Here is a 72,089-nt window from a genome sequence, read left to right as displayed (position 1 = left end):
TGGTGCTTGGCTTGTAGCTTATAGTCAGTTTATCAGAACTGCTTTTTGTGGTTGAAAACAGTGAAGTCTTGCCATGAAGACAATGTGGACACTTGTTAAACCACAACAACTAGCTAGCTTTAAAAAAAAGAGGCTAAAAAGCTTTTACTGAGTTTGGTCATGATGTTCTGTTTGAAGCACTAAGAGACTGAACGTTAGTGGTTGCATTAAAAAATATAGTATTAGATGAAAAAAGTGAAGTATGCAATGTATCCCACCACATGGATAAATGTTTGTAACATGCATTTTTGGTCATATTATCAGCCATATTGAACACCATCTTAACCAGCATGTTTGTTCTTACTGTCGATGCTATCTGCGGTCCCTGGAGAGCTGTCTGTGGCAGGTTGACATTGTTTTGCTATTCTACATCCACTCCTCGGCCTGTTTGACATATTTTGTTCCTTTGTCACCTCTGCAACAACATACTTTTTTATAGTTTTGCCTCCAGCAGCATGACGTACACAAGTACTTGACAGCACAAGTGCAGTGGCTCAATTATGGGAATAACACGCTGGGGAGTTTTCCTTTTTTCCTCCTTTTCTTTTTTCCCCCTCCTCACTCAAACTGGAGTGGAACCAGCAGATTTTGACGGATTAGCCTCATTATACTCTTCATATTGACTTCTATTAAAAAACCCCTGACAGACGCTCACATTATGATCTATGATGAAGACATCTTTAGGAACATAGTCACATCTTTCTGTGAGACATCCGTCTGATGGCGATATTTTTAACCTAGAACAACAAGTCCTGTGATTGTTACCCCTCTACTTAGCACTACAGAATATTTAGCCAGCTTTACTACCGCTATTCTAAGATCTGTTTACCTGTATCAGGATTTAGAAAAAGACTGCATAGCCCTCATTGCACATTGGGCACGGCACATATACACAGTCACAAAGCACACAGACATAAACACTCCGAAGCAGGGTGGGAAAAGGTGCATTAATCAAATGTGTTCTTGCAGACAGAGGATAAATTGCCAAAAGATGTGAGACAAAACTGAACTTTTGTAATGAAAGCCTGCCCAGCCATTTATGTTTGAGTTGAACCCTCATCATTTTGAACAAAGGTGAGGAAAATTGACCATTCTCCTGTATTTATGGGGCATCCATCATTCAGAAATTAGATAACCTTTTACTTCCTGCATTTCTATTGCTCGAGTGTGTCAAGTGCTGTGGCCAGAGTCATAGTTTTTATCAGAAGTGTTTCTGCCTAACTGGAAACACTGGAAATCTAATTCAGCATAAGCTTCTAATCTTCTAAATTTCATTGTATGGAAGAAACAATAAGTGGGGAAAGGGATTTTAACTAAAAAATAAAGTACCTCGCCTTAGTCTGATAAGTGAGCTCATCCCTAATCCTAATTGTGTCAAAGGCAGGATTTACCACTTCATTTTCTAAACAAGCACCGGGGCGTTGCACCATAGTGTGGTTTGCAATCAATCTCGTAAATATCGCAAGTGTTGGTTAATTTTGCAGTGTGCACAAAAGCATGGGGGCATGCACCTTTTCTACAGGAAATAATTGGCTGTAGCTCTCTGTAAATACATGGTTTAAATCATAACCCCGCTTATCAGCAGCTCGCCAGTTGTGGGCTGTGTGAGAGGGAGGGGGACTCCTCTTCCACGTGCAGAATTCTAAAATCTTGTTTTAAACCAAATCAGTTCAAAGGATAAATCCTGCCAATATTAAGCCCATTTTCCAGCATGTACTTTTCTCGGTCTAACACTTCTAAAAGTCTGAAAATATTACTTGCATTTCAAATGGACATGCTGCTCCCAATGACATCAAAAGCACATCTCCCAGGTGACAAACAAAGTGCAATAATCCCTGGTGGAGATATTTTCATCCATTGTTTCTATTTTATAATCCTGTATGGCCGACCAAGCAAAGGCATTTTGTCTTAAGACCTCTAATTGTTCCTCAAACCATGTTTAAACTGTAGGACTTGGAACCAAGAGCAGATTTTAAAAACTAGAGAATGATATTTAGTCTACAGCTGACTGCATCTGCTTTGTAAGTTTTTTTTTTCCCAAAACAGATGACAGAAAAAACCTGTCAGTCAATAATGAGTACACTGAGATAAGGATGAAAACTGGTAATTCCATATATTCCTATAAGTTTATGTGTTAACTTATCGTCTTCATGCAGTCACAGCACATGAAGTCTTCTTGATGCCACCACAGCTTTAAGCCTGTTTGGATTTAAATACAGTCAGCCATCCTGAATGCTAGAAAAAGCACATTTGAAAATGAAGCATACAACAATATCATGGACAATTCAAGATTTTCTTGAATATAAATCACAAACCCACTTGCATTTAATATCTTCCAGTGACTGGGCTCTCGTTGCAGTTGGAGATAAAACTGAGGTTCAGCGTTCACTCTTGATTTTGGAAACCATAGTTGAGAAAACTGCTTGACCAGAGGGTCCATTCAGTGGCCGCTTTCGTGCTCTTCATCACCAGATGGAGTTTGGCCAGTTATCATGCAGCTGTCCGTGTTCAGATTTCCATTGTTTTCTCTGAACGCTCGAAGCATTTCTCTTCCACGTTGGCTTGAAAACTGAGGTGGTTGTACCACTTTTTTTATTATTATTAGAACATTATGTGGCATCAAATAAACACGATTTTTAATTTTGTATTTTACATAATGCTTCTTCTGGGATTTTAAACGGTTTGAATTCATGTACATATAATTTAATCACAGCGTGATTGTGTTACTCTTACAAGAAATTCAACATGTTGATTATAGGAGAGGTTCAGGACCCTTCTCTCTTGAATTGTTTTAAAAGATGCAAACAATGTTTACTCCAAAATAAAAGCACGTCATACATATGGTGTGGATAGTAACGTGGATACTTTTTGCAGCGCAGGAAAGTGAATGGACATCCGTGAAATCCCGTGCGTCTCCTGCGGGACCTGTGGGTGCGCACTGAGGCTGCACACTGCAAAAAATGCTCACCCCGCAAGCCATTTAGTCAAGTAGCCTTTTGAGTGTGAAAGCCTTCTCTTTGTCTTGCAGAGGTGCGGACATCCTTCACTGAGGTGAGATAATGAGACTTGTTTCCTGTGCAAAGCAGGGTTTTTTTTTATGTTTTCATTTGTCGATATATTATTTCCTCTGAGGTGAGCGATCTGTTCCATCAGACCTTGTTGCAGTGTTAGTGAATTTGCAGACATTTCTTAAAAGAATCGAAATTTCCCTGCAAACAAGAAACAAGTGAAATGATCTCCCCGCATTGTGGAGTGGGGGGATCAGCTGCTTTAAAGGAAAAATAAATAAATCGACATCGAGACTCAACAGCTTTCCAAGACGGGCATATTTTTTGCAGTGCGGCTAATGCTGGAGTCATTCTCCGTCTCTCATACAACAGCAGCCAAGGACACGAGAGCATCAGCAGAGAGAGGGGGAGCAGCAGAGAGAAAGGTGCCTCCTCTCGCCATTGCGATAACTGTCTCGCTGTTGCCTCGATGTTGCTGTGAATGCTGCTCTAACAGGAGGCGACGGGAGCGGAGGAGAAGCGGGGGATTTAACTTCACACACGGACAAACCTATGCGTGGATTTCGGCTCTTTTTCCCTTCGCCAATGCAAAAGGAAATATGCAGCGAAGCTTCACCATCCTCTACACCAGTTTACTGGGGATGTGCTTGGGTTCAAGCTCAAGTTTTCCAAGTAACATCAATATAGGTGAGAATGGCGCACACGCGTCAGACCTTTTGTCTCAGCGTTAAAACCTCTATTTCAACTTTGCCTCATGTCTCCTCTCTGTGTGCGCCCCCCTCCCCATTTGTCCAATGTGTCCAACATTAACTCCCGATTCTCTGCCGCTCAACAGGAGGATTGTTCCCAACCGAATCGCACGAATATGAGGTTTTTCGTTTCGCCCTCTCTCACCACCAGGACATCCCCAAACTGGTGCCGCAGGTGGATATGGTCAAGATGGGGAATAGCTTCTCCATGACATATGCCTGTAAGTATTATCTCACTGGAAGCAGATCACATTTGCCGTCTTCAGTTGGCTCAGGCGGTTCTTCCATCCCCTCAGTCTGTTTATGGACTTCGTAAAGAGCGAAGAACTCCACGGCTGTGAGACCTGCGCAGGCTGTAATCGCGTAAACTGTAGGCCTGCTGCAAAGACTCGCCTGTTCGCTTATCTTAACTGTTGCGTGGGACCGCGAAAGACTTCTTTTCTCTGCCTTCCACGGCGTGATTGCAGCGTGATTTCTGCGCTCCGGGGAAGCCACGGGGATTTCAAACGAACCTCTCCGCCATAGTAGAGATCCTACGTATAACATACACTTTACATATCATCGGTTTCACAGCTGTATGCGGTTTAAAACGGCTCCCACTCTGCTCTGTGCGTCTTTCCTTGGCTACGCGAGGAAACACGACTGTAAATGCATTTGTAATTAGCCACGGATCACAATCCGATTATCTCTTCCTGGCAGAACACACAATATTAAACCCCCCCTCTCTAAAACCTTCACAATGACATGCGCACGCGCGCGCACGGACAATACATATTTCAACTTTCAGGACTTTAGATCACCTTCCTGATCTTTCTGATCTGATCTTTATTAATGTAAAGATGAATGTCAAACAGGCAAAGCTGATAGGGTCTTTAATTCATTTGTGTGAGGAATAATTGGGGCATTGTCGCTCAAAATAATGGCCATGTTGGCAGTGGGATGTTATGGTCAACAAGGAAGTTTAAAAATCATTATTCTGAGTCCTTGGTCAGAGCAGTGGGGACACCATTCTTCTGCGGGTGATAATGTGTGACATTGTGCCAGCCAAACAATTACTCCATGTCTGGGCTGTACAAAAGAAATGCCAGTATAATTTGTTTCTTCTTTGTTAGCCCTGCACTTATCCCTCCTTTGTATTCCTGCTACATTTTGTCACCCTTGAGACTTTTCCGATGCGTTTTTCTCATTACACCCTCGACTCCTCTGTACATGCCCGTGGCTCGCTCACATTCACTGTCGAGAAGTCGCACACTTCCAGGTGATGCCCTTTGACGACTATGCCTTCCCGTCTCTCTGCCGGGTGTGTGTCATCGCCTCATTGACAGACATTTGATTACTTCTTTCAGACGCTGAATGTTGCATTTCCAGTTTGAAACCTGTCTGGAATTTAAAAAAACTGGTCTTTATTCCATTTCCACTGGCTTGGAAGCAGTCACAGATATCAAGTCAGATATCAAGGAGAAAAATAAAATGATACAGTTTTATAAATACACTAGAATACAAGCATAATGGCATTCTGACTCAGATCATAGGGACTGACTCTTTGGAACCTTTAAATGTTCTTGTTCGTTATGCTGAATAGCCACAGACGTCAGGGATGAGGCATTAAATTGTTCTCTGCGGTATTTATTCATTATTGTCAACACACTCCACTTGCCCACTTGTTGATTTGTGTATAGTTAGATACAATGGAATAGGCGGACAAAGCTATAGACCGAGCATAATCAGCCTACATTAAATAAATCTTATTAAAAAGCAAATCTCCATTAGCTACATGATGGTTAGATAAACCTCATCAGTGGCAAATTATTTGACTTTAGATTTTCACTTTTAAAAAGTATGACAGCTTCTATCATGTTACACACACAGTCATGCAGCACTCATACATATACTATAGCCCTGCACGATGGCTGCATAATGTATAATGTGCTTGCCACCCCTTCGGGATCTTGCAGTAGCATCAAGGAGTTCACACCATGTTTGGTGATGTAGTGGAGCTTGGAACCTGCAAAGTGACACTACAGAAGGTAGGTTGCTTGAGTTCCTCTTCAACAGCAGCAGGGAAGGATATAGGCATTGCTGGCCACTTGGCCCATGTGACCATCGACTTGGAATTGACCATGAAAAGCCTCTTGTTGCGAGTGCTCCCAACCATGGTGGTGTTCTATCTGTCCAAGTGTCACCAGTCCTCATGATTCATCAGCTTCTGGATTTTGACCACGTGGGTGCCAACAAACACCTGATAGTAGCACGATTCTGACAGAAGCCGAGTTAAGACGGTGGTGGAGTCAATACACAGCTTAACCTGGCGGATGGGAAGACTGAGCCCTGACTTCAGTACCTGAACTAATTGGGCACCAGCTAAAATGGCACACGGTTCTAGTCTTGGAATTGACTGCTGCTCTTTTGGTGCAACCTTGTTTGCTGCCACCTCAGTCGCTCCATCAGGGCTTTCTGCATTGGGGTGAGCGACTGATGGGTTGCTAAAGACATGAGCTCTCTCTCTTGTTCTCTGATGTGTACATGTTTGGCCTCACTCTCACGCTGTCTTCCTGTACCACAGGTGGTGGATCGAGATCCTACCTTGAGTGGTTAAGTGGACAATATACCTTAAGGTGTCATTGTCAATTGGCTTGCTAAAGTCTTGTATATATCTACAAGAGCCTGATCATCATGCAGAGTATACTCTGCATACGGATGTACGGTGTCATCAGTGGGGTAGTGCTTGTAACCAGTCCGTTGGACATATCCACTCTGAACCAAAACTGTTGCGACAGTTGTCCACATAAAAGGACTGAAGAAACACTGCAAGCAGGGAAGGGCCTGGAGTGGGTTCTGGTTAGAGGATGGTGTTCAGGTTCCTTTCCTGGTGCTTGAATTAGCAGTTGAAAACTTCTTGTTATTGTGTTGTACCACACAGTGCGGTATGTACCAGGCTTCCATGGACTGATCCGCCTCTCAAGCTGCAACTTAACTATGTAACCAGGGTCGTACAGCTTCTGAATCGCTGCCATGTATGGCTTAGCTTAGATTTGATTTATCTTGTCGGTATTGTTCCTGGTAAGGGAACAATACCGCTTACTCGCAGCGGTGCGGTGTAACAGGATACTCAATCAACGTCCACGCTGAAGTCTTACTCTCGAAGATGCTGACACCCTTATTGTCCTGTCTGGACCTTGTGACAACTTTGGTGGTGCGATAGGCAAGTACATCAAGCTGCCAAAGCTTCTTGACATGCGAATACAGTTCAGTTGAGGGAGGGTGAAAAGAGGTGAAATAACATTTCTGAACATTGGGACTTATTTTCACACCCAGGGCAGGCACTGCGGGTGTGATAAGGTGAGGAAAATCTGAGCCACCCACCAGAACAGGTTATTGGTGTTTGTACGAAGAGGACAGCAGCGACAAGCTGTGTGTGCTTTTCGAGACCCAGGGTTCTAGCAGTGAATCTTCGCAATCTTGTAATCGTGGTAATGACGCGCCTTTCACCATGATTGCAGATCGGTCAGCTTCCCCTTCCCCTTCATCATAGGAGCATGCTTTGGGACTGAAAACTCGGGTTAGTTTTAACTCTGCTTTGACGATTTTGAAACCCTCCGCTGCTCATCAGCCTTGCTTGCCATGAGTTGCTCTATCTTTTGTTCCATTTCTCTGACTGCTGCAATAACTGAAGGCAACTGCTCTTTTGTACAGCACAGTCTAAAAATCTCTCTCCTTATCTCATTTTTGCTCCTTTACAAGTCATCTCTGTTGCTGTCAAGTGTCAAATGGCTTGACGATGACGATTCTCACAGCGTAGAGTCATTTTCTCATTGAACTTGCTCAGTGGAAATTCACTGATCCACCACTGTCCAGCATGGAGGGCTTGAATGCTGGCTGATGGGTGCATTTAAAACTCAGTGGTCCTCATCATCTGATTCAGTAGCTTTATGATGGGGAGTGCATGATCTGGTGGATGACAAACATCTTCATTGTCCCTCACTAAGGTCTTAGTTTTGTATGTTACCGGGTCTGTGCATAATAGGCTCCCCTTCATCTTGATTATGCTAATTACTATAAAACATCTTCACTGTGGCTTTACCCAATACTCAGCTCGAACAACCAGTTGAAATAAAGTATTATGGACTAACTGTGTAAACTTCATATTTTGTGGTTGAGTATCTTGAATAGACACAGATGTCTATTCAGGGATGGGGCATTAAATTGTTTTCTAGGATATTTATTGAATACTGTTACCACACCAGGTCAACACACACTTGTTAGTTAGTGTCTGGTTCTATATAAAAGAACAGATAAGGAAAGCTGTGTATCAAGTATATACAGCCTACAGTAAATAGACAAATGTTAAGCAATTCTCCATATCTACTACAGAGATTTAATGTAATGTGGTTGTTGCAGTTCTTATGAGATTCAGTTACAAGCTTAGAATTGGATTTGAAATAAAGCGTTATGTGCAACCGCACTCATGCAGATTTATAGACATTCAGTGCTGCCGAATGTTGAACACTATCACTAAAAGGAAATTTACTCTAGTATAGCACAGATATCCTAGCACTTTCCTATTATTTGGTATAATTCTCCTACTTGTCCATAAAAACACTGGCTTTATCCTGACAAGAGTTGTGTTTATAGTGTGTAGAATTTTACAGAGATGTCTTTCAGAATATAATAAGATCTGCGGAAAACGTGGAAACCTGGACAGTCACCAGGCGACACAATAACCATCCCCCCGTCCCCCAGCCGTTTAGGCCAGGGAGCCAGGCAGAGCTGTGTAATGAAATGTAAACACACCCAAGATGCCCTCATTAATGAGATGGTCCTGTGCTCAGAAGGGAATGTGATGTGAATATGAGGGTCAGGCTGCTGCTGACAATTTCTCGAGTTGTGGCTAGTGGATCAAACATGGTGCATAGGATGTATAGCAGATGAGGTGGACTTGGCTTGGGGGAGGGTTCACTAATAATAGTGTAGAGAGAGCAGCATATGGCTAACATGCCATTAGGAAAAAAAATAGATGAAAGTGTGAAAGCAGATATTTTGCAAAAGAAATACTTTACTACTGCTAATAGCCAAGACCTTAAAAAATCTTGGTTTAAAGATAGTCAGCAAGCTGCTTGAAACTAACTAGACCCAGTCATTGTCAGCACTACAGGATATCCACGTATTTTCCCTCCATCCAGTCTCCCCTCTCAGTGTTCTGCAGTTTGCCATCAATATGACATCTTTTCTTCATTGTGTCATGCATATCACTGCAGTTCATAGGTATGATGGTGGGCTGTGGTACAAGCATGTCAGAAAGATTCACAGCAGAGGGAGACGGCATAAATGAAAATGACACCTCTTCCTGCTGTGTGTCACTCGTTCTAAAAGAGTATTTCGATGTGGAGGCTATAGAGACATGTTTGTAAGGAGAAAGAAGGGCTCCAGGGCCTGTTTATAATGAGTCAGATGAGAAAAGCAGCCTATTCCTGGGTTTCAATTTAATATGCCTATGTGGAGGAGTCTGCGTGTGTTTGTGCATGCATCTGGGTGCGCATTCTGGCATCTCTGTAGGATGTCTTGAGTGAGTGACAGTTCACCTCTGTAAGTGTGTGCGAGTGTGGGAACGTGCCCGGGGCTCTTGGGGACTAAAAGTGTGAAAAGCAGTGGGTGAATGGACCCTTGTGCATGGGGATGAATGGAGCTCCGGATGAGGTTGATACTCATCAGCTGGCTCTTATGACTGGCGACTTCCTCCACAAGCAAGCCCACTTACCCCCCCACACACATATACACACGCTCACACGCACTCACTGGCACCTGCCTAAAGAGCAGGAGAAAAGGCGTGGGAGGTCGGGCAGTTGGGTGGACTGGGGCAAAGTTGAAAGAGAAAACGCAAAGAGGAGGGAGAAGAAAAAAAACTAATAGAAACATTGAATGTTGATGGCGAAGTGATTGCCTCCTGGGGAATCATCAGGGTGGTAATAACAATGGCAACACTGTGGGCATAATGTAAGACAATGGAGCTAATTTGCATCTCTGTCTTCTTTCTTACTTTCACATACACAAACCAAGTCATAAAGCAATACACCTGTATTCTTGGCACTTTTTATTATGGATCATGGCTCTTTTTCCATATGTGCCTTTGTTTTCACATTTTCAGTGAAAGCACTTGCTTGACTGACTCATTTTACATGTTTCCAGTGGTTAAAAATAACCGCCAGGGATGCTGTATGTACATGGAGAATATTAGTCACAGTTCCCCTCAGTTAGATATCACATTACCATAATCTGCTATTGACTTGGTTTATAATAAGGACGTCACTGAATCGCTAGCTTCATGTCAAATCCCCTGCAGGCTCACGCCTATATTATCTACTTTTCTCTTTGATATCCTACATGTGTGCGGTGAGATTTAGGCTAAGCTTTGGCTATTTTTGGTGAAAAATCTGTCTTGAGGATATTGCACCTAGCGACAAAATATAACATTTCCAGACTAGAATCTTGAATTAGATGTAGATGTGGGTTTTTGCGAGTCACTAACTTGCATTTGATTTTGTGTCCAGTTCGGCCATCCTGATAATAAGCCTTTCATTATGACTAATTAGTGTTCATGGAAAAGACAATTTGGGTTGTCACTGCAATATAGGCAGCAGTATTTCCCTGGGTCTCTGAAGGTCAGTTAAAGAGGACTAGAAGAGGATCTATGAGGCAGCCATGATCAATGAACTGAGTACAGAGGCATGCCCAGCGGATCAATACGGCACAGATGAGAGGGGGAGGGTTGCTTCCCTCTGTGCAGACCTAGAGGATAGATATGAATTACCGTTGGGTGATGGGATATATGTAGGTCTATGTCACAGTGAGACCGTACAGGTAGAGGTCAAGTACAGAGGTGGATGAAAGTCTGTGGTAAATCAAAGTCCTGCAGTGGTGGAAGTAAGCAGTAATATCAGTGATGCCAGTGTCATGCACTGTCGATAATAAGAATAACATTATAGTTAGAACTATATTTTTATGGTGTTGGATGTATTTATTAAGTTGTCGATAAAAGTGGATGGTGTGCGGCTTTCAGTTTTATTTCCAGAGGACAAATTGGCCAACCCAAAGAAACAGGACGTGATGTCACAGATGTGATGTTGATACTCAGGTAATAGTGAGAAGAAACGATGCAGCAGTTTTTAGTCTGAGAGTGTAATGTTATATACAACTATGGACATTAGGACATCAGGACATTAAGCTTTCTTCCTGTTGGACTTCATTTTAGCAATGTAGCGGTGCCCTAGATCTCAGCGAATGGTTCAGTTAGTTGAGAATGATGTTATCGTTACCAAAATGGCAGCCAAAACCATAAAAATAAGCACCCCACCCCCCGAAAAAAAAAACAGTTGTCGCCACCTTATGCTTACTCATGTGCTACGTTTACCTGCCTTGAGTTTTCCGCATCAGAGTAGTTTCTTGCTCTGACTGCTAAACAGAAAAGTGTGCAGGCATGTGAGACTTCTGTGGTCACACACTTGCACACACACAATAGCTAACAAGAAGCAGAGCTTGAGCAGATGCATTTAATGTATTATTCAATGCAACACATCCAAAGCTATCACTCCATGGAGTTATAAGCATAAATATGTAATAATAACCCAGTATTAAAAAAAAGTCTGTTCATCTGACTCTGTTAAGAACTGTAATGCTTAAAAATACTCAGCTCTCTATACGGGAAGCTAAAAAAGAAATCTGTCTCCCAGAAACCTTTATTTCTGTATTTCTTATATAGACCCCTTTTACAGCATCATTCTGTACATCCCAATTGAGACTGGGTACAGTATGTGTTCAGAAGAGGGTGGGGGTGGATGTAAAGCTACAATTCCAGACCCGTTGGCTGGTGTCAGTGAGACTCTGGGGTTTTGTATTTCATTGTGTAGCTACTGTGTCAGTCATTGAGCTACAGCTGTGGTGACTGACTTCCACAGTGCATGCATGTTCAGAGGGATTACCGAGTGTTCAGTGTGTCATTGAAGAAGGCGGACGAAAAGCAGATCACCGCTCCCTCCTGACTCTTTGGGACATGACAGTTATTTGTTGAGGAGAAAACTAAGAGAATGGGGAGAAAAAAACAAGAAAAGAAACTGACGTTTGTTCTCTTGGGCTATAGTCTGGCAGGTGCTGGTTTGATGAATGAGAAGGCTTGGATTTTTTTTTTTTTTTGCTCCAGAGCGCCAGGGATAGAGAATGGCCCATAGCAATCAATGTAGATCAGCCAAAACTGCTCCCCAAGCAGCAGAGTGATAGAGTGTGGAGCAGAAGGGGGGTAGATATTGTTTCTGTGTGTTGTGTGTTGCCTTTGTTGCTTTCCAAAAAAAAAAAAAAAAAAACAGAAAGAGGGCATGTGCATGGGGCAGGGGTGAAGGAAGAGACAAATGGTTGGGAATGAGAAAATAAGCAACCTGTCATTTAATCCCATCACTTTTTGACCATTTTCTGAGAACCGCTTGCCACATAAAAGTAACCCCAATGGCCATCCAGTGCCTTGAGGTTTGAGAATCCTGTTGTGTTGGAGAAACCAGTCTTTGTCACACATACGCTTCTCATCCACCACATAAACACACACACACACACGTTACCAATGGCAGTGTCCACTCTGTTTCTATTTGTTCTCCTCATTGTCTTTCTAAGCCTGCTCCGAATCCTTCTCTGCATTCATGCAAGCTCACCAAGTATTTAAAACAAATCTGTCGTCTCTGGAGGTAATGGCAGCTGGGACGTGGAGGTCTGAGCCGAGACGTGTGGGGCTGGCAATTAGAAAACAATGTGTTAGGGGATGAGGACCAGGATTTGTGCTGCGGGCTGGAGGGACGAGCGCCGGATGACGGCAGCTGTCATATGGTTGTGCAGCAAAGACAGAAGCTCAGTCCCTCTTTTGTCATGCAGCACATCTCAGGAGCTTCTGTGTACTTTAATGAGGAACAAAGCCTACGAGCATATTAAACAGTGTGACATAGTGTAACTGCTCTTACAGTGACAGCACAAGACTGCTGTTGTCATCTGCGCTTGCAGTGCTAAATAACTGCCTTGCCGTGACACCAGACCTGCAACAGTTGCTGAAAGTTGGAGAAAAAACACAAATAGATTAGTAATTATGGGTGGACAATAAGCAAACATATTTCAATTTCGGCGCTATATACATTTGACTACCACCAGAGATGATGTCATGCAGTTTATCCCATGCTTTTCAATATGTCTGTGGGTATATTAGACTTTTCTGGCTGATGTTACACATCCGTGAGCAGGACTGCTGCAAGACTGGTTTTATAGTGTAAAACTGGCTGTTTCCCCACCCCGCAAAGCTTTTTGTTCTTGCATTGGACATATTCAGATTTATCACCTGGAATTCTAATTTTTGAAACAAAGGATCCTTGACTTGAGATGAATGTGTGAAAAAGCTGCCTTCTCGGTTCTATCTGGTGAGCCTGATTTGATGTTGCTGACTGAAATGAGTCACAAGCAAATTTTGTTGTGGCCATCCAACTTGCTAATTACTGATAGTCCAATGAGAGTTGATTTAAAAAGTTACCGCCTGAGGTGTGTTAAGAGGAGAACTCTGTGAGTTTTTAAGTTTCTAACATAGCCAGTGACATGCTTCTTGGCTACATTATGTTAGTAGATAGTAAGCCAGTTATCCATGCATGCTAGAGCACGTTTGCACTTTACGTTATAGCAAACAAACATGCTGTTTAATTCATTTCATACACTTTGTGCTTTTGGTTTAGGAAAAGCTAAAATAAGAGAATACCCTGGCAGGGCTGCCATGTCTACTTACATTTTCCAAGCTATGACTGGACATTTGCTGTTTAGAGGAAGAGGTTTAGCAAAATGTCACTTTTTACTTCAGTGTGAACCTTTGTAAAATATTTAATTCACTGTATTAACAAAAATCTTCTTTTCTGTCATTGTTATTGTATGCATATTGTATAAACAGTTACGTGACACTTCACAATATCACAACATAAAAATCAGATTTCATTGGGATCCTGTGTAAAACAGAAATGAAACAATGCTATAATTTGTTGATCCTTTTTGACATATATGATAACAGTACGAAGAAAATATCTTTAATATTTGACCTCATCAGCTTCATTGATTTTTGTAATTATTTGCTTATTCTCAATTTTATGCAGCAAAACATTCAAACAAGTCTGGACAGGAGCAACAAAGCAATATTCAAGCACAAAACAACACCAACACAAAATGTGTTGCTTTTATTTGAAGATGTCACCTTGGAGGATCAGTCTAACAGTATTATATTGGATAGATTTTTGGATTGACTGATGAATCACACAGATAATCAACAGACTATCGGCAGTAACTGTAATCATTACTTGCACCTCTAGTTAGTCGTCGTCAGAAAATGAAGATTCTGCTCAGGTCTATAATGAACGCTTCCTTTCATTTCCCAGTGGCTCGGCTGGAATTTGTCAAAGACAATTGTTAATGTATACAACAGTTCCTAATGAATTAGCATGCAGGTTGTGTGCTGGCCTCTTCTCGCTACACATATTCACCTCCACCACTTCTTCTGGAAGAGAAACGAAAGTGTGTGAGCAGGACCGTCCCTCTACACCTGTCGACACTGATACGCAGATGGGGAGATAATTGCGAAGGGATGATTGTTAAGGAGATAATTGGAGTTTCCATACCCCCTGACAGGAGCTGGTCTGGGCTGGGTTTCTGATCCGCTGCCCAGGTAAGCATTTATTCAGCAGGCGGCAGGGCTCTGCAGCAAACCAGATTGGAAATGTGGCGAGAAACAGCGAGGAGGAGAGACAATGGCCTAGCGTGAAAGGGTTAGAGGGTGAGGCACAGGAAGGGAGAGATATGCTCGGAGCTGAGGGGAGTGCTCTCACACCCTCGATTACCCATTTAATGAGGCGATGCAGTGCCATTGTTTTATTACTTTGAGAAAATAGGAGAAATCTAGATTTCACCGTGTGCTCCCTGTGTTTCCCACTGCTAGGCTGGCATCTGTTCTCTTTGTTCGCAGCAGTCTCCCTATCATCTCCTCTCACAGACGCTAATGCTTCTGTTTCTTCTCTCTAGCAACCAGCTTTGCCTTCTGTCCGTCCTCACCTACATTTTCAAGGCACGCTTGCTTTTTGGCTCATCCTTATTAACCTTCCATTACCCCTGTTTCAACTAATGTAATCTCTCAAGAGTATCCAACGCCTCCCGACATTAATCTAAGATCTTTTTGGCTGGTCAGCTGGTCTGATCATTGCTGTCCCTGGTGGTGGAAACTCAAGAGAACAGTATCTCCCTGTCTATTCTTTTCTTTCTACCTTCAGTACCTCAACTTTCACATCAACTCCTCGTCTTTCTTTCCCCCCCGTTCTCTATTATTGTCTGTCTTTTTTGCCACACACACCAGTAACAGCAGTGACACAAACACAATTTTATTGCTCTTGCACAGGTAGTAAATCTCCCTGAAGCTTGAGAAGCTAAAGCTGTTTATGCCGGGGAAAAGCGAGCACACCTCTCTGGAGTGCAACACTCCATGGGGCGCATGGGTACTCTGGAGAGGTAGAAAGGCAGTGAGGCAAAGCCAGCCTCCACCTAAAAACCTCTAAAACCTGTTTTGCGTTTCTTGACTCAGTATTACACGATAAACTTGGATGAAATTATCTCTTGCTGTACTTTGATGCAGTATCACTGAATGAACAATCTCCTCCAGGATAGATTTCAAGTCGTTTGCAGGAGATCCCAGAGAAGACTCTTCTCACAGTAAAACCCTCCTACTCAGTCATGTCTGCAGACATTCATGCAGATCCACGTTGGTGCTGCGTTTCAGTCCCCTGGGTCCCTGTCCTGTGAATGGTAGGGGATTGATTGTGCTGTGTGAGTCATGCTGTGTTGGAGGGCTCACGGAGTAGGCCACCCCCACCCATCACCTGAGGGGTTCTTCACAAGCACAAGAGACGCTGTCTTGTCAAAACCAGCAACACATTTTTTTTAATTGAGATTGGGTGTTGAGGGGGCTGCTGGGGGCGTGTCCACCATTAGCAGGTTCTGAATGCATGTATGTGTGTCCGTGCTTGAATCGGATATGGACTTCTTTTGCTCTGCCTCTCATTAACATAGCTGATTAGCTCTCCGGAAGATGGATGGGACCAGAGGGACCACAACATGCTCTCTGTTTTTATTACACACATCATCTGACAGTTATTAGCCATGGGTGGCTGAGTGGAGGATGATTGTGTGCGTCTTCCAGTGTCTGGTGTCACATGTGTTTATCTCCCCTCAAAGGGCTCTGTGGTTGATTGAGTGACCCTTCACCCTTGTGGAGGTGGGGTATATTACTGCCTGATGTGACAGCAACCTTCCTGCACTTGTCATTCCTCTTATCTTTCAAAAGGATACCTTAAAAATCCATATGGAAAAGCTACTATAGGATAGCTAAGTAAAGAAACTGTATGCCAGCCAAAATTTAAACCTGTTTTCATACCTGCTCTAGTCTTTTCATATATATAAATATATATAATTATTTTGAAGGAACATTTTCTGCCTTTATTAGAAAGCTGACAGTAGAGAGATGACAGGAAATGAGAGTAGAGAGAAAGAGAGATGGGGAAAGACATACCTACGGAAAAAAGATTTCTTTTGGGTTTCACAGTAAAGAATACACACAGAACTGTGTATAATTGATCAGAGGGTAAGATGAGTCCCTTAATCAGATGTCCTATTTTGTGGAGTCACCCAACATGTCAGTCCTCAGTAGTTGGGCTCTATTAAAAAAAAGGACCTTTATGGATGGCTGAACAAGAACCCTCCAATCAGTACACTCCCTGCAGCTGAACCCAGCTTCCTGCCCATGTGAAATTCCCTCTGTACTGCTGACCTTAATGTTGCACAAGATAATGGCATGCAAGTCCCAGGGGAGGAAAATAGTAGGAACCCTGTGTTCCTTCTGTGTGTGTGTTTGTGGAGACATTTAATGTATATCACATATCAGAGTTTGCGGTTTGCACGCCGTCATGTCGAGTCCAGACTACATGTCTGAGCCAAGATGCTCAAAACACCGTCCTTATATTGATTCTTGGAAACCTGGTTATGGTGTGGCTTCCCCAAAAATACATTTGAAAAATTGTTTTGTGACTGCACCCGGTACAATTCAATTCATCTGTATTGATTTTTTTTTTTTTTTTTTTGACATATCAAGCAATGCAGAGCTATTGAAAAAAGAATCACACACACCTGCTGAAGAAGCTGCTCTGTACCACAGGCCTGTACACGGGTTAGTGAGCAGCTCCAGTGGAGCAGCTGAGAGGCAGGTACCATGCACAAGGGCACCTTGACTGGTGCAGTTGGCCAGTATATCTAGCACAAATTGACCCGTATTTACATATTGGCCGGTCAAATGATTTTGATATCAGGATATTCTTCACTGAGCACTAGTAAAAAAAAACAGACTTTGTTTTATGGATTATGTTCTTTTCAATTCAAAACTAGTATCAAATAAGGGCCAGACTGAAAACTAAGCTTTTAAAATCCATCGTTATTTCAGCTGTAAGGCTGTTAAGTTATTCTTTACAGCTTCATTATTAATGCATTTATCAAACCAAACTCAGACTTTAATTTTAAGAGTGAAGCAGTGATGTTCCATTAGCACTGTGTGATTTTGTGCTGGGCTTCAAACATTCATTGGCAGTATGAAGGATGCAGCATTGCCTACCAACCCCTAGCCTTCCCATCATCCACAGCTTCAGATGCAGGAACAACTGTCAAAAACACGCCCTCTTTGTGCAGCCGGCACAGACATGTCTGTCATTTGATATTTGGCTCATGCTAAGCAGAGGAACAGCTGCAAGGCACAGGAAACAGAGAACAGGGAAGACAGTAGCTGCATGAGTTGTTTCTGACAGCTCCTCCTGTTGTGCGAGTATCAGTCCCTTTAGGATTTGAGTTTTCCACTCCTTTCCTGTGGCCCAAAACTCTGGCCACACCAAATGCAAATCAACTTGTTCATTCATCGTAAAAGTTTCAAAAGGGTGCGAATGTAAAGTCAAGAGACAGCTCCAGTGAGTTTTCCTGCATCATCTGCATGCATACACTGAAGAATTGTGTTGACTTTTGGAAATGATTATGGTTTGTTTTGAGTGTAAATAAAAATGCTGTGCAGCGGAAATGCGTTGCAAATCGTCCATTATTTCAGAAATTGTCTAAGGATTTTGCAGAGCCAAGTCAGTTTTGCAAATTTGCTAATTCCTTGAGGGGAAATCTAATTATGACAAAATGTCCAAACACTCACAATTCCCACTTCGTCTTCCAAAAGTCCTTTCGCAGCTCTGAGCTACTGTAATCCCTGCCAGAGAAACAGACCGTTGCCCGGGCAACCTCAGTCCTGCCACCATGGCAGCTGTAACTGTGGCGAGGAGACACAGAGTGCCAGGGTGGACAGGTGTTGCTGGGGTCTTCAAGATCACTTTAGGTCTCTCAACCCTGCCTCAAATGTCGTTACACATGTGGAGCAGCGCTAACAAGCCGCTCACACACACAAACACACTCAGCGTGCTGCTCCTCTATACTGCTATCCGAACGAGACCTGAGACCGCTGAGTCGCACTAATGTTCTGTGTCATGCTCATGTCGAATTAGACGAGCACATGGTTCTCTTTGCCAGCTCGGAGCAGGAGGTCCGTGCCACATGGCTGCATTTGTCAGACAGACATACTGTAGGTATGAGAAATGACTCATATTCGGTGAAACATGGTAACCTGCTGCAGGGCAGAGTAATGGGACACTGCACAAAAAGTCAAACAAGCTCTCATTACCTTTTATCCAGGCAGAACAGGGAGGCCACCGCTGAAATTGTTCCTAGAAAATTGTAACGGGAAATATAATGTGTGCTAAAGGAAAGCAATAGCTGAGAGAGTGTCGATTTAATAGCAAGAGCGTGTGCAGACCATGAAGGAAAGATAGTTCTGTTACTGAGTCAGTGTGGCGAGGCTCAAAATGTCTATTTCAGGGCTTGCTTTAAGTAGGGTGAGTCACCAGGCTTTTGGAGCACTAGAGGCTGCATATGTGTGTGTGCATTCATGTGTGTGCACATGTATTTTTATGTGATACCGCTGAATTTGTCTCTCTCCCTTCCTCACTCTCCCTCTATCTTCGTCACACACGCAAACACACACACACACACGTGCCCGGCCGGAGGGTGCAGGTCTGTGACAGGTTAGGCATTTTGGGTGCGGGCCATCCTCCCTCTGTCTTTCCCTCAGCTCCTAGCAGCGAGTTGGCCCTCGCGCGGGGACAGGCAGCGACTTCAATCTGTTTGGTAAATACTGAGATAAGTAAGGCCCACCCATCGCCACGGCAGAAAATAGCCCAGGCCAGACCCGCGAGTGCAAAGATAGCACGCTATGCTGAAAGCACGGAGAGAATACACCTTCCAAAGAGAAGGCCGTGGACGTAAATGAGCTATTTTAAGATATTAGAGGGTGTGAAGGGAGTCAATGTGATGGACAGACAATGGAAGAATGGGGAGACAGAGGGAGAAAAGCAAATGAGAAATGGAAAACGCCTCCTGCTGCCAGTAAAATGTCAATGGAACCCCGGGGATGCATTGATTAACCTCTTTACTCCTAATCTGCCTTTACCTCCTCCTCAAACACAAACTGCTTGTACACAGATGGACAAACTGACCTGCTTTACATAAACCTGCCATTAGAGCTTTTTTCAACTGAAAATTCAAAAGCACCGTGTGATGACTCAGTTTTTAACTGAAAGGGTTAACAAACTGTGATTAATGACAGATATCTCTCTTTCTCACTCTTTTCACATGTCTTACATCAGAGATAGCTTCTTCTTATACATTTGGGTGTTAAGATGTGATAGACGACAACAAAAACGAAAGCATAATGAAAACTTTAACACTATCTATGTAGCTCAATTTATCTCATTTTAATTCAATATGGGGCTACAACTAATGACTTTTTCCATTATCAATTCATCTGATGATTATTTTTCAGACTCATTGAGCAGTTGTTTGCTCTATAAAGCATCAAAAATAGTCAAGTAGAACATCATAATTTCCCAGAAGGGGTTGTCTTCTTATAGTTTAATATAGATACATAGCTATATATTCAATTTAACATAATGCAAGGTAGGTAAAGACAGCAAATCTTTACACTAGAACTGATCGATTATTTGACTTTTCATTTTAGCTTTAATTCAATACATCTTTGTCTCTCCTACATGAGTAAATCTATAGCATGCACTTTAAAGTAGATCATTACAATCCTATATAGAATGTAGAAAAAAATGTGAAGTGTATTGGTTTTTGCGGGTATTGTATGAAGCTTGCATTTTCCAGTCCTTAAAATTCAACAGCTGTTACATTGCATTTTATTGTTTCTTGTACAAAAACGTCTGTGTGTACTACAACATCATGTGCCAACTTGTGAAGAGGTTGTATTGCACAATAACGACGCAGGACTTTACTTTCAGTTGTGCAGGAGTTTTCCTCAGTTGAACAGAAATATTCAATAACCCTCTAATTAGTCCAGAGACTAACTTTCTCCATGTTCCCACTCCCTGTTTTCCCTTTTCTCTCTGGCAGTTTGCTCCCAGTTCTCCAAGGGTGTGTATGCCATCATTGGCCTGTATGACAGGAAGACAGTCAACATGCTCATGTCCTTCTGTGGAGCGCTGCATGTCTGCTTCGTCACCCCGTCCTTCCCCATAGAGACGGCCAACCAGTTCGTCATCCAGCTGAGGCCTGAGCTCCAGGACGCTCTGGTGGGAGTGATCGACCACTATGGATGGACCAAGTTTGTCTACATGTACAGTTCTGACTCAGGTAGGAAACATATTCACCCTTAATTTAATTTCACATCATACTGTATATTTGACGTAATCATTTTTTGTGCACACCTTTTTGTTTGATAAACATAAAGACGGTATGTAAGTATATATGTAGGTTATTCTCGATTTCATATGAAGATTTTCAGCTGATTCTTCATTATAAACAGATGTCTTTGAGCAATTATCATCCTCATTCATCTTTGAATCCCAACATGTTTCATTATGGGATTTCTTTTAACAGCAGTTCCTCCACTCCATGCACATGATGACGGTCAGAGGCAGAACCAGTCGTTAAACTGAGCACCATTAGCCGTCTTCATATTGCCATGGCGACAACAACAGGGTCAACTGTAGCCATTGTGCAGCAATGAAAGCAGTCAGAGCATTTATTTTAGACTGCCGTCTTTGCACAGACAGAGAACACAGAATAGAAGCATTGACCTGCACTGACTAGCGATAAATCACACAATAGAACAAAAGATTAAGCTTTTCATTGAGTAGTCCTGAGCAGTAACCTGGAATGCAACTCCATCTTTGGCTGTAGCATGCCAACAAAAGAAGAAAAAAAAACAAATCATAAAAAGTGATGTAGCATTCAATTTAAACATTACACTCCTGTATAAGCAGGCAGGAATAAAGCAGCGTACCTGTCTGCCTCCTGCTTCCTTTTCTTCCTCTCCTCTCTAGCCAACTATACCATTCCCATAATGCTGTGCCATCTGGCCCAGGTGTTGTGGGTTTTGGAGCATGACCATGAAGGGTATAGTGTGTGTGTGTGTGTGTCTCTTTGTGTGTGTGTCTGTGTGTGTGTGTTTGTGTTCCCAAAAGCATGAACACTTAATACATGTGTGCACTCTTTGCACATGCAACTTTTGCAGGCATGCAGAATGAAAGCTTACTGCAACTTTTTTCTGCTTTTGACTTGTGTGAGAAACGCAAACAGGCTTAAGTCAGCTTTAAAAGACAGATGTCATCATGTCACTCTGCAAAGCACACTATTGAGCAGTGACGGGGGAGATTTCACAGTAGTCTCTAGCCCTATTGATGCATGATGGCCGTAGCGCCACACGTCTCACAGATTTTTTTTATCTTCTTTGATCCCTTCATTAGCCCCTCACTGACTGTTGGGTATGTGTGTGTGTGTGCATGTCTGTGTGTGTGTGTGTGTGTGTGTACAGGGTCAGTCCCATGTGATTGAGGGCTGGGATAGAGCCAGTGGAATATCAGGAGTCCTCTGTTGCCTGGATACTACGCTGTAGCCACCCTTCCTACAGGGTTATTTTAAGCCTTTAAGAAAAATCATACTTAATTGTGAGGAATTTGTCTGGTGTGTGTGTGTGTGTGTGTGTGTGTGTGTGTGTGTTTCTTCCAAATGTTTTGTCAAACCATCTTATTCTTAGCTCATTATTTTTTAAAACACTTCAACATTTTATTGGCTATGAAAATGTCAAATGTTCTGATGTATTTATGTCAGGTATATATTTATATTTCAGTTTTTTTCCAAACAAAAAACAAATATACCGTGCGCATTGTCACTTTCTTAACATCTTTCCCTTTTATTTCTATCAACATTTGTCTTGCTGTTGTGCCGCACAGCATCCGCCAATAAAAAGCGCATCTCATTTTTATTTTCAAAAACGAAGAAAGGGAAAACAAATTTGATAGCCCATTAAACCCATCATAAACAATATTCAGGAAATGGTTTCCCCAAAGTGTCATTTTCTCTACTCCTCGATTGCCTGGTGCCCAGGTCTCCATGTACTGCCTCTGGCCAGAAGGGTGCTTATGACAGCCAGATTCCATTATGATGTTACTGTCTTCCAGGATGCCTTTGGAAGACCATTTTTACCTTGGCCAGTCTCACGAGCCTCCCCGTCAGGCTGGCTCTGATTTATAGGGGTGCGTCAGCCACATAGTTAAAAAAGCGAAAAGATATTCAACGTCAACATAGAGAGACACAAAAATGGAAGAAAGCAGGGAAGGAATGAAGAATAGATGGAATATTTGAAAAGATAAGAAATGTAATAGTTCAGCCACACTGACAGCACCGAGGGATACTTGGTACCAAATCTCTCTCTAATACATTACAGTACAGAACATTCTCAACACTAAGCGTTAATGAGATTCAAGCACTAATTTTAGCCCCTGTTGACTGCTGCCCAGCTGTATGCTCAAATGCTGGAACATAATGTACATAATACAGAACCAGATTGACAAGATAAATATACAAACACATGATGAAGTTTGGAAAGATGGAAGATATTTGAAAAAGAAAAAAAACAAAAGAATGAAAGATATAAAGGAGCCTCCTTTTTAGACTGCTGGACTGACTGTATGGCATGGTGCTGTCCATGGTACTGAAACCTTCAGCAACACCAGGACTGGACTTCAGACACAGACAGTTGTCCATTGTTCTCAGGACCACTGGCCTTATTCACAGCCATGATTAACTGTCTCCTGTGTTCCCATGCCTATCATCAGTCTCACAGCTAGTATTAAATCTGTCAGCACCAAGGACTACAATTATTCACTCATGAGCAACAGAGAATGGAAAGGATATGAACACCATGAAAGGTGCCATACATCCGCATGTAGCTTTCCAGCAACGCCTTACCAACTTACCATTTTTCTCTGTGCCTAATATATTTACATACACTGTAGTGTGGTCACATGTGGAGGTGAAACACCATCCATCTTTTTATTTCTTAATGACCTGATGTCAAATAGGCAGCATGAATTGCCTGGAGAGCAGCTGGTGTGCATTGTAATAGGGCCAGGCAACCATCCTTCATAGGCTGTCACTGCATTTCTCATCCTTCTTTTGACAGGCTCTGTGCTGTTCTTGTAAGCCATTTGTACATTTGTTCAGTATGCAGAAAGTGTATGAACATGAAAACACATCATGTACATGATGGCGCATAGTGGTTTTAACGGTGTTTGCCATCTTAGTGGAAGAAAAAACAAATCCAGCTACATGTATTAGTTTACATTTCTAAGTTTTGTAATTGCTACAATTCATTTGGGTAATGGCTGCCAGTCTGCTGCGGGTGAAATTGCCTTATTTACTCTGTTGAACGACTGTGGCTGCCAGCTCGAGAGGAATCTGATTGGTCTACTGCCAGCAGCAAAGGAGTACAACAGTGAGTCAGATTGTAAATCAGAGCTCAAGATCAATGTGTTCTTTAATCGCCTTTTATTTCCTGTCTTAGCATGAGCCTTTAGCTCACTGGCTGTTCCACCGTCTTTCTCTATGATGCTCAAGTGTCTCAGCGGCGCATCAGTGACAGTGTAATTGAGTAGCGCCACCTGTAATTGGTGCTCGAAGGACGTAAAGCTGGCTGTGAGTGTGTCATCCGCGATGATGCACGGGCTGATTATTTGTTAGCGTGAAAGTGCTGATTATTTAGCCTGGCGCTGTACGAGCTGGAAAAGCACACCTGTACATGTCAGTGTGCTTAATGGACTGTCCCACTCATTGTACTTTATCACTGAAGATGCAGGGGGGATTCTGATGGATAAGCTCGTGAAGAGCAGCTTGGTTTGCTGCATGGCTTCTGTTTTGTTCTCAAGTTGTTTTAATTTATCTCTCAGCTCATAATGTAACTACACACAGTATAAGATTACCCTTCACATAATTTGTCTCACGTTGCCTAATGAAATATGGACACTTAAAGATCGCTCGCAGTGGTCCAACAACCAATCATTCATCACTTCATTCATCTTAAACTTCTTTGCAAAACTTTATAAATGTCCACATATTCAGCTCCCAGAGTTTCTCTTTTCTTACTTTCTGCAATTCCCAGAGTTTTACCTCTCTCCACATTTTTGCCTAGGCCTGTCTGTGCTGCAGAAGGTTCTGGACACAGCAGCGGAGAGGAACTGGCTGGTGACCTCGGTCAACGTGGAGACCATGACGGAGGCCTCGTTCCTGAAAGTGTTCCAGGATTTGGACAAGAGGAAGGAGGGCCAGATTATCATCGACTGTGAGACTGAGAGGCTCACTGGCATCCTCAAAAAGGTAAAGAGCTTTTCGCTGTTTCTGCAGTGGTAGGGGATTATGTAATTGTGTTGCAGTAAAATTTAAGTGTAACATAATAAAACCACACTGTCTGTCACGCATTAGCTCCAAATTTTACAAGTTGGAATTTTACATGATCAGTGAATTTAGCTTTATAAATAACAAGCTCACTGTAAAATTAGCCAGCTTATTAAGTTAGAAGGACTTTTTTAGAAAAATATATTTAAAGATACGCAAGGTTGTGCATGCTTCAGTCAGATGAACAAAGGAGGGAGGCAGAAAGACAAAAGGGGGCATTTAAATGGAAAGTGGGGGTTGGTTGGTGATCTGTGTTTTGTCTCCTGGAGCATCAAGGACAGGCGAGATAAACAACGCAGCACTGGCATTTGGAGTCGGAAGTTCTTCTGTGAAGCATTGCAATTGACTTAGCAACCGTAACCAGGCGTGGAAGGTCAAGCTTTTTATTTTACTGTGTACTGAAGCGGTTTACGTGGGGCTGTCGTGGGACTACTCAGCATTTACATAGTGTTGATGATGTCTTCTTTATAGCCTTTTCAAAACCAAAAACAAGCTGAAAGAAATGGATTGAACAGTGTTTGTGTGCTTTGACGTAAGCTGCAATCATTAGCATTAGTAACTGGGTGTTCAAGGAGCATTTCATTAACTAAATACATTAGAGTCGCAGGACACATTAAAAAAAGCATAGTTTGTGACTGAACAATTCAAATCCAGAACAAACTACTGACAAAAAATGCAACAAACAATGAATTTAAAATTTATATGACAGAGAGGATATTATCATTAGACCACTCTCACTCGTCACGACCGCGTTAGTGTCACACACACACTGAATTTCTGATGTTTCTCATTACTGACTCTTCCACAGTCAAAACATTGTTGAATAAATTCACCTTGCTCCCTAATCCACGCCAGTCGGAGACAGAATGTCACAATTGTAATCACCTTTAGCAAGACAACATCAGCAAGAAATGTCAGATAGCAACACACTAGTCACCAACTAGCAGACACCCGAAACAATCTTATTTACATCAGATTTATGACACTTAGACTAACTAAGCTCAATACTCCAATACAACGAACAAATCTGTTTCTACATGGGTCATCAACTGGTAATGATGCTGAGTAGTCATCTTGTGCCCTTACAAGACCTCTTTTAAGGTTCTTGCCTCAAATGCGTCAGCCATCATTAACAACATTTATTTCACCTGTGTTTTTCCCAGTATGACATGGCAACCGTAACGGGGGGGGGGGGGGGTCAATTAATGACACAATATACGCACCTGGAACCAGTTTAGCCATTCAAGCAATTGTATCCCCAGAAATATCCACACATTTGTTATATCGGTATTATTTTCTTTATTGATGTCACTTGTGTGATTTATTCATTTCCTGTCAGATTTTTTGCTTTTCCAGAACAAAACACACCAACAAACACACACACACACACGCACACACACACATGCACTTTAATGACGTTCATAACACACACACACACAGTCCCCATCTGTGTGTGCAGGCCATGGCTGCTCTGCGTGAATGTTATTGATGGCCCTGTGTCTTCAGTTAAGGTTATTGCATCAGTTCTCACCAGTTTACAGGAGCTGAGCCGGAGAAGTTCTCCATTCAGACGGCCACCATCAATCACCCACATCTGCTCCCTGCCTCCGCACTGCCCTGCTTGTGCAGATTCACAACACCTCTTTGCCCTTTAAACTCACTCCTGTGTTCATCTCATTCATCTGATACAGAACACCGATTCTCTTACGATAATGTCACTGACAGTAAGCTGAGGGTGACTTCCCGTGTTAGCTGAATGTTGAATCTCCTCAAAGAACATTGGTTGTGACAGAAGAGCTACCTCAAAAACGTTTCAGAGTGTGTTTTCCAACAGAGAGACAAAAAGTGACCTGTTCTCTTGGGGCTGAACCCTGAGTGACTCTTCAGATTTGCATGTATAATTAAAAGGCTACTCACATCCAAAACATTTCCATTTGACGGCCCACTGTGGCAGTAATGTGTGTTTTCCCCCAGTGTCGGGTGTATTGGTGTCAGCGCTAGCGTGCGTCTCTCCTCCTTCCCTCTAGTTTTTCCTCGCCGCAGGGGCCGCCTTGTGCTGGGGTCACCATTAATAACAAATGCCACCTTCTGTCATGACCTACAGCATCACTAGACACACACACACATAACACACAAACAAATGAGTACACACTCCGAAGTATATACAAGGGACAAAGCTCACCAACAGGGAGAGGAGTGTAAAATGTGTAAGGTCACGCTTAGGGCCTGAACAGACTCTTATCGGCTGTGCTAAGGTCATTAATTGGATGCATGGCTTTGAGTATGAGCGGCCCACTCTGCCTCTTTTATGTGATCGCACAGTATACTGTGATGACACATATACACACACATATTTGTTGTACAGTGCAGCAGGCTCTTTATTATGGCATAGAACTAGACAGTTTGCCTTGAGTGCTGTGCGTGACGGGGGATTTTTCTTGTCTTCCTACACCACATTCGAATTTCATTTAAAGGGGTGTCCAATTTGCCCCATTTCATTTATAAATAAACCAGCTCTGGCACTAGACTATACCTCTCACCGTGATGTTCAAACTGTCCTGACCCTCTGTGCTCGGCTGACCTGCGACGCCTGCAGTTAGAGAGCGACAGCAGTGCAGTTACAAGAGAGATATAGCGTAGGCGAGGGAGAGGGGCTAGTTCAATGCTGACAGACTTCATTATTTCATGATATTGTTAGACCATGTTGGAGTTCCAGGGAACTGGAGCATTGTAAGTTATTTAAATATTAGATCAAAGATCAGACCAGAGCTGTCAGGGGAACAATATTGAAAACGGAGGACAGAGGAGGAGAATGGAAGCAGGTATAGTACAGTATGTAGTAATGCATATATAAATTAATTGTTATATGCACCATTTCCTATTTTCATTTCTTTATTTTGTAATATTGACATAATTTCTTGCATTTTTATTCTTCAGCTTGGGTGGTTTTATGGCATGATTTGCTTTTATTTTTGGTTGCACATCATAATAATGATATTTAAGTGACTTCATCAGTTTAACTGCTGCTCCTGAATCATAAGTATCACTGGTGGGCTTGTGTGTGGTAGACAGTATGTTGTTGTTTTCATGGGAGTGGGTGTCCGGCCAGCCCTGCAGTACATGCTGTCTGTTACAGTAATACCATTCATCACTGGGGATGCAGGAAAGGAAAGGATATATGGATCTGATAATCTGTTTATATGTTGATTTTTTACTCTGGTATTAAAGCTGATCTTTGTTAAGACAATCGCATTTTATTGTTTTGAATGTTCAGTGTTCATTCCCCTTTTTCTGGTTCTGTCTGTCCTGCACCAGGTCAAGTACTGTATTCTGTACCAGGTATCCTGCTGAGACATTGTCAAACCCCTTTTTCTCTCAGTTGTGCACACACATATCTCTCCTCTGACCTTGTCTTCCAGATTGTTGAACAAGGCAAGAATGCAAAGAGCTACCACTACATTCTGGCTAACCTGGTAAGGCCTCATCATTATATCATTGCATTTTCATCTTTTTAGATTTCACTGAAAAGTTTCCACATACTTATCTACATACTTTTATACCTCGTTCAGTTTGCACTGTTGTCAAATGCGGCTTTTAACAGGATTCCAGGCTGTACTTTATTGCTAGTTTAATAGACGTGCATGTACCAAATAATTTTGCCTAAAACTACCTGATTTTACGTCTTTTATGTTCTCTCATCCCATTTTCTCATCTCATGCATCATATATTCATTCTTATGCACTGTCAAACCTGCAGACACAGCAGCACAGTAGTAGACTAACAGCAAAGTACGAGCGGTAAACCTGTGACAGTCAGAGACAAAAAATCTATGCAGACTCGCAGAGACAGAAAAAGGTCAAGCAGCCAATGTGTGCAAGCTTATATCCATTAGATCTCCTTGTCTGCTGTCATTTTCTTAGCGCAAATGGTATGTAGACCCCTACAGCACTGTTCACACTCACTCAATGGAACCAAATGAAGAGAAAATTGACATCAGTAGAAGCTGTAGTAATAACAGCATTAATATGCAGCTGCTGGCTTGAACAATTTCTCACTGCTAGACTTTTAGATTGGCTCAATCTCCCTCGTCTGGCCCGTTTGCCAGATTTAATTTTAAATGATAAGGCTTGGACATTAATAACAGCTGATACGCAAAGTGGCCACAGTCATTTATAATTGGCCCATCAAAAGGTTTGTGCAAAAATTTGCTTTTTCCGTGTCCTTGCACCTCTTCCGAAATGTTCCTAATTTACTTTCTTGTGTGTACATCTGCAGCTGTGTGTGTGTGAATCTGAAAAAGAGAGCTTGTGCAATAGAGAAAGGAAAAAAGAATGTGAGTTAATACTTAAATGTGGTTGAAATATCTGTCGGAAATACCCCCCTCCACGTCCAGTGTTCGCAACAGCCAGTTTCTATAGTAACCTCTTCAGCTCACTGCATTAGCTAATACATGGAGCAGAAAAAAGACACAATTCTGCCCGTTCAGCTGAGGAATACGGCCATTTGTCTTTATGAAGATCAGAGAAAGTAAACAAGTGAGTGTTTGAGAGAAAGGTATGGCCAAGAGAGAGCGGAGCTTTAACTGACATGAAACAAACATCAGACCAGAGAAGAAAGAAAAGGTGTGTGTTGTCAGACAGATGCCTGGCAAGCAGGAGACAATCCGGAGGGCACCTTTCAAAAGTTTGCTCTAAAATCACAGACAAATCTGTTCTCCCCGTCTCCTGCTCTGTCTCTACTCCCACCCATTCCCACTTGTCTGCCTCGTCTTCTCCCCACGCTGACAGGCTGCCTACTGAGAGACTGAATCTGCCTCTCCTACTCTCTGCCTTTCCCGCTCTCTGACAAAAAGCTGCCTCCACAAAATAGTTCTGGGAAAAAATACAAGTAGGAGATACCATTACAGTAAATCGCTTCTTTCTCCATTCTACCCTGCCTGAGGCATCCCTTGAATTGTTCACAGTAGCCAATAAGGTTTTGATCCTGCCATTGTTAACAGCAGCCTATGAGGACTCAGTCTATCAGAGATTAGCTCTGGACTGCTCCCGCCATGAAATGAGGTTTTTTTTCTTTCTCACCATGCTTGGCCCTCAGGAAAGACAGAGATGAATTCTGCTCAATGGGATAACCTCTCTAAGTGAAAAAGAAGGATTTGTCGTTTTCATTATGCTTTTAACCCTTTCACTTTTGATGATAGTTAAAAACAGTTACTACAATGTAGTGCATTTTGCAGATTTTACCTCTAATGGCACCAAATAGACCGCTGGTTCTTAACCCTTTCAGCTTGCGACTTCCTGAAACGACCCCTTGTCGCTGTTTAGCACTAATTCAACCAAAGGAGTGTTTTGAATGACTTTTACAATTGAAATTATCCATCAATTCACAAGAGATAACAATTAATGTCTGCTAAAGAAACATTATTTGATTCATCATAAAAATATGTACAGTGGTATGTAAAAGTTTGGCCACCCCTGGACAAAAGCGCTCACAGGATTAGAAGCCTTCTGCGAGGAAGAATGGGTAAAAATCCCCAAAACAAGACTCTTAGCTGGCTGAAAAAAGTGTTTACAAGCTGTGATACTTGCTAAAGGGGGTGTTACTAAGCAGGGTGCCTGAACTTTTGCTTCTGGCCCTTTTCCTTTTTTGTTGTTTTGAAACTGTAAAAGACAGAAATGAAAAAAATTAGCTTGCATAAAATATTAAGGAAATATGTAATCTTTAACTTTATGCTCAAGCCAAAAAGGTGTGGAACCACTGATCTAGTGACCCGTGAGATGTGTCTTGTAATGTCTGCACTGAACCGCTGCACTAGACGGAGAACTGCCTATCACAGATGAGTTTTCATGCCAACAGCGTCTTTGTGTAGCCTCGTGGGACCGTCTCCCATGCTCATGACCTTATTCTGAATCACTGTCATTAACATTGATATTTTCAATGGTGGTTTTGTAGCAGTCAAACAAGTGGGATTGTCATTCCAGTTAACATCACAACAGAGATCATGGTCATGTAATGCGAGACTACCTCCGTTTCTCTCACTTTCCTTTTTTTCTTTGTGGCAAATGTGGTGCAATGTCCTCTGCAAGAAATTTCTGTGAATTCCACTCAGGAATCTGCTTTGCATGTAGACAGTGTAATCATGCACTGTGCACAAGACATTAAATCCTGATTTTATTTACATTTATGTACATACATCTCCTTTCCTACCTGTATGTCTCAGTTCACCTCTCTCCCTGTCCACTTCCTGTCTCAGGGTTTTCTGGACATTGACCTGACAGACCTGAGGAAAGGAGGGGCAAACATCACCGGCTTCCAGCTCGTCAACAACTCTGAGCCCAGCGTCAGCCGTGTCGTCCAGCAGTGGCTGGAGTTTGACAACAAAGACTCCAAAATGCCCAAGAGTGGACTCAAAGTACTGCTGCTTTCCTTCTTCTGTCTAAGCATTAATACAAGAAGTCATAAAGCTGCACAGGATATGCTCAGAGTCCTTCTGCAACATAAACTAAATCATGATCACTGATCACTGATTTTCTCTTTCGGGTTACGGATAGCAACCAAGAAGGTTGTTATTTCCCATGTCAGTTAGATTGTTTGTGACTGTCAGCAGCATATTGCAAAAAGTTATGAAAGGGTTTGTATTAAATTTGGTGGACAGATAACCCTTGATCCTATCTGAAACTGGTGATTCAGATCTGAGATTTCTGCTGTTAAACGATTATTGATTTTTGGCCATAACAATTGTCCAACCAGCTGAGATAGAAGTCCAAATGTGTATACTTTACACGGCCCAGAAATGATGTAGTTACGAGAAATTATGTCACTGGGTGTAATTTTTTTTCCGTTGCTCTCCTCAGCCAAGACCTTTTTCAGTTTTTATTACTGCCTTTGCTTCTGTTTCAATTGTCTGCTCTCTCATTACAGTACACAGGCGCTCTAACATATGATGGGGTGAAAGTCATGTCCACGGCCTTCCAGAATTTAAGGAGACAGCGGATAGACATCTCTCGCAGGGGAAACGCTGGAGAGTGTCTTGCCAACCCACCAGCTCCCTGGGGACAGGGCATAGACATCCAGAGAGCCTTGCAGCAGGTCTGCATGCAGCATATTTAGCAACACGCTAATGTGTGGACACACATGCACATCCATAGACCCGCACACACACTTGCACAAATTCCTGAGTGGCACATTGGCTAACAGCTCCTGAGTTGGGGCTGGATGAGCAGATTAGGTCTCATTCTGTCGTGTAAAGTTCACATTAAGTCGTATGAGAGCTCTCCAGTATCAAATGTGACATCATGGCTAGTAAACAAAACCTGCAGGCAATGGCACTCAGCCGTGATCATCATGGAATATGACATCAGCAATTGAGTCTAGAAATGTAATATTTGGCAATGGAAAGCGAAATGTTGGACTGACTGTGAGACTTGCGGAGACACACAGACATTCGTAAATGCATGTAAAATTGTTATATCGAGGAACAAGGATGATTATTAAAATATAGTAAATATAAGTAAAGAATACAGCCAATTAAAAAGACAACCATCCAATACGTCAAATATCAAAGTCAAATATGTTATTTATTTATGCTGGAATACCATTTAAAGGAAGTATGGATATACAATAATTACACTATGCTGTATTTGTGAGGGCATACAAGTAACTGCATGTGTGTGTGGGTGTGTGTGTGTGTGTGTGTGGGTGGGTGCAGCCTGAGGCTCTGTCTGCAGAGTGGCTGTGCAGAGGCCTGCTCAGAGTCAATCTAGCCATCTGCCTGCGGATAGACCAGAGAATGAAGCCGTGTTCGCTCAATTAACTCCATCACACAGCCAAGACAAACACTGTACACATACACGCTGTACAGTCTGTCAGTCACTTCTGTAGGGACCCAGGCACAGTGGACATTCACAAATGAGTACTATACAAACACATGCGACCTACGCTTAACATGCATCGCATGTAAACCTGACATGCAAATGTCTGCTGTCAGCGCAGGCATGAAGAAAATGGACTGTATGAATAACATGCTTCATGTCAGCCATTATTTACCCATCTGTGGGGCAAATCATATAGGCTGTGAGTTATTTATTCAGTATCTGTGACTCCATGACAGGTCCGTATAGATGGATTGACTGGTCATATTCAGTTCAACGAGAAGGGCCGTAGAACCAACTACACTGTCAGCGTCATGGAACTGGCCCCCTCTGGACCCAAGAAGGTAAACCCGTAGCCTGAGGCATCGATTTAAGATATTTATCCTTGCACAGGGATCCTCTTTAAAAACTGTTATCGCAAGCTAATTATTGGAATAACCCTGTGAAAGGTCTGGGCCTGTCAATTGCATTTAAGAATACTCTAAAGAGACAATTCAGGAGTAAAAAAGTTCTGCAATGACTGCAAATTAAGACACATTTATCAAGTGATTTTCTCCTCCATGCACTGATGTGAAAGAGTTCCTTTTAGCTCTGAAGTGATCACCTGTACCCGTTACTAGTAGGAATGAAATAGTAGGAAACAGACACAGAAAAAGCTCACAATAAGAAGTTAGTACCAAACTCAAATGCAAATGATGGTTAAAACTACTCTGTTCTGAATTATATATACAGTACAGCATTGCTTCAGGTAACATATTAGTCATCATGACAGATATTTTCTACAGTCATTCCCAGACATGTGGTGTTGATAAGTAGCTTTTTTTCTTAAAGTATGCAGGTAGGAGTAAAAGTAATATGTTTCCATTTTAATGAATTGATTGAAATTTCACTTTAAGCAGTGAATACATGCATACATGTTTGTGACATATCCTCATTGTCTTAGGTTGGCTATTGGAACGAAGATGAAAAGTATGTGACGACCGCCAGCTTCATGAGAGGCAGCAACGAGACTTACGGCCTGCAGAACAGAACTTACATAGTCACCACTATCTTGGTAAGCCAGTGTAAAATAGAGAGGTGGAGGGATTTGCGGGGCTGGTGAGATGGGGGAGACAGAGAAAGGTTGGGTAACATTTTTCATTTTCTTTTATGATAGAGTTGCTAAAAGTTCAGGCCCCTGAAAAAAAAATCAGCAGACATCTGATTCTATCTCCCCCCCGTCCCCCACTTCCCAACTCGATTCTGCTAACTTCTGTCTGTCTGACTCGTGCCTGCCCAGAATCAGAATCACTGTGTTGGTGCAATTCAAGTGCAGACTTTGGTCTTGAGGACACTGGCTTACTGACTGGCAGTGTTCCACTGTACATATTTCCAATACATTTAAAAGGTAGCACAAGGACAGCACAGCCTCATGTGACACAAACAAAACAAAAAAACAGTCTTGAAGTGTCTAGTAGTGCATTCATCATTATGGTCATAGTCATATGGAAGTAAATAACACTGGACACCACTAATTTCTGAACCTGTGAAGTGTCAGTGTGTCCTTCCTGTCTCTGTCCTTCCATATTCTTTATTCTTTTATATGTCACCATCAGGATATTCAGCACGTCTTGGCCACGTTATTGTGACTGTCCTGGCCTACATAACAGAGATGGACCTGCCGGACTCTGTGAAGGTTCGAGAATAGGGCAGCAAAGAATCAGTCTGTCCAGCTCACATGGCAGATCATCATGACATTTTTCTCAAAAGAAAGGACATAGCTGGTAAAACCTGCCTGACATACAGCAGACGGTAATAAAGATGGTAGTTTATCTTTGCAGGCACAAGATGTTCCCAGCGTCTGAATCTTGTTGAAAATTTAATATCAGAGAATACTGGGATGTCTGTAGATGCCTGGAGCCCAGCACTAGTTCCTTTTGTACTCCTGGTATATTTTTTCAAGTGGGAATGTCTTTTACCTCAGGGAATTGCTGCCACGATATAATTTTGCTGGACTTGTAACAGATATAACTATCCAATATATGGATGAAATGTGTAGAAAAAAAAGAAGACAAAAGAAAAGAAGAGCAAAAACTAGCTGACCAGGTCTGGCAGGGCAATGGGGGTGCAGGTTGATCTCCACTTGGAGGGTTAATGGGGTGAAGGATTTCAACTATGTACTTCCTATAAGAGGAACTCACCAGATAAAGGTTTGGTCGAAGGTATGCAGCTGAGAGACAGTGTAGAATAATTTCTTAAAAAGCACTGGCACACTCCAGTCTGTGCAATCTTTTTAAGCTTTCAGTCAGGGACCCTAGCATCAGCAAGAAACAGCTAAACACAACAATACATAGTGACATTACCAATGTGAATCATCAGGTAACACTGCAGTCATGTCATATGCTGACTGTAAATACAAGCACCCGGGTGGGAAAAACTGTGCACATCAGCGTCTTAGTTGTAATTAAGATATGGGCAATTTCTGATGGCAACTGCATTATCCACTTGGGTGAAAGAATTGTTTAAGTGGTAACAAATGGGTGCTAAAATGGTGCAATAGTGAGTGGTTCAATCTAGATAAACTCCAACATTAGAGCTAATACAATCAATTCAGGTAATTATAAAGGAGCTGTGCAGTTTATATAGTTGTTTATAACTGATTTAACTCAATAAAAGAGGGTTAGAAAAATGTCAAGCAATAAAACCGGCTAACCTAGGCTACTTCTGCCTTTATCTGGTGTGTGTACAGGGCTAGCTTTGTGAGTAACCCGTTTTGATTAATGCATTAATACTCAACATTTTCTAAGCCTTTCATTTCTGCCAGCACACAAGCTATACCAAGGGGGGACTTGGAGAGATGTAGAGTCAATCAACTAATTAGAAAAAACAGAAATTATGATTTGATTAAGAAAATATATTCACATATTGAGTCAACTGCATGTTGCGACTGCTTAAAAACAGGCAGAGAAGTTGAAACATTCAGCTAAAATGAATGGCTAAATGCATGAAATAGATTGCTTAAACTGATAAATGAACAGTTGAAATAATTACTTAATTATGGTTAATATTAGGTTAATGTAATGGAAAAATGGTTCAAATAGCTAAAAAGTAAGGAATGAATGGTAACTTCCATCACTCACAGTGGTAGGAGTACATAACAACTGATTATAACACTGACAGTTCACTTATGTGAAATTGTGTAAAAAAAAAAACAAAAAAAACTGTAACAATATCTACTTTCATATAATAGCAATATACAGGATATAGCTGTTTATGTAATAATAAAAATCATCTAGTTTAAAATGAATCAGACTGAATTCAAAAGAACACATTTACAAAACGACAGGTGGCGCTGATAAAGGGGTACTTCACAGGACTTAAAGGCACGTTAGACAAAAAAGGTTTGGAGCTTTGGGTGTACTATGTAAAACTTAATGTCTAGTCTATTGGCATCTAATTAAAAAAAAAAAAAAGTGAAAATCCTCATTTAAACCCGAAGGTTGCAGCCTCCCAAGAGTGTGGACCTAAAATAACTCTCTCTGACATAATCTCCTATCAGTGTCCCCTTTTCTTGGAAGATAAATTGGTTCTCTGTCTTGGAACCTAAGAGAAGAGATAAGGTGTGAACAGTTATTGGGCTGTGGGGTAGAAGTAGAGTTTTAACACCTTATAAGTTCTGTGCTCACTGATTCGTTGCTTGAGGGAGTGTGTTGTTTTGCCAACGTGAAGGCATCACTTTGTGCTCTCCCTGCTGTCCCAACCTGTGCATACAGACCAGGCCTGGGTTAAGTGGAGATCCGGAGGAGTGAAGCAGAACATGTTTAATGGAGCACTCGGCCTCGCTGTCTTCACCATTGTGGTTTTACACTAAAACCGGACCATGACTGGAATTTTAGGATTTATTTTACCATGCAAGGAGTTGGTTATTAATGGAATACTTGCTGTGTGCAACTATTAAAATAAGTATAGATATTTCAATAGGCTGTTAGCAAGAAGCGGTAGCTTGCATGAGCACGTTATGTAATTTTCTTGAGGTCTGTCTAAAATAAGTAAATGGTAAATCTAATCAAACATACAAATTCACATGCATTGTTTTATTTTCTGTGTTTTTGCGTGTGCTTGCTTTTGTGCTCATGTGTTTGAAATGTGTTGTCGCCCATGTGTTTGTGTGTCTGTATTATATTTAACATGGCTGAGTGACAGCGGATCTCAGTGGAGCTGTTCGAGGTCAATGAGACTGAGTCCTGGAGGACGTTCTGCATGCCATGCCATGTCTCCGTGTGCACGCCTGTGCCCGTGTCCAAGTGTGTCTATGCGCGTGTGAGGGCACACATGCATACTCACACGTGTGTGTATCTGTCTTTGTCTGTGACTGCAAGTGCAACCCTGTCGAAGCGCTGCACGCCAGACCTTTCTCACCATGTTTCCCTGGGGTGCCATCTCTCTACCAGTGGGCCTCAGGGTTCCATGTGCAACAATGATTACCTTCACCTCAACCATAAAGAGCAGGAGAGCCCAGATCACTGTAACACGCAGAGAAACCCACCCCCCATCTCCAGACCCTGTAAAATATGATGCCAGGATTTGCTCAGCTCAGCACAGCCTTAGCTAAAAGCAGGCATACATAACAGCTTGTGGGAATTGAGGCCCTCCAAGTGCTGGTGGACAATTCAGACTGAGTGGGCTGGAATTCTATAGGAAATACATTTTCGTCAAAGTAAAGCAGGAACCCAGGTGTCATGTCAGTTGTAATTTCTCAGGACACCCAATCAATGCCATAACAAGAAAAACAGCCTGGCGCTGGAGCAGAGGTCAGCAATGTCTGCTTCATCGTCTGTATGGCTCAAACAGACACACACACGCACTCACGGATCCCGCTTCATCTCAACTCTGTTGTCTTCTCAGCTTTAATAATGTTATCAGTACTCCTTTCAATGTGACAATGCTGTCATAATGATCATACTTATGAACCTTTTGTGTTTGAATTACACACCACACCTTCAAGGAACAAAGGCAAAATAATACCTCGTAATTCTATGTAATTATCTTTTCTTTTGAACCTTTCACGGCAACAGTTTAATTTTTTTTACGTTTTTACGTTTCTTTCTTTCTCAGATGTGGGCTAGGGGTAAAAAGATATGTGATGAATTGCATGGAATCGTAAAATACATCCATAACATCCCTTCCCAAATTTAAATAGTAATATAAAACTTAACTACATGCTAAACCTTTATTATCTGCCATAATGCTGTCTTTGACTTAATTAGCTTAACAAACTGTCCTGCTGTAAAAGTAATGCTACTTACATTCACAACAGCTTGTGTCAAGAAATGATGCATATCAGTGTACATTTTGCTTGCGCAGCAGTAAAATTCATAATTACTTCATCAACTGCTATAAACTTATTTTTGACACCCGATGTAACTGAAATAAAATTGATGATTGCAGAAAAAATCTGTTTATACTCATGGTTGCCCTACACCTGACAGGAGTCTCCATATGTGATGCTGAAGAAGAACCACGATCAGCTTGTGGGAAATGATAAGTACGAGGGCTACATTGTCGAGCTGGCTGCAGAGATAGCCAAACATGTGGGCTACCAGTACAAACTGAAGATTGTTTCGGATGGCAAATATGGGGCCAGAGACCCTGAAACCAAGATGTGGAACGGCATGGTGGGAGAACTGGTGTATGGGGTGAGTGGACAGAGCTAATGATTATTCCCTATTTAAAGTTGAATATATATAAACAGACATAAAGTCTAATTTAAATGCTGTGAATGCTGGTGTCTTAATATGCTAACATACACATATGTCAAAGTCAATCAGTTTGTGGGTTTTTTTGCTGCCGCCAAAAACTCACTGCATGCTATGAGAATCACTTCAAAGATGCTGCAATCAATCAATCAAAGTTTAAAAGTGACAAGTCAGGCCAGCAGCTCTGAGAGGCTGTACCTAGGTACGGTCGTACATGCTGATGTTTATCACATATAATGTTTACCATGGTCACCATCTTAGGCTGCCATGTTAGCATGCTAACATTTGCTAATTAGCATTAAACAAAAAGTGTAGCTGAGGTTGTCTGACTGTATGGCCATTCCTAGAGCCATGCAGTTAGAAAGGCTAAAATATTCTACATGTAGGGACTTTTACTTAAATTGTCCCTGTAGGTGCTTTGACTACAAACCCTGTTTTGCACAACCCTGTGCTTTTCTCAATTAACAAATCCATTGTAGATCATAAATGATGGACAGATTAACAATGCTGTGTACTTCTGTTTACATGCCTGCTTGCCTCTTTGTGCCTCCCTCAGAAAGCAGATGTGGCTGTGGCTCCTCTGACCATCACCCTGGTCCGTGAAGAAGTCATCGACTTCTCCAAGCCCTTCATGTCCCTGGGTATCTCCATTATGATCAAGAAACCCACCAAATCCAAACCAGGCGTGTTTTCATTCCTGGACCCGCTGGCTTACGAGATCTGGATGTGCATTGTGTTTGCCTACATTGGCGTCAGCGTCGTCCTGTTCCTTGTGAGTCGCTTCAGCCCCTATGAGTGGCACGCTGAGGACTACGAGGAGGGAGGTGAGCCACAGACTCCCACCCAAGCATCAGCCTCCAACGGGGTGCAGCAGGGCCAGACGCCAGCGCAGCAGAACACCAACCAGCAGAGTCCTGAGCAGACCAATGAGTTTGGCATCTTCAACTCCCTTTGGTTCTCACTGGGGGCCTTCATGCAGCAGGGCTGTGACATCTCACCACGGTAAGAAATTTGAAGCATTGCATCCACAGTGCTTTGAGTCTCTGCTTTTGTTTGTTGGTATACAAAGAGCCACTAAGCGCCACCTACGTACAATATATTTCTGTCTGCCACACCAACGCTTCAACACGCTGCGTTGCTTTCTTGTTTAACTCAGTTGGGCTTTGTTTATTGAGATTTTGTTCTTTGCCAGTCACTTGTCATACAGAGCGATGATAAAAGTTTGGTGAAGAGCAGCAGAGGGAGTTTATGATGTGGTCATGTTGCAGAGTGCTGCGTTTTCATCCTCCAGATACTTCCTGTGTCGTATAAATATGCAACGAACTATAAAAAAGTGTTGTTGGTAGCTTCTTCCAATGTTTTCAAAACTTCAAATCCAAATCTATCTATCAGTCTGTTGATCAGTCAATCTGTGGGTAAAGGTAAATACAAGACCCGCGGCAGACTGTCAGATGGATCCTGGTGTGAGTATGGAGTGGTACGTGTTGTCTCCCCTCGAGTGCTCTCATGAGCTGTGGCATGAAACCGTTCTCAAAAGGTCACCAATTAAAAATCTCATTAAGTGTCTGAAATTAGAGACACTGAGGTCGACTTTCTGAGCTTTCCAGAGGGACTAGCAGGATGAGATGAGAAGATAATGTCAGTGTTACCACTGTAAGAGCTGAACCAGCAGATACAGGTTAGGTCATGGACAGACAGAGAGCTTCTTGTCTCTTTAAACTTTGAGCTACATATACATTATGTATTGGAGCAGTGTGGTGGTGCATGTATGCATAATGCATCCTGACTGTAGTAACTATACTGTGAGGATGGAGAGGATGTTGCTGCTGCAGAATAATTGGTAGCAGGTTTGGATGAGAAACTGAAGTTGCTTATGTCAGATGTGCACCCAGACATACCATTTAAACAACTCGAGAGAAATAGTTTGACATTTTGGGAATTTTCTCTTGATGAGAGTTAGAGTAGAAGATCAATACCACTCTCATTTGGTTTGTGAAGTAAATATTTAGCTGGAGAACAAAGGCAAGACATGGTTTTTCCATTTTTTTTAAGGGATTAAAAGAAGCAGCCAAACATTATCTACAGATAATGTTGTCAAGCTATCCCTTAAAAAAAAAAGGAAAAACGACACTTTTTCTTGCTTATCTCAGTTTTAATTCACACAGGTTTTGAGATATCATCCATCCCACCACAATGGAAATAAATTAAATTTTGTCTCTGGCGCTCAAATGATTGAAGGTGATACTTAATGAATAATCAGGTGCCACATCTGTTTCCAGAAACAATGTCTGGCTATTCTGGATAATCAAATACACCGTAAAGTGATTTTCACAAGGCTCATAACCATTACTACATATCAGAGTATTTAGGACATTGCGTAATGTCACTGTTGAATTTTTTAACGTAATTTTTCAAAGTGGTGAGCACCACAAATCAAGCGCCATTCAGCTCTGTTGTCCTGGTTAATATCTCAGAGATGGCTCCCTCAAAGCTTTAGAAACCACAACTGATAGGTTAGAAAACATGTTTTACAGTTATTTGGGTGAACAAACCCCAGTGTTGTTCACAGTAAGATGATCAGAGGCCAGTGTTAGAAGACATGTTGTGCTGCAAAGCTCCCAGGTCTGAATGTGATTATTTGTTCAGAGGGGTGTTACGGAGAAATAGCAGCAGTGTTCAGTCAGCCTTCCCTGATTGAGTTGCTGAAGGTTAAAGAAATTATTGCAATGCGCGACACTCCATTTTTGTCTTCCATCTTGTGACATTTACAAAATGTATTTTCATTTTGCTGTTACCTTGTACAAATATCAGAAGGGAGGAAATCTCTGCACCTACAAGCCTGCGTGCTGCACGTAGGTGCTCAGCAGTACATGATGTAGGTACTGGATCCTTACTCCCACAGGCCTTCACCTGACATTTACCATTTTCTGCCTGGAGACTCCGCTGTGCTTCATGCAGGATGAAACCTATTGTCCCGAGTGGTCTTCTTTTACAGCCAGCAAATGCATCTGCAATAACTATTGATTTCCTTTTACGCCGTACAGAGACAGAGAGAATGTCACCGTGCATCCGCATATTGTTCGCTCCCTGTGGTGAATCTCTGAGTGCACACACTTTGTGTGTGTGTGTGTGTGTCTGGATTTAAGTGTATGTCTCCGTATGTGGGCTTGACAACACATGGGTTCAAGCATATTTGCACATTATTTGCATTTGTTGTGCTTGGGGGATGCTGTCTCCGCTGATGCAAGACCTTTCACTGATAGTTTAAGAGGACAAAACAGACTGTTCCTGTTCCCGTGCAGTTCCTTTCATGCCACCTTTCACTGCGAAGTCGTCAGTTGTAAGACATATTTTATTTCATCGTCAGTTGTAAAATCTGTAATGTCTGTAACGTCTGTTGGCCTGAACTTCCATTTGTCTGCAGGTAAGGTGTGGGTAAAATGTGGCATAGTAGCAATAAAATGGAGTTTCATTTGCCTGGTAACAAGACCAATTTTCTCTTCAAGTATTTTGGGATACATAACCCACATTGAAATGCACACAGGCATGTATTGGCGCTTTCGTATGTTCTATTTAAATTGGTTTCAGGTAGAACAGAAGATTTCCTTAGTGTCACCAGTGAGGGTGACAGCTTTAAGGGCTCATATCCTCCAAGGGCTTGAGTCAAATACCTACAATGTCCCTCCAAGGTGACTCTCACTGTCTCTTTTTGTGTCATTGCTGAAACACTGTTTGGAGTCAGCATGGCAGCATTAAAAATCCACCTTAAGTCGGTTGGCGTGTGCAGCAGTCCACGGGGTAGCGATCAGCATGGTTGATTCTGCTTGGTGTCTTGAAAACCAACACAGTGAATGTTTCACCCCACTGAATGCTGCCCTGAAGGAAACATCTTCCCCTTGAAAATTTGGGTGACCTAGTTGCTCTAGTTAGCACAGCATGTATTAACACGCAGAGGTGCATGTTGATGTATCTCCTAAAGCGTTTTGAGTTCCTCTTCTGGATTTAAAAGATGTAACAATGCTGCTTGTCTTTTGTCAGGTGCAAGCAATAATACTGGTAACATCACATAATCTGTTGTCGAGGTTTCACGTGCACCCAGTGTGCCATTTCATTTGGACTACTGGGATTTGAATGAATGAGTTTTTTATCCAGAAAGGCTTTTGTGAGAACATTTTTGTCCTCGCAAAGTGTGAGCGTGTGCTTATTTCTTCTGATTTTGAAGCTCATCTACAGCCTGTATTTATTTGCTTTCTCTTAACCAATCTCCAAGTATTTTTTTGGACTTTTTAGAATTTAGTGTCATGCTAGCTTATAGTTGTAGTATGTGGACAGTTTTCATAAAATCACTATGAAGCACCTTAAGGGAGATATATCGTCAAATCAGCATCAGTTGCCTCAGGTGCATGTTTATAAAATAGGATGCTATGCAAAACGCTTTTTTTTCTCAATATTCAAATTATTAAAGGAGCAATACATGAAAATACACTGATACATGTACAGGTCCTTCATTCAAGATTTTACCTCAGAAAATGACTATTACTATTAGCAGAAAAATGTACCTAAGTATCAGAGGTAAAAATACTCATTATGCAGAATATATTATTATCTTTTTTTAATATTATCATTGATGAATTAACGTATAAGTAGTACCTCACTGTTAGCTGGCCATGTTAGCTAAATGCTAATTTTGTGGAATACCAAAATGTTTCTGTTCTTCACTTTGACGCTAGCCAACTGATATAAATCTGGTTATGTCTCATGATAACACCACTATCATAAGAAGTGATATTATGACTTAAAACGTTTTCAAATCGTTTTCAAATAAAAATGTCACTAAAAAAGAACAGACTTTTGAAAAAGGGCACTATGAATTACAAAAGTCTTTAATGGAATAAAATTGAACCCCAATAACTATTATTATTATTAAAAATAAGAATGATATTATTCCACAAATTATTGGTTCATTCATTTATTTTACACACATTAGTCATGCCATTATTTCATATATTCTTATTTTTTTATTCTTATTTTTCAAGCAGGTGCTTGTAAACCAATCATCACTGTGCCTTTACAACTAAGAGGTGAGAACAGAATGTTCTAGAGGCGCACTCAGCTCAGTAGTAGGCAGCTCTAAGCACTCTTTATGCTTCTTCATTTAATCAGAGACAAAAAGCCAAGGAGCAACACTGACGATCCACTCTGTCCTGGATTAATCAGTAGGCGTGTTTAATTTCCCTGTCTGCCTGTATGTGTTATAGACTGATTCTATTAAAACCAAGCACTTATTGCCATTTTCTTTGTCTGCTGCCTAACAGCATCTCTGCGTCAAGGTCTGCAGGCTCCGTGTGTGCGTGGGTGCACGTGTTCACATATCATATGTGTGTGTATGTCTGTATAGCAGGCATGTATTCATACACTGATGTGATGCATTAATGTGTACAGTCAGTGTGTGTGTGTGTATTAGCCACCCTGCTCCCCCTGCTATTTATTCTCTGTGAGACCTTGTTTACTGTGCTCTTTCTAAATGTCAGCACTGTCAGTCAGGCCCTCCCATAAGCCCCCAATTCGTGCTGTTGGGTCCTCCCTGTGTTTATCTCTGCAGACAGGTGGACTCTGAGAGTGATCCTCCTTCCCTTCCCAGACTTCTCCATCCATCCATCCATCCACCCACCCACCCACCCACCCACCCATTTACTTCCTGTCGAACCACCTATTCCTTTTCCTCTTCTCTCATCTGCTCTGCTCTGCTCTCCATCCTGTACAAATCTCTCTGCATCTTTTGGTGGTTGTGTTTGATAAAGAATTTATCGTGTGTGGCATATCCGCTCTCATCTCATGGCTTCTCGTGCTCCCTGTTTCACCTGGCACACCTATCTGTGCCAAACAGCTGCACACACAAAAACACACACTGTGGGAGTGTGATTTTTTTTTCCCTTTTCACAGTGGTGACAATATGTGCTTTTGTTTGGCTTTGGTAAGTTGTACAGTAGTCGCTGCATGCAGCTGGGATCAGAATCAAAAACACTGATCACATCCACACAGATTTCAAGGCATGTTCTGAAGCCTTGAGCTTGGATTTGAAGAGTTTGTGCAATATTTAAAGAAGATGTTTTTGCAGGTGGTGCAAGGAACCTATTGTATTGCCATTTTGCATTTCCTGCATCCCAAGCTAACACAGAATAATATGTCGAGAGCATTTCTTACTGGTTTTTATTTGGCAACTTTCCTACAACATTCTAAGAAAGTTTTTGGTCATGGTAACGTTCCTAAACTGTTCTCACAACCACATGAACTAACGTTTTTTTGGGGGCAATTTTAACAACATTTCCCTGAGGTTCCCTGCTGGTAGCTTTTTTTGCCGGATTTTCAAATGTGTTTTCATATAGTTTGTTTTTTTATACGTTCAAACATATGCAAAAGTAATACTAACTACTAGTTATACTGCCAACAATGCATGGTTTAGTGTGTAGTGTGTGTACAGTATTTTACAAGTTTGGACCACCTTATATGCAGTAGTCAAGTCAAAGTCAAAGTCAAAGTCAGCTTTATTGTCAATTCTGCAGTATGTACAAGACAAACAGAGAATCGAAATTTCGTTACTCTCAACCTCTGTGACAGGACATATATTAAAAAAGAAATAAATAAAAACTGTACAATCTAAACAATGACACAGAGAATGTAATAGTCTAAATGTACATGGTAGTGCAAGAGAAAGACGTTAGCTTAAGGACTGGTGGTGGATAAAGTGTCTGTGTGTTTGTTTTCCTGAGGGGAGGAGAGGACAGTAAAGCATACTAAGGATGTTGTATTTTTTATTTCAAATTTGTCAGGCCTGTATTTCAGGAGAAAACTTGTTAATCAGACTTGCTTTAAAGGCACTTCTAATAAAGGTCTTGCCTCAGTCATTTCTTCGACAAAATATGTCAAAGAACAAAAATGTTCTTTAAATATTTTAACACTATTTCAATTTTGAATCAACTAAAATTTTGAAGTAGACAGGTGGTTAAATCAATATTGCGTCACTACATTGTTTCAATATATAATCATCTAAAATGTAGCTGCAGACTGACATTTTAGATAACAGTTGAATCAATGTTGATTCAGTGTCACTTACAGTTGGAAGTCCAACATTTGTTCAACCTCTGTCATAACCAGAGAAGGCAATTTCTGAAGAAGTTGTGGTGTGACTACTGGATGCTGAAAAGCTGAAACTAAACTGCACTGCTGGCTATAAAAATGAAATAGTATCAATAATGTGTGAAAGATGTGGAGTATTTGTTGAAATGCTGAAGCTAAACTGAACTGCCGCCTTAAAAACTTGAAAAATACCCAAAATCTCTGAAAGATGTGGAATATTTTAAGGTGTAAATTAAGTTTCTGGCTGATGGTTTCAATGAGTTCATGAAAGTTGAAAAGATTATGGATAAATGGATGAAAAACTGTAAGCTGGGAGACTTTGTAAGAAGACATAGCTGACGGCATGTGGAGACTGGGAAAAGTGGGGAAAAGGTCTAATTAGTATGAAAAAGTATATATGTAAAGTATGAATAGTTGAATCGATCCTATAAAGTCTGGAGCATTTTAAGGCTGGAATGGACTGTCCATCTGAAAGTATAAATGAGCAGATAGACTCAGAATTTTTTTTGACACTTTGGAAAATATGCTTAAATGCTTTCTTGCCAAGAGTTGGATAAGACAATCAATAACAGCAGCCAGTTAGCTTAGCATTGCATCAATACCGGAAAGAGGCGGAAAGGTCGGCGACAAAGGTGTGCGACGATGTGCATGGACTATTTTGCTGGATTTCCTGTTTTATTTTGTAGTAACTCTCCTTTATGCTTTCCCTTCTGATTTACTTCCTGTCATTGTTCAGTTTCCCGCTAGTTTTACTCATCACCTGTTCTCAATTATCCATTCCATCCTCTCAGTACTTATAGTCCTAGCTATCCACCACCTGTTTCCCAGGTTGTCTTTGTTCTCCCTGCAGACTTGCAGTCCAGACTTTGTAATTCCCAGTGTTGTTTAGCTGTGTTCTCTGTCTCTATCGCTCACTTTCTGTTTTGTCTGTCACCTCGACTTAATCAAACGCTCCCACAACCAAAAAAATGTTCCCAGAATATTTTGGAAACCAATTTTTCTAGCTGGGTTGCCTTGAATTTTCTAAACACAATTGAGGCCTTTAGGATGCTCAACTCGTGAAACTTTGCACTTGGATGTGGTGCATCAGTTCTATAGTGTCCCCTGATTACTTTTAACCTTCAGATGCATTTTTTAACCTTGAAAACTCAGGAACGTGAGAGCACACATCAGAACCTGTAAACATCACAACAATATACAGCAGAACTGGGTTCATGCATGTTTAGCGAGGTCTGTAGCGCCCCCTAATGTGTGGCAGGCCTTAGTTGGCCACAGAAGTTGCTCACATATTCACAAAATCTGGTTTGCAAATTGCTCTTATCATTTCAGGCATCCTGTGTTTCACATTGGCTTTCATTAACTTCTCCCAACCGGATGTCGTTGCCATAGTGATGCAGACAAATTGCATGTTACCCCGTAAAACAGGAAGTTGTTGCAACTTGACTGTACATTGTCCAATATGGAGCAAACTTAACATGCACGTATAGACACTGTCTGGTCTCCACTTCATATACAGCAACATTTGGTGATTTTTGAGCAGGATGGCTGTTACAAATGCATCTGATCAGCCTCAAACTTCATATTGTTATTGATGGACCACTTGTGATCACACCTATGTGACATTCATGAGTCATCGTAATAGCTTCACCTACTGATAACACAAAGCAATCATTTGATTTACATGAATTTTACATTGTGCGTCAACACTTCATACATGACAGCATCATCTTTTACTGTGAGGCAGCTGCAGGGCAAAAGGCGGTGAAATCTAGGTTTAAATGATTATTAAACATTGCAAGTGAGGAATTCAACTTGCATGGTCAGCTGATATAGTTTTTTCAATGGCCAATGCCATTATATTTTTTTTCTAATTATGAGAGAGCAGGGTGTGATACATAATGTTGATATCATGTTGTTGTCTTTTTGCATTTGATGAAATTAAAATAAAATTTAAAAAAAAACAAATTGATAATAATAACAAATGAGACACAACTCCTGACCTTAAATGAACATTGATTTAATATCAATGCTGTTGTCTACATTGCCTCTGTTTGCTTCAGTAGCTCCGCACTCTGTCTGCAGTGCACTTATTTTAAATAAACATAAATTTGTCAGCTGAATAAATGTCCACAGGTAATTAACAAACTAAATTTTGTGAACAAAAACCTTATGAATGAAAGCAAAATAAGGTTTTAGTGCACTCAACAACATTTGTCAGCAGATAGCAGAATATCCTTGTTCCTGCAAGAAACCAAAAATCTGTAAACTTACAAAAATTGATTAAATATGTTTTGTGCACACAGTAGCAACCAGCAGCATCTCTTTGTTTTTGGTGCCAATTAACATTTATTTAAACTTAATGTATTATCACTTGAATACAGCAAAAATATATGAAAATAAAAAATGTGCATTGTCTCTGACTTGTGAGAACAGGCATCAGCCAATGCAAAATGCCAGACATCCGCCCGATTAATTGGCTGACCGGCAAAGGGGAGCTAATCAGAAAACCGGCTCCTGGCTTTTAGCTGAAAGTCAAGTATGAAAGTACGGTAACAGCAGCAGCATATACATTCGGCAGTGCCTGTATCAGTCTTGACCTTGTGGATTTGAACTTGTCTCTCTCTGAAAGTAGAAGGGTGTGGGTTTGTGATGTTCCTCCGGTGAATGTGTCTTGAGATTTTTATGTGTGTCTGATGTCTCTGTGTAGGTGTGCTTCAGTGTATGTGTGTGTGTGTGTGTCTGATGGCCCCACGGAGTTGTCTCCTCTCCTCAGCGGTTGTGTTGCTCCTGTTACATGATTGTAGCCTGAAATAAATCAGCTCTGCCACTCACACTCTGCCCGCCACAACAGCAATTTCTCAGCCTGGCGGTCAGAATCATTCAATAATGGATGGAGTGTGAGGTGTATTATGGTAACCCGCGGAGGGTCAGTATTTCTCAAACTGAGTTTTTTGTCAAGGTGATGCTTGTTTTCCCCTCCAATGCTGTAAACAAGAGAGGGCAAAATGCAGGCCTGTCACACTTTTGGATTTTTCCACGTTTTGAAGTGGTATGTTGGACCCCAGCATAATCTGCAAATGTTTGCATGTCCAGCTAACTACCTTAACTTTAGCATTAAGTCAGTATGTTTTAGTTTGGGGTTACAGGTTATGTTACAAAATAATAAATAAGGGCCAGTCCTTATAATTAGCCCATCCACTGTGTAGTATTTCTCATATGTGTTCTGCAAGAATTTCGGGTGATGTTAGTTGCTCTGTCTACCTTTTTAATGGATTTGGGGAAGTTTACACTCCAGCTCAGCCAAAGTCACTACTGCATTATTTTTCCCAAACACGTCATTGTTAGTGAATGGTCAATGAGCAGGCAAAGATACAGAATGAAACTGTTCCTTAAAGGACCCTACCAGTGGTAGTATGCACATATACTTTGCATGCTACAGTACTGCTGACCATTTTCCAAAATAAACTTGTTATTAAAAAAACACTTTTTTTTTTTTTTTGTGAAGTTGGCTTCTGGTAATACTATTCTGAACAGAGGCTGTTTCAAAAACTTTGATATTTTAGATGTTGGCGTGTCCTTGAACACCATGTAGAGCTTGCAAAACGGTCCCTGTTTGCAACTGCATTAGCCCTGGGTGATAATGGAACTACGACAAATAAAGACAGACAACAAAATTCAGTTCACTGTTTGAGAGTATCTACCTCAGCTAAGTTTGCAGTTCTCTTCAGCTTGATATTCATGGTGTACTCAGTGGGAATGGAAACCAGTGGCAGTCTGAAGAGTATCAAATCTAAAAAAAACATTGACTTGATACAGTCAAGCGTACGCAATACGCAGCTAAAATATGCAAAAACACGCGTGCAGTGCCATTGCTGGTACTATTTTATCTCTTATCTGTGCAAAATGCTCCCATGCCTGTGTCTGTAACGCAGCCAATCCCTGCACTACTTCAGAAGATCATAAGTGTAATGTCTGGTATGTTGTATGATCTAGTGTTGTCTAGTGGTTGTTCCGTTACTAATCAAGCCGTTAGGGACGACAGTGTATTTGCGATCAAGGGAATTATTGATCTTGCAAAGGGATCAATTACGTATCACTTTGCATTATTGTTGTCATTATTATCATTAACAACAAGAAATTAAATTGTGTTACACACCACTGAGTTACATAATTGTTGTGTTAGTGAGTTACTGTCAAAGCAGTCGGGGAAGACTTGGTAGGGAGGAATAATTTATTCATAAAGAGACGGTTCAGTTTAGTTCACGGCATTGCTTATGTTTTATTTATCTGGAAATTGCATGAAAGCAACTTTTGATCATACATGCACGCTCACTCGCAGAAGCCAGTGTGACACACACGCCCCTGGAGGATCTCACTGGGGTATCACACTTTGTACACAGGCAAAGACACCATCCCCTCAGAGCCGTATACTCTGTCAAATCTGCATATAAAACACAGTCACACAGAGGCACACATATGTTTCCAGCAGCAGAGAGGGGGTTTGCTGTAATCAAGCTGTGACAGCATGTGAATGTCTTTCCAGCAACTATGAATTATACACCAGACCTTAGGCCACATGGGAAATCTACCTGGACCAAAGTAAACATTGCCAATAGTTTGACTAGAACGATGTCCAGGGTGAAAAACTAAATTGAATTGATGCTTAGAGGCTGATCAGCCAGCCCTGTGGGTGCTAGCCTGTATGCTAAAAGAAGCCCTAATGAGAGCTTTCACTCTGTAATGGCAATTCTATCCCACTATAGGGGTGGTTGCCCTTATAGAGAGGAAGATAGAAAGAGGGAGAGGAGGAGGAGTGAGATGACTAAAGTCTCTCTCAGCTCAGCTGTACTGTTTGGAGTGCAGAATGTGCTACCATGGCAACCGTAAAGAGACACAGATTTTCCTGTCAGAGCAATGCAGCTTCACATCACAAGTGTCTCTGGTCTATGAAACTGCATGTGAGTGCACATGCATGTCGTCTCTTTGTGTTATCATACAGCCAGAATTAATGCACCATAAGTCTGTTTGTATCTGTGTTGGTGCTATTGATTTTTAGAGAACAGTTTTGATGTATCTGTGTTTGGACTCCAGTTTTCTAGCTGGTGTGACTAAGAGGCTGTGCGTATGTGTGTGGGCGCGTAGCGAGCGCTCTCACAGCTCGCCAGCACTGACTTATCTCAGGTTACACGAGGCAAAGACAGCATCCGTGATATCATTCACCGAAACCCGTGTACAGCCACACATACAATGACTACGGCCACGTCTCAGTCACATCAGTCTCGGAACGACTGGGAGCTTAATTGTCATGTTTTCATGCGGCGTCACTGAAACAAGCCATAAGTTGCAAAGCAGCCACTTAATAAAGCTGCTTCTTAATGAAGCAAACACGCATTAAACATTTTCACAGCATTTTGAATCATGATGCTTTTTGTCAGATTTTCCATCGCGTACATGAATGAGTGTAATAACCAGCATTTGGTGTGGTTGCTGCAGGCTGGTAACAACATTATCATAATGTTCTCTTTTTAATTCAATGGCATGTTAATACTGACCTTTAGAGGCAGAGAGACGGGGGAGAGAGATACTTTAATAAATCATTATTTCTTGCTCCCCGCGTTAAGCTTGCATGTTATTTTGGCCTTGAAGATGAAAGTGCTCTGGAAATATACAATCTAACAATTGTGAGCCTATCGAAACAAAAGCCTAAGCAACCAAGCAAACAAAATCAGAAGTAAACCCACCACTTTGCAACAATATTGGCCATAACACATTCTCATCCCCCAGAGCCTCATTTAGCAATATCGAGTCAGAGAGAGACAAAATGAAGTGGTGGAAAGCTACAAACACACTATAAGCGTCAGATAAGTGCAGTGTCAAAAAGTGTTGCTTTCCTCGGCCAGGTGCGCACTAAAAGCTTTGTGTGTTGCATATCAAACCAATTTGGCGTGTCTGCTGCGAGCTTTGTTCAGTTTGTTGAAGCCACAGCGGAGGACCAAAAGTACCCTTTTGCGTGTGGTTTCAGGAACCACGCTGACCTATATGGCAGCTGAATTACATAAAAAGGTAATCACGTTCATGAATTCTTTATTCTGGTTAATTATCCTGACATGACCACACCATTATGCATGTTTTTAACAGGCGGTTTTTCGCTGAGGAGGCTGTAGGGAATCGACAGCTTAATAAAACTTTTATCAACTCGTAACATTTAGCTAAGGCATAGCTGAGGAAACAGTAATTAACAGAAGCCCAGTGATATAAGCTGTTAGACCGGTAGAACACAGCTGAGATGTATGGGCAAAATAACAGTACGGTAATTAAGGTTTTGTTGATACACATGAGCGCTGAATAAATTATGAAACATTTCTGCTGTAGTTTCATCCAAACATGATGACGCAGCAGCAGCACATTATATTAGATCATTCAAAGGTCTGCCTCAATCATCACAGCCATGTCATTATGTTTTAGAGAAATACCAGCAATATGGGATGAAGATATTTACTTTGACTTGTAGTTTTTTGGCTGAGCCTCCAGAGAAGGTCTTTCTGTGAGGGCACACACACACACACACACACACACACACACACACACTTTTTTCCCCTTCATAGCTGTGTGATCATTTTCAGATCTAGTGAGCTGTGGTTGCTCAGGATGTTTCCTGCTGTTCCTTGTAACAGTGGCCACTTTGTCAGCACATGCTGAATAACATACAAGACTGTGTTATTACACTGAGAGTATACACATATGCACGTGTGTGCACCTCTCTGTGTGCTGTGTCTGGAGGTCTCCCTGCTTCTATGCATGCCTGTGTGCTTGCAGGCGCCACTTTGCCAGCCTCTGCCACTCGCATGTTGTCTTTTGTACTGACTTGCACAAAACAAGTCTTGTTCTTCTGGACGTATCGGGAGTGGCTGTGCCCAGTCATAAAGAACGTACAGCTGTCTCGCTCATTTTTAAGAGGCAAAAAAAGCAGTGTAGCAGAAAACTCCTTCTCCATCCCTGATTTGTCTTAGAATCACACCATAATTAGAGACCATTTTCTTTCTCATTTAAACCTCTGTAATTCCTAATCCATTGTAATGTGGCCATTACTGGCTCATTTTTTACACTTGCTAAAGTCATTAGTCATTGCTAATTACCATATCGAATAGAGGAGGCCAGCTAGGGGAATTCTAATGAGAGTTTAGTGCTACAGCAGATTCTCAGGGAGCTGTGGGTGGAGATCATATAGCAAAGGATGTAGATGTGGAGCTGACAGAGATGAGAGAGAGAGGGAGGGAGATGGTCCAATTCATTTTGCTGTCCGTCGTAACTACCCGCCAAACACGCACACCTGAAGGAGTGTTCGTCTCTGTTATGTGTGAGAACACAAGCGTGCACTGCTTAGAACGGTTGCATACCACAGTACATGCAGTGAACAATGTTGTGCACTTTTTGCTGAGGTTGAGTCTTTACCGTTTTGGTTCAGTCTTTCGGCTCTCATCAACCCTGTTTCCAGATGCAGAAGTGGCTGTTTTCTGTCACGGTGCTTGTTTCGATGAGTCACTGCTGGATACGCCTCCTCATCTCACGCATGTTACTCAGAGAACCAGGGTCACACAAGTAACCAAAAGCTTTCAGCAAAACAGCTCTGATAAACCCACGGTGCGCTGCCTGCCCTGCACCAAACAGCTGACAGACAACGTTAGCGATTAGCCGGTGAACATAGTGTAGCATTTAGCAGCTATTTCCCTCAGGAGGGAGGAGGAGGAAATAACACAGCCAGAGGGGGAGTGAAACTTACATTCAGGGTGGCTCCATTGCTTCGTATTTGCTTGATATGTAAATAAGCAGCTGCTTGCTAACTCTTGCACCATATCGGCTTCATGATGTGATGATCTGTCAGTGTTGCTTGTTTCTCTGCCTCTAAATGGCCAAAAAGTGAATGAATGCAGGTCTTGATCTCCATCTTTCCTACTACCAAAGATCGACACTTTGGCAGATTGTCACTGTTTGAGTTCCATGTCTTAAATATGTAGTTATTTCAAACGTGTAAGACATAGAAGCTAAACCTAAATTGTTCAGTAAGGGATTTGGAAGCGCTCACATTTGATAAGCAGATTTGCGACTGGATTCAAATTGGAGAAAATGCTATCAAGCCCAATCCCGACCATAAACTTCTTTTTCATAATCCATTAAACAACAGATGCTCTAACATTACTATTCCTTTTCTTCGTAATGCAATGGAAGAGGCAGAGTGAATAATTGATTAATCATTGCCTTAACAAGACTACGAAATTACACTGCTACTTGGAAGATTTCCCTCACTGTAATAAGACAGCTTAGTTAATGTTTTACCGAGGCACCGAGCTTGGCTGCTGTGCAATAATGTATGAGGAGCGGAAAGGAGGCTCAAAGGAAGCAAGTTCAAAAGGAAACAAACAGAGACAAACAGGTCTGTGTTTGCCAGTCGCTCTGCTCAACTAGGGAGGAGGACTGCTGTAGGAGAACCAACACACACCCACACACCCGTACAAACATCTCTCTCTCACACACACACACACACACACACACACACACACACACACAGCAAACGGTGACCCGGTTGTTCTCCTGACAAACTCACAAACACAGAGATTGTCCTCGGGAAGGAAAAGTATGCAAGTTTGTATCTGTGTGTGTGTGTGTGTGTGTGTGTGTGTGGATGCATACTTGAATGTGTCAGTGTCAGTGCCAAGGTATAGGCCATTGTTGTCTTGGCCCCAAAACAAGCCACTGTCAGCCCCCTGCCCCCAGCACACGAGGAGACAGGCAGGGAGCACAGCGGAGACGTGGGCTGGATGGAAGGGAAAGGAAAAAGAAAGAAGAGGCCGAGAAGAGAGAGCGAGGGACAGGAAAAAAAGGGCGAATGAAGGAGAGGGATTAGACAGCTGTTTACTGCCATCTCTGGAGGCTAGCAGCAGTCAAAGCTAAGGAGTTTGTCAGCCTCTGGTGGTACTATCCAGTTTACTTTACATCTCTGCCATTTCTGCCTCTCACTCTGCCTTTCGCCCTCTCTCCCTCGCATTGTTGTTTCACCCAATCTTACGCAGGTTCTTTGTTTGTCACATCGTTCCCATTTTTATGGTAAGCAAGACGACTGAGAAGTAATTACGAGGCAATTTAAACGTTATAGTTATCGCAGAGCTAACAATTACACGTTCTGGCACTCAGAAAGATGATCATAACTGTGAAAGAATCAGATCCGACTCACTGTCGATCACTTGTACTCACTTCATTTACCTCCTTTCAACCTCCCGCAGGTGAAAATCAGATTTCAGCTGCTTCTGAAAAGCCGAGAAGCAATCAGAAGCCATCTTTGTCACGTGTGATAGTAAAGTGTAAAATCTGTGAATTTAGACTTTTGTTTGGGCAAAACAAGGGATCTGAACATATGTAAGCAAAACTATTAATGGATTAACTGAACACATAACTGTGAAGTAATTGTTAGTTTAGCAGCTTATTATGTTCTTCAGTTATTCTTGTTTTCACAATTAGATTTTTAGACAGTATTGACCTCTTCTGGACCCCCTTTAACCTATAGTAATACAACTACTTTCACAATATTATTACACTTGTCCACTTTTGATCTTTTCAGTAGGCCTAATAAAATATCCATACACTTGATCCAGCCTTTGACATTTCAGCTCCTCATCGGATGATATGCACCCATTTGGTTCAACCCCTGACCTTTTTTCTCTCAGTATTTATTTGGCACTGGGATAGATGTGATTTGCTCTTTTTCTATGGAATAGATGAAGCTGTATGGACATATGCAGTTTATCTCTTTGACATTTCTCAACACACCATTCTTGTTCACAATTTGAAGAGCTCAGTATGGAGTTTTGTTTACAATTAATATAGCTCAGTCACCATATTTTGTTTGTGTTCTTGGAGGCAATGCTGGAGCCTTATGGCCGGTGGGTCTGCATATATACATATGATACCAGTGGTCTGTATGAATGGGGACAGAGATGTTGTGAATGAACTACGAGGAATTTTACAGAACTGAAATGGAAGAGTTTTGACGCAGGAGAGTCAACCACTTGCTTGTGAACTGTGTGCTGCAGTACTAAATATGCACTGAGGTATTTAGAAAACCATGTTGCTGTTCTCGCCGCACAGAAAAAGCTTAACCTTACCCACACCCCTTTTGAACAGTGATCAGTGAACAAGTCAAAACGCACACACAAGCACACACACCCTGCAGACAGCTCTGCATTCTCCAAACTGAATTTCAAAGGCTCGGCATCCATTCTGTGTTTGCTCTCCACTCGCTCCCCGGCTGCTCTTTCATCATCCACCCATCATCTGAAAAGCATCTTAAATGATTATGTTTTAGCTTCTCCCTTTTTTTTTTCCATACTTAATCTTGCCTTCATGTTCACGCTCCATTTGGCTTGACGGCACAAAGGTGAATCATGAAAGCCTTTTTTGTTTCAGATTTGTGTCATTTTCATTGCGTAAGCCTCGCCGCTCTGTGCCTCCGCGCTTGTCGGGGACCCGATATGTAACGCAACATGATTTCTGCTGTTGCTGTTCAAGCTGGCTTCTCTTGAGGTGAAGAGACGCAGAGAGAGAGAGAGACAGAGAGAGACAGAGAGAGAGAGAGGAAAGACAGGGATTTGACTCCAGGGATTTTGTTCACAAATCATCCAGTAGTTTTATTTTTTGTTTTGTATTGTTTTTTCAAGTGCATTTACAGCAGTGGCTAAGTGTTCTCCTCTGCCCATTAATCCCCAACAATTAATGTGTGTGGTTCCTTGAAACATATTGGCAACTTTCTTAAAGTGAGATTAATTTGGCAGGCAGGGAGCTGAGTGGGCCTTTGTGGAACTGGTTTTCTTTCCTTGGCACATTGGGCTAAGCTCTCCAAGCACGGTGGAACGAACAGTGTGTGAGTGTAGAGGGAGTGTGATGCAATGTAGGTCATTTAGATGGTGTGAACATCACAAGGTTTTAAGATTGCTGTTCTCGATTGTGTGCAAAATTGGCCAGGAGGAAAAAGAATGATGCGTTTTATTTTCCGAGTCACCACGTTAACATGTAATTGATTCTGCTTGTAAAAATAAAACATGGAATCAAACATCATGCAGTGAAAATATACATGGACATGAAAAACGCACTGTGTCTTTTATCTATCAGTAATTTTGACCAACCACATATTCTGCCTTGTTTTTTAGCTCTCTGTCTGGCCGCATCGTTGGAGGCGTCTGGTGGTTCTTCACCCTCATCATCATCTCTTCCTACACTGCCAACTTGGCTGCCTTCCTGACAGTGGAGAGGATGGTGTCTCCTATAGAGAGTGCTGAGGATTTGGCCAAGCAGACAGAGATCGCCTATGGAACGCTGGATGCCGGCTCCACCAAAGAATTCTTCCGGGTGAGAAACCTTTGATTTAGACCTTTGTTCGATCACTGTAAACGCTTACCTCTGTGACAAATGCATTGCATTTCCTGCAACTGCTTCACAATAAAATCCCGGTATATGGGATTGGGTGCTTTTAATGTGAAGCAACAGGAGTCTGGAGTGTAGGGTTTGCAGAATCAGTAACTTGCTGCAACTGCGCTACAGTGTTAGAAGAGTGAACAGTAAACAGTGAGGCTGATGTCAGTGAGATACAATTACAAACAACAACACTGGATTACATGCAGGCATCATGTCCTGTCAATCCCCCTTCTGTTGAATTTAGTACAGGAATTTCGGCACCACCACTAAAAATGAAAACTACTCCATAGAGAAGTAACTACAGAATGTAAATACATTAAAAATACAAAAAAAGTCTAAATGAGGGTTTGATTTCAGGAAAAGCTTATCTTATTATTATTTAAACACAGCATCTTACTGCATTTTTAAAGATGGTGTTCTAGGTGTGTCAAGTCATGTCCTGAAGATTGTAGATACATCTCTGCAAACAGGCATCTTCCCACAGGCCTTCAAAACAGCTGTTGAAAAACCCTTACTAAAGAAACCCTCCCAAAAAAAAAAAAAAAAAAAAAAAAAACGCACCGAGACTCCAGATCATTCAAAACTCTGCAGCTTGGCTATTAACCAGAACCAAGAGGAGAGATGACATTAGTCCAGTTTCAGCTGCTCTGCACCGGCTTCCTGTAACATTCAGAAGGGATTTTAAGGTCTTCCTCCTTTTATACAGAGCCCTTGTTTGGGCTTGGACCACGCAACATTGCTAAATCCCTTGTTCACCATTCCCTTCAACGACACTGCAATCATCTGCTGCTGGTTTATTGAGGGTTTGCAGCAACAGCTGAAAGAAAATCAGTCGTGCAGCCTTCCTCCGTCACACTACAAACCTCTGGAACTCACTACCAATAGACATCAGAGAAGCAGCTCACCAAATATATTTAAAAGAGAGCTAAAAACGTATCTATTCACTTTAGCCTTTAACTGCCTACGATACAGCTAGTTATGATACAGAACTGAAATTTTTTCGCTTTGCTTCACACTCCTGCACTGCTGTACTTCTGTTGAAAATTTGGCTTTTACTTGATTTTACGCATTCTGTCTACTCTATTTTTAACTTTATTTTATCTTATTTTTGCTATTATTATCAAGTGGGTCTTATTTATCTTTTTTTATTTATCTTTTTTCTTTTATTATTATTAATAATATAAAGATGGATACTGAAGATAGATAGATAGATAGATAGATAGATAGATAGATAGATAGATAGATAGATAGATAGATAGATAGATAGATAGATAGATAATGTAAGTATTCACACTGACACTGTCTCTTTCTCACTCTCATTAACAATTCTGGCTGTCAGAGGTCTAAGATCGCTGTATTTGAGAAGATGTGGTCCTACATGAAGGCAGCTGACCCGTCCGTGTTTGTCAAGACCACAGACGAGGGCGTAATGAGAGTCAGGAAGTCCAAGGGCAAGTATGCCTACCTGCTGGAGTCCACAATGAATGAGTACATAGAGCAGAGGAAACCGTGCGATACTATGAAGGTGGGAGGAAACCTGGACTCTAAAGGTTATGGCATCGCCACACCCAAGAGCTCCCCTCTCAGGTAAACCCCTGCCACTGCAGCGTGGCTGGATAAAAGCCTCCAAGTGCTTTTATTGGAGCTCGTGCATGAGCATCATCCTTCACCTGTTGATTTGTCCATCGAGCTCTGTTCTTTACATTCATTCATGCATTCGCTCATGTATGAGCACATACATGACTTGAATCAATTAGTTTTAGTAATTTTTGTGAAATTTCATGCATTTTGATTTAAATAAAACAACATGTCATGTATGTTGCCTTCAACATAGTTTAAATGCATTGCCATCAGACATAGTAGGCATGGCATTACTTTGACAGTATTTCCGTAAACCTTTTTCTTTTTTTTTGTTCATAGTTTTCACACTATCACAAAGGCATTTACGTCTTCATCATAGCCATCTTCACCACCGGAGGCCCTCTTTGGTTGTGTCTGCATATGCATGTATGCAGCGAGCCTATTCATAGCTGACTTGTGAGCACTAGCAGAAGTGTAAAGTAGGACTATGAGATTTTCCATCCTTCTTAAGCCACACACGTCCTCCTGCTGCCGTCTAATTACACTCTAAACCTGCGTCATGAGCGTTCGTCGTGGCTGGTCTCAGGCGCTCTGCTCTCAAACTGAAACATCCCCTCAAACGCACAGAAGCACACATACAAAATGTAAATGTGCCTCTCACAAACCAAGAGGGCCCTCAAAGCAGGATTACAGCTTAAGGGGACCAAACCCATATGGCTACTTTTTCACTTACGCCAGGGCTCACACCTCGAATGTGAAGTCAGCAGAGTTGAATTTATATGTGCCACATTAAATGTGATAATTGACGTAATAAATGATCACTCATACTGGATGTACTCTCTGCCATCGATGTCCAAGAGCAGCAGCTGTCTTTTCACATTACATTAACATCTTAAACAACTTCCCATTCATATTTCTCTTGCAACTACAGAGAGAGCACAGGAGCTGGTGGCATCTGAAGCTTTTTAATCTACCTATAATAGGCCTCATTTATTTGAATTGAAGGAGCCATATGGGGAGATTTTATTCAAACTCACCTAAGACTTATTCAGGGCTCCACCTTGGTTGAAAGCCAAAGGTCAGAACACATTGACTAGAAATGACGCCTATGTCTTTCTCATTTGTGGTGAAATAAATCTGCTCCCAAGTCATATAGTCAGATTACTCCAAACGTACCATGTAGCAGCGGGATGCAGTGTTGAACTGCTGAGGATGGCCCCATCATCGCTCTCTCTTTGTGATGTTTGTTATTCTCAGACTGCCATTCGCACATGTCTGATGCTGAGTTTCACTAACAGATAACGAACATTCATGGCTGGATATGTATTAAAGGATGGAAATTTTGAATGATTCAAATAATTTTATGGCTGAAGCAGAAGTTGACTAATTGTGCTGCTCGTCTGGAATCAGGCATGAGTGAATGCCCAATTAATTCAGAGAGCTGAATTCAGTCATACCTGCAGTGCAAGTTAATGCATCAATCTGCACAGAGTAATGAATATTAGTTTCGCACCGATTCGACTTTTTCTCTCTGTATTTAAAATTTGTTACCTAACTCAGGGTATCTGCTGATACTGAGTACAGATCTGCTCTCTTTTTTGAGATTTTAAATATTTCCTTGCTGCATGGAACTCATTGGAATCATTCTCCTGTAAATTAACATGAGGCTGTAGCTGTAAAACACAACTTCTTCACTGGACTGTCAATGTTCATACACCAACATGCCTTTTTATATTTGAATTATATTACAGATTTATGAGATTGTGTTATTATAGTGATCATTCCCTGATCTTTCTTCCGGTGCCACCAGCAGGTCAAACTGTCACTTATCTTATGAAATATCTCAACACCTACATACTATATGGATTGGCACCAAATTTTGTACAGGCATTCATGTTACTTTCAGGATGATTTATAATGACTTTGGTGGTCCTCATACTTTTTAGCGCATGTTAGCATGCTGGCACACTAAACCATGACTTTGAACATGGTAAACATGCAGTACCTTCTAAACAACAGCATGTTAGCATTGTCTGAAGTGAGGACAGACACACCATGACATTCAGCTTTTCTAATACATGTACCAGGAACATTTGTTACCATCAGATTACTGGATCACTGATCACTGATGTGTACAGACACAGAAAGTGAAAGTATCAAAGCGCTAAATCCACTGAGAAACACACACAGCCCATATTGAGGAACTGTGCCTTTAAATAAGCCGTCAGGACTTCTGTAAGGTTGTGATGTCACAACTATACAGTCGCTGACCCCAGCCACGACCCCAACTAGGCTCAGGCCTGTGAGGGCTGGGTGCTGCAGTAAAGGACAGTACGAGAAACATTTAGTAATTAGTGAGACACCAGATCTGCCCAGTACCCTGTACATATGCACATTCAGCAGGGGGATATATATATATATATATATATATATACTTTTTCCCTAACATATATTGCAGTGCAGGCCTAATTGAAAGAAGCACTTTGCAAAAAAAAATGTATAACTTACTTTTCAACTAACTTTTCATTTTACAGGATGTTCTGACTGCCGGTTCTGTCTTCAAACAGCATTTTGTGATCAGTCTGTGAAATGTTCTGGATATATTCTGTGCTCCCTGCTTCCATTTCTTACATGTATGATGTCCAGCCACCCCCACGCCTGACTATTTACCCCATCCCACCTCACATTCAGTGCAGTACAGTAGCCCCCCTGACATCTGCTCGCCTCAAACCAACTGACCAAACTAACCAGTGACCTGCAGGTCTCCGGGTCATCCATGTCCTCACACTTTGTCTTCTTTCTTTCTGCCTGAGCCCGCTGGGCTAAGAAAGAATTCAGAGGTTTTACCAGCTCTGAGGATACCTGTGTTCCCTACAGCTGTGTTGTGCACTTGAGGTTGTGGATAAAGGCTCTCCCGCTCTGCTGGTGAGAAAGACAGAATAATACCAAACTAAATTGTTGCTGCACAAAAGAACTGACACTGATTTGAGGGAAAAGACAATCTGGTAAAGGCTATAATCTTGACTTCTTTTATGCAAATTCTGATTGCGGTTTCTGCCTTTCTGTCATTTGTGGATGGAGAGAGTCTTTGTCCATGACCAGTCAGCTATAGGAAATACACACACACACTCACCAGAGAGAGAGGGAGCAGCCCATGGGCAGGTGCTTTGGATGAGGTGGCTCGCATAGATTCGTGTTCATGAATCTATAGTTGGTCACATGGTCTTCTTTCAGCCTGTCTGAGAAATAAACCTGAAGTGAAACTGACAGTTAAAACCATGAACAACCCTGTCTGCATTTGGTAGTTGAAAATTAATCAGCGTAGGCTTCTATTCACCAGGATGCCGTTATGGATTGAATATTGATTAGTGACCATAGGAATCTGTTTGCTGGTGCCACTGAAAGGAAATTACCATCTGTAGACAGACTTCTGCATCCAAGGCATCTCCATTTATCGCGTCTGCTCTGTCTGCCTCTGAGGCCCCTGCTTGGTAAAACCTGACTCTGCTACTGTATGGGTACTCAGCATTTCAGCCCATTGCAGTTATACAACTAACATGTGCATCTAAAGCCAGTACTCCTGCTTCATATCAATAGTTATATGCAGGAGTTTCTAATCGTAAGTCAATGTTGTCATCACCACCACCATGCGACCAATCTCTTTATATCTGTCCCATAGAGTGTCTCCTAATGGTTATCGTTTTATATTATTTTCAAGAAACCCAGTAAACCTGGCAGTGTTAAAACTGAACGAGCAGGGCCTCTTGGACAAATTGAAAAACAAGTGGTGGTACGACAAGGGAGAGTGCGGCAGCGGGGGCGGGGACTCCAAGGTCAGAGCCAGTTTGATAAACCCTGCGGGTAACCCACCACCACTGGGAGTGGGTGGGGTGTGTGGGGCGGGGGGGTAACCGGCAGGCCCACGCTGCACTACCACTCGAGCAACACTTAATCTCTGCGGTGTGGCGAAAGGCAGAGGAAATGTGCCAGGGAGGGGTGATGATTTGACGAGCAGTGGGTGAATTTGAAAACCGCAGAGGGGTAAATTTTGTATCATCTCCCCTGCTTACAAAAGTAAAGATGATTTAAAATTGATTAATGCGTGGTGATTAAACCAGCGAGGCTCCTAGAGCTCAATGGTATTTTAAGGTCACATACATCCATGTAGTGGCTTTGGAATTTCTTCAGTTTTATTTGTTAACTTTGGCCGTTTATTTTTAACAAAAGTAGGGTCGAGACATCCGTGTTGCATAAGTGAGGGTAAGCAGTGTGCCGGTTACCCAAAGTGATATAGTAATACACATCTACTGCCTTAGGGAGCAAGCCAACCAAGCTAGATGGAGTATTAATGCATATCACTTTGACTCTGATGTATCTAATGATGTTTATGCTATATATGCGTGTATATGTATTTGTGTGCGTGTGGTGTGTGTGATACGTTTTTTCGTTTATTTTTTGACCTATAAGCAAGCTCAAGCATTAATGTGTGTATGCATTTGCTGCTCTGTGTTTCTGAATGAATAACATAAAATAACATGGTATAATATGTTATTTATGTTATTTCCTTATGGTTGGAAGAATCCCAGTAAACCTAGCGGTGTTGAAACTCAATGAGCAAGCCGTCTTAGACAAACTGAAAAACAAATGGTGGTACGATAAAGGGGAGTGTGGCAGCAAGGACTCCGGAAGAAAGGTTAGTCTCCAACCCAAACCTGTCACCTCACAGCACCTCCCAGCACAACCCTGCCCTGATCCTAGACCAGCCCCAAGTCCAGCCCTCAGCCTCTATTACACTGAGCAATACTCCCCATGTGGCTCTGGCTGTACTGCTGTATTGGCCCGAACATAAGACAACCCTGCACTTTTAAAGATGACAAACTCTAAATATGGAAATGCAAGCAGATGCACTGTGTTTAGCATATTTTAAATGTATTGTTACTTGCACCAAATTATTAAAAACCAAATCATCACATCAGCTACAGTTTGGCGATAGTTGACACACCGACTTCCACAAATTTTTTAATGAATTTATCAGTCTACTTCAGCAAACAGTTTGATTTAACCACTCAGGCTTCAACTTCAATCACTAAGAATATTTTGAAATTGTTGTCTGCGCTAGCCATGTTCAAATATGACACCAGCAGACAAATGACTGTCCAATCATTTTTTTGGGCTTGATCGGTGCACTGAGAAGATAGCTAATGATACAAGCTACTGTAGCTTAATGTAGCATCCTCTTAAAGCAACAAGTCATGCGCCGGTCATTGCGATTCAAAGAGAACATCTGCTGTTGTGAAGATAATAAAGAAAAGCCAGCCTTCTAATGTGAGACGACTTCCAGAAGGAACACTGTCTTATATTCGGGCCACTACTCTGGTGGTACTCTGGTGTCTATTTGTTCCCGATGACGAGCTTGTGTTGTGAAAGATTTAATGTTCATTACCAGCGTGTACATAAATATTGTGTGGTGGATTATTTAGGATTGCTACAACGGTTTGCTATACATATACTGACTGCAGTTACCATCTAGGTGATATAAATCCTCTTAAAATAGATTGTCCAAACCCTCAAATGCACACAGACGCATACACACAGATCGAGTGTGATGATAACCTTGAATTTGTACTGAAGATTAAATATGAATCTGAAAGCAGTTTCTCAGAATACGACTCCTTCCTAACAGAGAAAGAGTAGGGAACAGGACCGCAGACGGATGTGAGGGAGACAGATGACAGATGAAGACATTAGGCCGTTGGACCCTTTGAAGAGTCGTAACCTTTGCATTCTGGGCCTTATAATAATCCCGGCTCTACTCTCTCACTGTCGAGTGTGCACGTATTGATGCAAACCCAGTCAAATAGCGTTTTTCTGAGAGCTCTCAACTGAACTGAAGAGTCGCACGTTGTAGCAGCAGGCTCCGTTTAAGGAGAGGTTCAGTGGAATACATCCATCCCTCAGTCAGAAACATCTTTACTTTCTCTGAATCTGAAATTTGAAATCCTTCTAGAGGAACAAACTATATAGCTAGTGCCAGAGGCTGGTCATCTTAGCTTAGCGTGAAGACTCAAAACAGGGAGGCTACTAGTATTTCCCCTACCAGCACCTCTAAAGCGCATTACATAACACGTATCTCATTTATTTTTAATGGGTACAAACACAACAAAAGTGGGGAAAAAAATGAATAAATATTTGCAGCAATTTCCTCAACTGCTTAAAAACTCCCCTAAAACAACTCCAACTCATTACTCTGAACAGTCATTAGCTGTGTGAAGGGCTAAGACACTTCATTACTAGCTTTTCTCTTTAGTTGGCTTTAATTGTATTTTTATGGTGAAAGTTTTGACACATACACACGTTGAGTCAGAAACATTTTCTTAAAATTGGCCACCAGGATCACTTTTGTGAATACAGCTGAAGGGGATACACATAAATTCAGCCAGAGTAGGTCTTTAAAATCGTCTGATGCTGCCAACTACCAGTCCTCCGTGGCTCATAGTTTGTCACGCGTGGCCTTGTAAAAACACCTTATTTACATAACGTGATGCTACTAAGTGATAGGTATGTCTAGATAAAATACAGACTAAAAGTGTTCAGATGGAATATTTGCCCTTTCATTGGGGCTTATGTCCTGAGTTAACTGAAACTGAATGCAAATAGAGGCGTAATAAAGTGTAAACCACCCGAATAGAACTATAGCTTTCCATGTGGCATTAATCTCCTCTTGGTTTCTCGTTCAACCACATTGTTCCATGAGAGCCGTTTAGGTTGACTGATTTAGGTCTTAATGATTCCATTTCATTACAGACTACATAGGCATAACTGTAAGTCGGTGCCACTGCGATAGAGAGTAATGACCCACAGTATGGGCCAATGTTAAACTAAAGGTGTTGTGACTTTGTGCTGTTGCTGCATGAATGCATGTGTCGTGGGGTGTTAATGCACTTTACCTGTACCTCTCCCCTCACAGAACGTCATTTTGAGATAACACTGATGTGTATGAGTATTCTGATTTATAGGGTTGATATAGGCATTGTGTAAATGTTTAGAATTACATAAATGAGTCAGAAATCCTAGATCAGTATTGGCTTTTTTACGTCTGGGGCCTGTCTCACAAAGCAAATCCGAACACAGTCCTGCTCTCTTTGAATTGGCACCTGGGTTCACTCATCTAATCTAAACTGTGGCGATGCTGGATAACAGGTCTCAGAACGCTGGTGACCAACTAGCTTCAACACAGCAACGAGCGTGTGCACATGCAGGAGGTGGGGTGTCAAACAAACAGCCAATTACATTACAGTTTAAGAGCACTGAATTTAATATAAGAAGAACTGTTGATCCCTCCTGGGAAATTTGACCTCACACCAGCACAAAGTAAGCACAAGTGAAGGTAAAGACGCACAACTGGAATATAAAAAGCTTTAAACAAATATAGTAAAGAGTAACAAAAAGCCAACAGTACACACACAATTATTGTTAAATGTATAATAAAATCGTCCTTAATAATATGGCTGACATTTTCATATGCTAAGTAGCCTGGAATAGGTATGGAATCAAATAGGTTTGTCTCTTTCCTTTATAAAGAGAACATTACAGGATGAGTAAACATAAGAAAGAAAAAAAGCTGAACATTCAAATGTTTCATTAATGTGGCCTGTGTTGATGTAGAGAGGAGCACTGCAAGAGTGTGATTTGTTAAATTAAAAAAGCCTTGATAAAGGCCTGTGACCGAACTGTAGCTTGAATAAATCACTGGGAGCTAATTTTCAGCGTGCAGACATTTCTTCCTTTTTTAAATTAAAACGTCTGATCGCCGCTCGTCATTAGGCCTCAGTCAGAATACATCTTATTTAGATGACAGTGTCATCATGGAGCAGCCTCGTGTGTCCTCTGTTCCTGTAGTGATGGAATACGAGTCCAACGGTCTACGTTTAACCAGGCACTGACAGGATTTCAGTGCAATTAATATGCAACAGTAGATGTTATTAATGGCTTTTCCAACCACCCACTGTACTCTCTGTTTTGTGAGATGCCCTGGTTTGCATCCAGAAAGGAAGACTAGTTGTACTACAAATGATTTATGGTAGAATTTGTTTGAATACACATAGTAAAATGTGTCAAAGTTGAGTGAGCAGTCCTATGGAGGCTGTTGTTTTGACCTTTGTTCATCCGGCCCTGCAGCAGGTATCCGGCTGTGCCGTCATACATTTACTGAACCCTGTGACAGGTAACACAATAACCCTGACCAAACCTGCCTTTAAGCTGCCTCTGAGTCCTACTTGACTCATTGTATAACCCCAATTCCAAAGAAGTTGGGACACTTTGCAAAATATAAACAAAAATTGAATGCAATCATTTACAAACTAACTGTTTACTGACAGCAGTTTTACAAAGTGTCCCTGAGTCCATGTAGTAACATCCTTTATCCAATCATGTGTTCAAAGTGTTGAACCTCACTCCATCACCCAATCATGATACTATCACCTGTTACCAATCAACCTGTTTACCTGTGGAATGATCCAAACAGGTGTTTTTAGAGTCTTTTGTTGCTCCTGCTCCAACGTGTTTGAAACGTGTTGCTGCATCAAATTCAGAATGAGCAGATATTTAAAAAAATCAATGAAGCTGATGAGGTGAAACACTAAATATATCATCTTTGTACTGTTTTCAACTGCGTATTTGTCACATAGGGTTAGCAAATTATCCTATTCCCTTTTATTTATGTCTTGCAAGTGTCCCAAGTTCTTTGGAATCAGGGTTGTGTCAGATTAACTCGGTGCTCTTTAGTATGTCTTTTGAGCGTGAAGCCAGTATGTTGTCCCTGCTTGCGTCGTGTAGGGAGCTGTAGGGACATTTTTCCTCACAGCTGACATGTTCTCAGTCATAAGCCTGGATGAAAGATTTTTTTCGGGTTTGGTCCTCGTCGTTTGTAGCTATTTTTGTAAAACTAAAAAGCGAGAGTTACATCCAAAGTTATCCAGCTAACTTCTGAAATCCTTCTTTGTGAGGCAGGCCTCTAAATATGTTTTTGTTGTTCATGTTTGGTCTTTGTGTGGAGTTACATGTGTGTGTATGGTCTTCTTGTCTACTACTATACATGTACATGACATGACTGTATGTTGTGTGTGCCTAATTAGTCAGTCATCTGTACACTTCTTTTTTGTTTGTGTGTGTGTGTGTGTGTGTGTGTGTGCGTGTGTGTGTGTGTGCGCGTGCTCTTTAGGATGTGTTTGTGTGCATATTTATGTGTCATTCTGCTGTGATGCATTTGAGTCCTTGCACTTCCCGTTTGTAAAACTACTGTTTGTCTTTGCGTAGGTGTGTGAATCAGTGTGTCTGTCGTCGGTTTGTGGTCATATAGATGTAAAGCTCTAGAGTTTTGTTTTGTCGCCACTATTGCTCCTCACCCCTTGGCTCTGCCCCACCTCCTTCCTCCCCCTCCACCTCCCTCCCTGCAGGACAAGACGAGCGCTCTGAGCCTGAGCAATGTGGCGGGAGTCTTCTACATCCTGATCGGCGGCCTGGGCCTGGCCATGCTGGTGGCGCTGGTGGAGTTCTGCTACAAGTCCAGGACCGAGTCGCGCCGAATGAAGGTGTCCACCGCGCGAGCCGCTGCCGCCTCAGCCGCTCAGGCCTTTCACTGCTCAGCCTTAGACAGTGGTGCTAGCGCCCCCTACACAGAGCTGCAGAGCTACGGCCTGTACGCCAACAACACTGTTAAGATATAAGGGCAGAGCACAGCCACGGGGTAGGAAACGCTGTGATCAAGCCATGATGATGATGATGATGATGATGATGCTGATGATGATGCTGATGACATCCGCCTCCTCACCCCCCCGCCCATCTAACCGTGATCACAGTAGGGCCTCTCACGGCTTCCACCGCTGTGCAAACGCTCTTCTGTACCTCTCTCTACCTCTGCCGCTCAGTCTTTACGTCACTGATCTCCTGCAGTGTTGTCGAATCACTTGATTTTAAAATTGTCCTTATGCCTGTTACATTTTTAGCACAGTAGCTAATTCGGTAGCAAAAGAAAGTCATTGTCCCTGTGTTAGTCGCAGGGTTGTTAGCATGTAGCATTTTCCATTAGTTTGTCTTTAAAGTTTTTACACTGTATTATATTGACTACATGTTGACTTAAATATGCACCTTGCATCAGTTACTTTTAATCATGACCAACTCAGTAGCTTTGTCATTTCAGCCTACAGCTTTCAGTCTGCTAGTTCAGTCCCATTAATGCACTCATTACAACAATCTGGCAGCACACACTCACAAATGGAGAAATTTCACTTTGCAGCACAGGTATTAAGGCAATTTGAATCACAGTGGTACATCTATCTACCTCTGTCGCTCTGAGCAGATCTCTCCCCTGCTCCTTCTTCTCTGTTTGCTGACTGTCTCGTAAACGCAGGGCCCATTGTGGTGAACATCCTTTATATGTATACCATGAGGCAGGCTTGATTTGTTCCATCACTGCTTTAACCTAAAACAGTCTAACTCAAGTTGTTGTATGTGGAGAAATCTTGAAGTAAGGGCTTGTTGCTTAGAATACTTCTACTGGGAGATGCGAGGTTTCTCAGATGTTACTCATCTGCTTCGTTGATCAATTTACAACAAACAGCCTTCGATTTATTCTCCCGACATCAAAGGCCCTCGCCGGTATACTCTTCATGTAAACAGCGAGGAAAAAAAGCAGGGCAGGGCCAAGACGAGGAGCGATCTTCTACATGAATCTCTTATGTTTTAATCAGCCCACGAAGAGGCACCTGATCAGTATGCTGATGAGATTGGCACGGAGCCTATTAGTTCGCCGGCGCCTTTATGCTGTTTGGCTTGAAAGAAACAACAACGCCGTTCCAATTAGAGGCCGGTGTAAATCTCCAATCCCCATGCAGCATTCACCGGTTGCTTCAGAGCGCGCTCACTTTGCCCAATTTAATCAGCTATAGAATTGGGGATGCAGACAGACACCAAAGAGGCACAAACACACACACGCACACACACGCACGCATCACACATCATTAGGTCGGCTTTCGAGCCCAGTGGCTTTTATTGCGCTAGACTGGAGAATGGAGCTATTAAACCAATGAGTGAAGCCTCAGCTCCTGTCTTACAGCCCACGCTTCGCACTGCTCCTCCCGCTACAAATTAGGACATTGATGCACGCTGGCCAGCACCACGGTTTACCACCCGCGAATATCGCTCAGGCCCAGATAAAGAGGATGAAAACCAGCACTCTAGGACTCCTAACAGCTCATTCTGCTCCTGAATTTCTTGGCGTGCCAGCACCACATTCACATAGCGACAGAAACAGTTGCTTATGCGCATATATTCATGTAACAAAGACCGGGGAAGCTGCATAACATTTTGCAGACTTACCTTTATTCTTCTATAGCTTAAAGACCTTTAAAAGTACATGATTGTGTGCGCTGCTAGTTCTAACTGTTGCATAAGCTTTCTGTGTTCTGATTGGGATAGGATGCATGCCTGTGTGTCAGGCTGAAATCTGGCGTGTGGACTAACCGCAGCCTGTTTGTTTGGTCCTTACAGCAATCCATCAACGACGCCATGCGCTGCTCCACCCTGACCAGGATGAGTGGCAACGGGAGCGGCGGAGAGAACGGACGAATCCTCACCCACGACTTCCCCAAGACCGTTCAGACGCTGCCCTGTATGAGCCACACCGCCAGCATGGGACTGGGTGCCTCCGGCATGTAATCATCACGTGGCTGTGCTGGCGGCGAGGAATAGGCAGGGTGGGGCAGAAGAGGAGCACAAGACTCTAAAGACCTCAAAAATCATGGCTGTCCGGTTTGACCCATCTATTCTTCTGGCTGTCAACACGCCCAACTTGAACAAGACTTAACTTACTGCCAAAATGCACTCTCGAAACGCTCCTTACAAACTACGAACAGATGCGCGACGTTTTTTTTTTTAAATAAATGGATGTTCGAAAAAGAGAAAAAACGAAGGGAAATGTGCTGCAATAAAGAAGCTGTCACCGGGGCGTGTTTTTGAATTTTTTACAGTGTTCATTTATGTGGAGAAAAAAAAAAAGAACTTTATTCCTCAGTGTGACGCCTGCGCTGTGCCATTTCGATGGAGCTGTTGACGTTAGTCTGCGTGTGCAATATCTTCACCTCCACTGCTGACCTTGTACTACCTAGACGCTCTCTGATGGCTGATGGAAGGAGTCTTTGCACAGATGTGGCAGAGGAGGACAAACACTTGTAACTGCTACGACGATTCGATATTGTTTTGGGACACTCCCGCTCTCTTTCACTCTCACATTCACACGTCATTTTGGAAGGACAGAGTGCTCTGTGTAGCATAGCCGGTTTTTATGATACAGTATATGGTTTACACTGTTGTTATAGCGCAAAGAGCTTCAAGTAGTTTGATTTGATTTACGCTCGACTGACGGCTGACGCTGCTTAAATCGGCGGCTGGCCAGGCTACAACAAACATGCATTGCTGCTACACCTCATTTAACACATCATGCCTTGTCTTTGTGCCATATGACCATTCTCACAAATGCACACACACACATACACACACACACTATACACTTGTTGCTACTGGGTCATTTGTTTGGCCAACAGATAAAGAGAGTTTCAGTATTTACTGATGGCAAAAACAGACAGAGGGCAGATTCAGAGATGCTCACTTTGACCTGCGTGGGAAAGGTTGAACAGAAAACACACACTAACACATTATGTACAGTACTGAGTGACCTTACACTGTATCTACTCTTGTGACATTCATAGCATATCCATTGATATACTAAGGAGTCTATTTGCAGCACATGCTGGAGAATGAAGATTGAGAAATCAGACATAATCTGGAGAAAATATCCCTCGAACTATTGTTAGAGCTGTTGCTGCATAATTCACTTACTCCTCTGATGTATTTTCAGCTGTAATCAGTTTTAATGAAATGGGCAGTGCAGCTATTCGCTCTCAATTCATTGAGCGTCCCCTGCAGATCGCGCGTGGCCTATAAAAGGAAGAAAGACAAGGAAAGGAAAAAGTTGGCCTCCTCTCGCTGTTGCTAGCTAGCTCAGGAAGGAGGTGGGCTGGGAACAGTTGGCATGACAGACACCTGACGACTGATTCACGGTCACTATTATCCGTGTTTGCTTGAAGTCAAGGTTACAGTGATCACAGCACTGCTGGGCTGCAGAGTTCTCCCCTTCAGATCATGTCAAGTAAACAGAAATCAGAGTGGCAGGCCCTGGACAGCAGAGGGCAGAGATGACAAAGGGTTTTACATTAAAGGCCTTAAAGGAAGAGTCCACCTGAGCACACTGCAACACTGTAAACACAAAATGACCATCGGTGATGTACTTTGCATTTCTCGACCCGTTTTTCATGCTGAGACTTAGAATCAAAGGACAGTTTTTAGGACAGAAGAAGAATAAAACTGGTCTGATGATCCGCTTTCTTATTGTAAACAAGTCCAATGAAGTGACAGGAATAAAATGTTTCACGTCTCACAGGCCCCGAAAACCTGTTTTTCTCAGTCAGCCTCTTAGCGTGAGCACAAGTTTCTACCAAAGTTCAAAGAGTTCAGCTTATTTCACAT

At 42.0% G+C, this 72,089-nt stretch overlaps 1 protein-coding gene across 5 annotated transcripts; it reads left to right on the top strand.

Annotated features, from left to right (window-relative positions):
- The first annotated feature begins 20,433 nt into the window (after nt 1–20,433).
- gria1a (glutamate receptor, ionotropic, AMPA 1a) lies at nt 20,434–70,346 on the top strand. Of its 5 annotated transcripts, none has more exons than XM_041944392.1 (16): nt 20,434–20,623; nt 24,462–24,646; nt 28,144–28,197; nt 30,975–31,133; nt 31,643–31,810; nt 32,832–32,936; nt 33,536–33,646; nt 38,061–38,267; nt 38,884–39,151; nt 39,215–39,329; nt 56,663–56,861; nt 58,267–58,514; nt 63,087–63,201; nt 67,964–68,098; nt 69,039–69,043; nt 70,034–70,346. In XM_041944392.1, the coding sequence occupies exons 1-16, from the start codon at nt 20,449–20,451 to the stop codon at nt 70,221–70,223; spliced, it is 2,439 nt and encodes an 812-aa protein (XP_041800326.1). In that variant the 5' UTR covers nt 20,434–20,448; the 3' UTR covers nt 70,224–70,346. The 5 variants fall into 5 exon arrangements, with proteins under 5 accessions (XP_041800326.1, XP_041800327.1, XP_041800328.1 ...); XM_041944393.1 differs by lacking the exon at nt 63,087–63,201 and adding an exon at nt 62,227–62,341; XM_041944394.1 differs by lacking the exons at nt 31,643–31,810; nt 63,087–63,201 and adding an exon at nt 62,227–62,341.
- Nucleotides 70,347–72,089: the final 1,743 nt, after the last annotated feature.

This window comes from Chelmon rostratus, chromosome 9 (genome assembly GCF_017976325.1).
Source record: "Chelmon rostratus isolate fCheRos1 chromosome 9, fCheRos1.pri, whole genome shotgun sequence".
Lineage (NCBI taxonomy): Eukaryota > Metazoa > Chordata > Actinopteri > Chaetodontiformes > Chaetodontidae > Chelmon > Chelmon rostratus.
This window is presented reverse-complemented; position numbering and strand designations above follow the sequence as displayed.

What these genes read in the sequence shown, in the direction of transcription:
- gria1a (XM_041944392.1), top strand. Translation starts at nt 20,449, where the DNA reads ATGCTCATGTCCTTCTGTGGAGCGCTGCATGTCTGCTTCGTCACCCCG. An exon ending in TCCAGAGAGCCTTGCAGCAG is followed by an intron (nt 31,811 to 32,831) that starts GTCTGCATGCAG and finishes ACTCCATGACAG; the next exon opens with GTCCGTATAGATGGATTGAC. An exon ending in GGCTGTGACATCTCACCACG is followed by an intron (nt 39,330 to 56,662) that starts GTAAGAAATTTG and finishes CTTGTTTTTTAG; the next exon opens with CTCTCTGTCTGGCCGCATCG.